At 39.3% G+C, this 71,791-nt stretch overlaps 4 protein-coding genes and 1 pseudogene across 4 annotated transcripts; all 5 read left to right on the top strand.

Moving 5' to 3' along the window:
* The first annotated feature begins 12,086 nt into the window (after positions 1-12,086).
* Positions 12,087-16,390, top strand: LOC116510761 (protocadherin beta-16-like). The gene is made up of 2 exons (XM_032220409.1): positions 12,087-14,665; positions 16,265-16,390. The coding sequence occupies exons 1-2, from the start codon at positions 12,248-12,250 to the stop codon at positions 16,388-16,390; spliced, it is 2,544 nt and encodes an 847-aa protein (XP_032076300.1). The 5' UTR covers positions 12,087-12,247.
* Positions 16,391-22,418: 6,028 nt separating this feature from the next.
* Positions 22,419-27,628, top strand: LOC116510760 (protocadherin beta-16-like). Its single transcript, XM_032220408.1, has 3 exons — positions 22,419-24,770; positions 27,230-27,437; positions 27,519-27,628. The coding sequence occupies exons 1-3, from the start codon at positions 22,419-22,421 to the stop codon at positions 27,626-27,628; spliced, it is 2,670 nt and encodes an 889-aa protein (XP_032076299.1).
* Positions 27,629-30,803: 3,175 nt separating this feature from the next.
* Positions 30,804-37,899, top strand: LOC116510759 (annotated as a pseudogene).
* Positions 37,900-43,456: 5,557 nt separating this feature from the next.
* On the top strand, positions 43,457-46,048 carry LOC116510758 (protocadherin beta-16-like). The gene has a single exon (XM_032220407.1). It carries the CDS (start codon positions 43,610-43,612, stop codon positions 46,046-46,048), a length of 2,439 nt encoding a protein of 812 aa, XP_032076298.1. The 5' UTR covers positions 43,457-43,609.
* Positions 46,049-67,195: 21,147 nt separating this feature from the next.
* LOC116510757 (protocadherin beta-16-like) lies at positions 67,196-69,652 on the top strand. Its single transcript, XM_032220405.1, has one exon. The coding sequence runs from the start codon at positions 67,196-67,198 to the stop codon at positions 69,650-69,652; it is 2,457 nt and encodes an 818-aa protein (XP_032076296.1).
* Positions 69,653-71,791: the final 2,139 nt, after the last annotated feature.

Below are 71,791 nucleotides of genomic sequence, written 5' to 3'. Positions count from 1 at the left end.
TCTTCACTTCTAGGCCACCATACCGCTTCAATAAATTTGATAAATAAACAATAAAATTTTGCGGCGGGGTGTGTGTGAATGGGAGTTTGAACAAAAGAATGTGGACTGAGTGAAAAACTATTTAAATAAAATTTGAGTATATTGATTAGAAACTAAAGGTTTTATTACGCAGCTCATGATCAAGGCTTGATCTGATTGGTAGAGAGTGCTACAAGTGGTTAAATGCTTAAGTAGGTCAGGATTTGGGGAACTATATATTAAAGACTTCCAGAAACATGTAAAACAAATTGAAGGAAAGAAGGAAACAAATACCTACTCATTCAAATAGCTTCTTTAGTCAAAATGAAAATTTTGGTTAGGCAGAGAATTGTTGGATTGAACAAACTCTTGCCGTATGGTCTACACAAGATTTCTGTTCAAAATAAATCAATCAGAATAGAACTGGAAGGGATCTTCTAGTCTAACCCTCTGCTCAAGCAGAGTTTCAGACAAGTGACTATCCAGTTTCTTCTTAAAAACTTCCAGAGATGAAGCACCCACAATTTCTGATGGCAACCTCACATTATTCTAGCTTACCACAAAGTAGATTGTGATGTACTTTGCCAAATACTTTACTGAAATCTAAGTATACTCTGTCCACAGCATTTCACTGGTCTACTAACTTAATCACTTTGTCAAAGAAATAAGATTGGTTTGGCGTGGACTGTTTTTAACAAACCCATGCTGGCTTCTAGTTTAACGATTTGTTTTTAGAAGTTTGCAGATGTTTTTTGATTATCTTTTCCAGTATTGTCCAAGTACATTGTCCAATTATGAGATGGTATTTTGTTATGAGAATGATCCATCTCTTTCTCAAGCACCTGCAGCAATGACCTTGCTGGCTCCATGCTCTCGTGATCTTTGCAAACATTCTCCACATTCCATTTCCCTCCCACTAGTTCACTGGGAAATTGAAAAGCATTAGGTTTGAAAGAAGCAAAATGGTTCAATCTTGACACCAATTTCCATAGGTACAAACCTATATCATACAAGGCAAATCTCTAAGGTAACCCTACCTAACCCTAGCCCTCCCCTTTCTCGCTCTCTCTTTCTCCCTTACATGCACATACACACCCAAAGTAGGAAGGCATAATAAGAAAAAAGAGAACAGAACAGAAATAGAATTCTTTATTGGCCAAGTATGAATTTATCTCTGGGACATAAGCTCTCAAGAGTACATGCAAACAACAAAGTGATAACTCAGAGATGATAAATCATAAGATACAATCATAAATAATAAGATATGAACAATTGATAAATCATAATATACCAATAGCATCTGAAACATCCATACAAAAATATATCTGATAATAACAGAATAACAGACTTGGAAGGGACCTTGTAGGCCACCTAGTCCAACCTTCTGCCCAAGCAGAGAGATCCAACCTAAGCAAACTAAGGATAAATTTCATGACAGTGAAAACAATTAATCAAATGTAGCAGTTTGCCTTCCCAAGTTGTAGGTGACCCATCACTGCAGGTTTCAAGAAAAAAAGTAGACATCTATTTGTAACAGAATAACAGAGATGCAAAGGGACTTTGTCCATAACTGTCAAACTGGTGACCCATGGGTCGAATGCGTCACATGCAGGCCACACCCAATCTAGCTCCGTGAAGGGAAAAAACACTGCTAAATGTCACACGATGCCGCGAGTTGCCCATGTTATAGTCCAGTAATGGTGAACCTTTTTCACCTCGGGTGCCAAAAGCACACGCCCGTGTGCTATCACGCGCACTTGCGTGACAACCACTCTAATTTAATGCCTCCTCCGCACTGTGCCTCCTACATATGTGCACATGATACTCCCCCACTGCCCCATGCATGCACACATGGTTTTCTTGGAGCATGGGGAGGGTGAAAACAGCCTCCCCCGGTTCCCCTCAGAGGCCCTCCAGAGGGCAGAAACGGCCCATTTTCCAACTTCCAGTGGCCTCCGGAAGGAGAAAAACAGCTTAAAGCACAAACTGGAAACCCGTTCCCAAACTGACATGCCCTGAGAAATGTGCCATAGGTTCGCCATCACAATTCTACTTTAACCCAATGCACAAGTAGGAGACTATACTATTTGAGACAAAAGTCCATTCGATCTCTTTTTTAAAGCCTCCATGAAGAGGCACCCACAATTTTCCAAACTTCCACTGGTTTATTATTCTCACTGTCAGGAAATTTCTCCTTTGTTCAACTGGCTTCCCTCCTTGATTAGTTTCCAAACATTTCTTTTTGTCTTGCTTTCTGATGCTTTGGAAAATAGGTTGATTCCTTCTTCTTTGTGGCAGCCCCTTAAATATTGTAACACTGCTATCTTGTCTCCCCTTGTCCTTTTCACTAGATTAGATATACTCAATTCCTGCAGCCGTTCTTCATATGTTTTAGCCTCCAGCCACTAAATCATCTTTGTTGCCCTTTTCTGCACTTCGTCCAAAGTCTCAGTATATTTTTTATATTGTGGTGACCAAAACTAGATGAAGTATTCCAAGTGTGGTCAGAACAGAACAGAATAATAGAGTTGGAAGAGATCTTGTAGGTCATCTAGTCCACCCCCCTGCCCAAGCAGCAGATCCCAACCCATTTCTGACAGATGGCAGTCCAGTCTCTTCTTTGAAAGCTTCCAGTGATGAAGCTCCCACAACTTCTGAAGGCAAGCTTTCCCATTGGTTGATTGTTCTCACTGTCAGAAAATTTCTCCTTATCTCTAGTTTGACACTCTCCTTGATCAGTGTCCATCCATTATTCCTTGACCGGCCTTCTGGTGCTTTGGAAAACAGGTTGACCCCCTCCCCTCTGTGACAGCCCATTAAATATTGGAACACTGCTATCATGTCTCTCCTGGTTCTTCTCTTCACTAGACTAGCCATGCCCAGTTCCTGTAACTGTTTTTAATACGTTTTAGACTCCAGTCCTCTAACTATCTGTGTTGCTCTTCTCTGCACTCTTTCTAGAGTATCAACATCCTTTTATAGTGTATTGACCAAAACTGGATTCAGTATTCTAGGTGTGGTCTTACTAGTATTAGTACATCATGTGATCTTGATTGAATGCCTCTGTTAATGCAGTTTTGGATTGCATTGGCTTTTTTGGCTGCCGCCGCACACTTTTAATTCATATTTCATTGATTGTCCATTGACTCTAAGTGTCAGATCCATAAAAGTGATACTGCCATTCAATTGGGAGGAGGAGGGCCTTGGGGTCAATTAATTGGCAGTACCTGTGACAACTGATATTTTACAACTGGTTTCCTGGCGCTGAAAGGCTTGAGATCCCATCCCCTTTTGGGGAATGTTTATGATGGCTGTGTGGGATGTTTTACTTTAATGGCTAACGAAAGACAGCCATGGGAATGTATGTTTATTTGACTCTCAGGGCAGTTGATAAAGGAAACATCTGCACACTTGTGTATTGGCTAGAACCTGCATTCTAACAAATAGGATGGGTCACTATTACTTTAATTGTACTTACATTGCCTAAAGGGATTCAGATGTTGCTTTGCCTTTAGCGGGTTCCATTCTTCTTAATTGAAGGTTCCTTTTGAAATAATCCGTTTCAATAGTCTTCACTTTCTGTGATCCCTCTCACAGTTACTGCTATTAAGCCTGGTTTCACACAATCTATATTTGTACTTTTGGTTTTTCTTGTTTAAATATAAGACTTTACTTTTCTCTACATTGAATTTCATTTTGTTAGATAGGAAGCATTATAAAGCAGTACTAAACTTCACATGATCTTTGTTCTAGCTCTCTCTTAATGTAGCCTAGGATTATATTGGCTATTTTGGTGGCTGCAAAAAAATTGCTGGCTCATATTTAAATAATTTGTCCATGAGGATTCCAAGATACTTCTTGCAGTTACTGCTACTGAGCCAGGTTTCACCTATTGTGTACCTGTACATTTGTTTTTTCTATCTCACATTTTTCTAGCTTCTCCAAAAATAGGTTGTGGTCTAATTTATCTTTTACTAAAATCAAAATATACTATGTGCATGGCATTTCACCAATCCACTAATCAGTTTGTCAAAGAATGAAATAAGATTTATTTGGCCTACTACTGGATCAGAATTAAAGAAGGGGATGAATGGGAGATTGCTTTTAATTGCCCCCTAGGATGTTTCCAGTTTAACATGCTTCCATTTGGACTACAGGGAGCCCTCGGTGTATTTATGTAGCTGATAAATGAGGTTCTCCATTAATACCTATATAAGGGGGTTTTGGTATACCTTGATGACATATTAATTTACACCGAGACAAAAGCAGAACACATGAAGTTGGTCAGAGCAGTCCTGAACAAAGTCCAAGCAGCCAAACTGTACACTAAAGTGTCCAAATGTGAGTTCCACAGGGACAAGATAGATAAACTTAGGGTACCAAATATCCCATGAGGGGGGTGGAGATGGACCCAGATAAAGTGAGGTGGTGCTAGATTGGGCACCTCCCCACACAAGGAAACAATTGCAGAATTTCCTTGGCTTTGCCAACTTTTACAGGTAATTCATTCTGTTGTTTGCCCAGATTGCCCGCCTTATCACTAACTTGTTGAAAACAAAGACAAGCTGTCAGCCCTTGCTTCGCTACTTGCTTTCGGCTGTCATTGAAATGAGATGGGGGGAGGCATGATATTTGGGAGGGGAAGTTTTTTTTATTGAAAATTTAACAAACTTTTACAAATATTTCCCTCCCCTCCCCCACCCTCCCCTCCCAAACCCTCTCCCCCCTCCCTCCCCCCCGACTTCCCAGAGCAAATACAGGGTATAAATCTTTAACAATCATATTCTAAAGTGAACTAAAAAAAAACCTTTAGCATCATCCTCACTTGTACTTTAACTTCTCTTTTGTTAAGCTAACTCTAAACAAGTTATGTCATTCCTTGCTTTTTCAGTCAAAAGCTATCTGGAGTTTCTTAGTCCCATATTTATTTTGAATATAATCAATCCATCTTCTCCAGTCCAGCTTATATTTCTCATCTGAATAGTCCTTAAGATATGCTGATATTTTAGCCATCTCTGATAAGTTTGTTACTTTTAACGTCCATTCTTGAATAGTAGACAAATCTTCCTTCTTCCAGTACTGCACCACCAACAGTCTTGCTGCTGTTGTTAGGTTCAAAATCAAATTAGTCTCTATGACAGTACAATCAGGAGTTATACCTAACAAGAATAACTGAGGGGTAAACTTTATCCTCTTTTTAAAAATATTTTGCATAATCCACCATATTTTTATCCAAAATGCTTTAACCTTTTTGCAAGTCCACCATATATGGTAATATGTAGCATCAACACAATCACATCTCCAACATTTAGGTTGTAAATTCGGGTACATGCAAGCCAATTTTTTAGGATCTAAGTGCCATCTATAAAACATCTTGTAGAAGTTCTCTCTCAGGTTTTGGGCTTGCGTGAATTTTACATTTCTTACCCATATCTTTTCTCATGTATCCAGCACTATTGGTTCTTCAAAATTTTGTGCCCATTTTATCATACAGTCTTTAACTAATTCTGTTTCAGAATCCATTTCTATTAATACATTATATAACCTTTTTATATGCCTTTGACTTTGATCCCTAATTTGTTTTAGTAGATTGTCCTCGTCTTGCGTAATACCAATTTTCTGACCTTTTTGGCCTGTAACTGTCCATACTGAAACCATGTTTGAATTATCTTTTCCTCTTTTAGTACATTCAAGGGTTTTAGCTGTAATACACCTCTTTCTATAGTAAGAAGCTGTCTGTATGTAGTTACATCCTGTTTTTGTACTATACTTATGTTCTCTATTGCATGTCTGGGAATTGCCCACATAGGTTATGTTGATATTTTTTCCAGACATGCAATAAAGCATTCCTTAATATATGACTTTTGAAAGTCTTATCCACCTTCTTGTCATATATTAAATAAGTATTCCAGCCATATATCAAATCATTCCCCTCAATATTCAGTAATCTATCCTGTTGAATTAATCCAATTACTAATTATTGATAAAACTACTGCTTCATAGTATAATTTTAAGTTTGGCATTTTCAAGCCTCCTCTCTCACGTATGTCTTGCGTTACTTTAAGTTTTATTCTCGGTTTCTTCCCTGCCCAAACGAATTTGTTAATACCCTTCTGCCATTCAAGCAAGTTTGCATCTTTTTTAGGTATTGGTATCATTTGAAAAAGAAATAAGAACTTAGGCAAGACATTCATTTTCACTGCTGCTATCCTTCCCAACAAAGACAATTGTAGTTTTTCCCAATTTTTCATCTCTACCTGTATTTTATGCCATAATGGTTCATAATTATATTTATATAGCTTCCCATTTGAAGTTGTAATATAAACTCCTAAGTATTTAACCTTTTTAACTATCTCACATTCTGTTATTCTTTCTAATTTTTCCCTTTGATTAGTGTTCATATTTTTAACCAGCATCTTTGTTTTCCCTAGATTTATTTTAAACCCAGATACTTGGCCATATTGATTAATCATATTCATTAAGACCTTAATAGATTTCCCTATTTGGGTTAAACCAAGTCATTCGTAAATGCTCGTAATCTATATTCGTGATGCCTAATCTTAATTCCCTGTAAATCTTCTGATCCCCGCATTTTATTCAGCAATAATTCCAAGGTTATAATAAACAATAATGGTGATAGAGGACAACCCTGTCTTGTACCTTTCTCGATTTTAAAAGATTCTGTTAAGCTCCCATTGACTATAATTTGTGCTGTTTGTTCCTGATATATTGCGTTGATTGCTTGTAGAAAATACTCTCCAATTTGCATCTTTTGCATTGTTTTCATTAAAAATTGCCAATTAACTCGATCAAATGCTTTCTCTGCGTCTAGAAATATAAGCGCTGCGGGGACTTGGTTATTCTTTCCCAAATACTCCAATATATTAACAATTTGTCTTACATTACTTCTCATTTGTCTCCCTTGTATAAAACCAGTTTGATCATTGTGAATCAGTTGCTGAGTAACCAACATCAACCTATTCACTAGTATTATAGCAAAAATTTTATAATCTGTGTTGAGTAATGATATAGGCCTATAATTTTTTGGCTGACTAAGATCTTGATATTCTTTGGGTATCAAGGATATAAAAGCTGTTCTCCCAGATGGAGGTACCTTCCCTTCCATTTGGATTTTGTTAAATAATTCCTTAACAGGTTCTACCATTTCTAATTGTAAATTTTTATGGTAAACCGCTGTCAAGCCATCTATGCCTGGTACTTTCCCAGTCTTTATCTGTTTAATTACCTGGAGGATTTCCCCCAAAGTTATTGGTTGGTTCAATCTCTCACTTTGCTCATCCTTAACTATATATATTTTTTCTTTGTCCAAGTATCTATCTATATCTAAGCCTTGTATTTTGTCACCCTTGTACAATCCTATAAAAAATTCAAGGAAGGCCTTTTGGATCATATCCTGTTGGTAAACTTCTTTACCTTTGTAATATTTTTTTTTATATTATGAGATTTTTGTTTCTTCCTGGTCATGTATGCTAACCATCTACCTGGCTTATTTGCATTGCAAAAAGTATTAGGTTTAGCATATAACAAATTAGTAGCCACCTGATCTGACATCAGCATATTGAATTGCACTCGTAATAGGGCAATTGCCTCTTTTATCTTCTTGTCTCCTGGTTTGATATTAACTCCTGCTCTTTCTTCTTAATCTCTTCCTCTAGTTCCTTTCTTTTTCCCCCCTGTCTATGTCTATGTAACTTATTTAAATTTATTAGGACTCATCTCATAATTGCTTTGCTTGCATCCAAACCATTTCCATAGATGTACCCTTATTCATATTAAAAACAAAATATTCTCTCAACAATTTTTTACATTCATTGACATTTCTCTCATATCTAAATAAAGAGCTTAAAATTACTTAAAAATCACTAAACCAGCAGTGATTTATTAGCAAGCTACAGAGAAATAATTAGAACAAGCAGCTTGTCTGGACTTATTAATTGGGTCGAAGATAAGATTAACTGAGGAAATAGCTTCAAAGCATGCTAAAACAACGATGGCCTCGAAAAGTGTGGGGAGTTCCCCAGCTCTGACAAGTAAATTACAGTCATTGTTACCCCCCCAACCCCCCTCGTCCTGCTGGAGAACCTTTAACACAAGGTTACAAAGAGTGTTAAATGATGCTTTAAAAGACCATGCAGCTGCGTTAGAAATTAAAATACAGGAGAAGATTTCTGCTGCTTTTAAGGAGATCTCGGAAGAGGTTATGGGGTTAGTTCAGATTCATAACCAAGAAATTAGAGAAGATATTTTAGAAGCCTTTAAATGCTTATCTGGTTATGTATCTGTATTAGAGGAAAAAGTGGAAGATGTTAATGAGTCCAATATTAATCTGGAAACTAAAATGGATGCGGTCCAAGGCAAGGTTTACGATGCAGAAAATGAAATCACAATGCTGCAGTACAGGCAGATGGAATTTGCTCTGAGAATAAGGGGCCTTAAAGAGAAAAATCAAGAAAATCTGAAGGAGATTTTTTCTGAATTTGGATTTTGGATTTTAACTTTATTTATATGCCGCCCTTTTCCCTGAGGGGACTCAGGGCGGCTCACAATCCAGGGGGAGGGAAAAACACAACAAGATACACACATAAAGACAATACATCATTAAAACGTGCAACAATCATACTATTCGGGTGGGGTGAAACCTTTGACCAACTGATGGGCCGGTCGGGAGGGGACTTTGACTGGCAAATAGACAAGATATATCATGTTAATTCATGGATTGCTACACAAAAACAACTCCCAAGAGACATTGTAGTATATTTTGCCACAAGGGATGTGAGGAATTTGTTACTACAAGAGTCTTACAAAACCAAGTTGCAGATTGCAGGCCAGCATGTGACAGTTTTGAAGGAAATTCCACCCAAAATGTTGAGATCCAGAAAAGACTATGCATTCCTAATGGAGGAACTTAAAAACCATCAGTTACAGTTCAGATGGGAAGCTCCAGCTGGATTAGTGGTCAACTACCTGGGACAAAGATATTGTCTTAACTCAGTTTGGAAGGCTAGAGATTTTTACAGCAATGTACTAAAGGCTGGTTACCCCCCCCCCCCGCCTCCAGGACCCAGAGAAAGGGAGCAAGAAGAACAGACCAGAAAGCAAGATACTCAAGGATCATTGCAGGTGGACCAAGTTCATACCCCTCTGGTGGAATTAGAAGGAGCCAAGGAGCAAAGATAAACCCGAGCAGTCACTAGACGTATGGAACAAGAATTAAAGAAACAACAAGCTCTGCAACAAGCTCACATAGTGGCTAAAGAAGCCACAGATTTCAGCGGTGGGAGGAGGTAGGCCGAAAACCAAACTACACAATTTTGAGATGGCTCTTAAAAAGCTTCAGGGAGCTAAAGATGATAACTAAATTCTTAACTTGGAATGTCAGTGGCTTAAATTCACCGCACAAAAGGAAGAAAATAAACCATTATCTGAAACAGTTGAAGAATGATATAATTTGCCTGCAAGAAACACATATTAGAACAAATGACCAGAAATATTTGATGAACGCAAGACTTGGACAACATTTTGTAACCTCTGCCCCAGAGAAGAAAAATGGTATAGTTATATACCTTAGAAATGATATGAAAGCTGATCTAATTGAAACAGACTCCCAAGGAAGATATATTCTAATAGAATAGAATTCTACTAGAAGGGAAAAAGATACTTTTAATAGGAGTATACGCCCCTAATCAACAAGATAAATTTTACAAGATGCTTCATACCAAGTTAATACAGTGGGACTATAGATCCTGCATACTAATGGGTGACTGAAATGGAATTTTGGATACCAAGAAAGAAAAGAAGACTCTTTAGCAAAATATTCAAATGTGTGCGAAATTACCTAAGTCTTTCTTCGATATGATGGATGATTTGGAGCTAAGAGATATTTAGTGAGAAAGAAATGCTAAAGAACAGGACTTTACATTCTTTTCTGATAGACATCAATCTTTCTCTAGGATTGATTTCATATTAACTACAAATGATTTGCTTTCCAAGGTAAAGAAGATGAAGATATGTTCCAGAGACTTAGCAGATCATAACCCAGTTTGGATGGAATTGGAATATGGGAAGGACTCTAAAAGGGGTTGGAGGTTAAACGAAAATTTATTTGGGAGGGGAAGTTTTAAGTACAGGAGTGATTGCAAAAAGGGAGTTTTGTTCTCACCATCTACTGCGCATGCTGCAGATAGTGGATTTGCCCGCCAAGGCCAACTGTCCGGCATACCAACCTGATGATGCTTTTTGAAGATGGAACCAACATGACACCTGAGGGTTGTGTGGATTGGACTATGGGATGGGGTTACCAGGGGAAGGGAGTTGGGTCGCATATTGATATCTATGATTAAATGCACTTTTGCCTCAGATCTTGCTTTGCTTAGCTGCTATCTACTCATAACCAGAAAAAGTACTCTTAATTCTGCAAAATGGAGTTGAGTGGTTTCTTTCTTGGTTACTGAGGGAGACTGGCTTGACATTAAGCAAGATCTCAGTTTCTCACTCATCCCGGAGCTAATACCTTCCGAGGGGAGTGTAAAAAAATCCCAAACTTTCAAAAGAATGTCCCACCCAGGCAGTGACCAGGAGGATGACATGGGAGTGGCTGCATCCTCGTGCCCTTTGGAAACGGAGTGAATGGCTGGACTACACTTGGAAGAATGATCCATCTGTCCCAGGTGGTCGTTGGGAGTGGGACAGAAGTATGACCTTGAGGAAATTCCAGCTGGAGTTACCACAAGGCGATATCTGCAACCAGCAGCTGCTTGGCAGGATGCCGATGAGGAGACCCTTATGATGTCCCAGGCTATGCAACTCTTTGAAGAGGTTTGGGAGAGGCAAGACTTACGTGAGAGCGGTCCTGAAAGAGAGGCTGATCTCCCAGAAACAGAGGAGAGAACTGCAGGGGCCCTGTTCTGACCAAGGGGGGCCGGGGAGGCAGACGGTGGAGCTGATCAGGATGGAGAAGCCACAGCAACAGCAGCCGCAAGAGCCATTCCAAGAGGAAGAGGGGCCCCCACCGCAGACGCCGGATGGCTAAAGTTTCTCCACTTGGTGTGAAATTTGGTGGGGAATCAAAAGACCTAGATTTTTTGTTGGTTCAGGTGTGGAATTTCATGCAACAATTTGGAGAGGACTTCCCCACGGAAGAAGCCAGGGTTCCAGCACTAATGGAACAAGATGGCAAAGAAGTCAAGAGCAGCAGGGAAAAAGTAGAGCTGCTTAATTATTTCTCTGCATCTGTCTTCACGCAAAAGAAAAAAATAACCCAACCTACCAAAAACATGTCAGACTCTGTTCATAGACTGGAATAGTCCGCAGTATTTTACTTCTTTACAGGCTAACCTCAGTAGGAAATGGGCTACTTCTGAACACTGTTCCCTAGAGAAATGATGAAACAGTAGAACCTCTTTCCCCTCCTGCTATTTCACCTTCCAGTCTCCCATATTTCCATAAGTGCAAACCTGTATCATACAAGGCAAATCTCTAAGGTATTTTAACCATGATGGTTAATGTATAAGTTATTATGCTGCAAAAGGACTAACAAAAAATGGATTTTTTTGTTTTAAATCTGTTTGCAAACAGATTTAAAGCACACCAAGAAAGGAATGTAACAAACATTTTTCCTCTGAGACAGTAATCCAAACTGAATACCTTGAAAGATGTTGCCAAGGTGCCTCAAAACAGAAAAGATTTCCTTACACAGATTTAAACTTGATATCCTTGGGTGCACAGCAGAAGCCACCTAAAGGGTCACTATAAGCCCACAGTCATTCAGAACTCAACTGCGAAAGGACTGGATTACAGTCTTTATCAATAACTTTGATTTTTTTTTTGTGCAGATTGTCACTCTGTTTCTTTTTCTATATAATTAAACAGTTAATGAGATAATCTGCTGGGTAGGGTAGCTAGTGGACAGATAAAAATGGATTCAATGTGTTCCTGAATCTAAACCATGCAAATAGAATTTTTGCCTAGTTCACCACATGGTGGCGATATTAACAAAGGAATTTGGTATGTTCTTCTTGCTCAGAATTAGGGCAAACAGTAATACAAAACTGAACAAAAGGAATCTGACTCTGGCAGCGAAATGTTGTAGATTATAAGATGGCAAAAGACTGAACAATTAAATAGGGTTTGAACAATTAAATCATCAAGGAAGGAAAGAAAAACTGAATTTTGGGGCAGAATTTGAGCCTACAAGGAAGAGACTGGAATCATGGAGAATTGCTTTTGGAAAAGGCAAGGTCTGTATGTCCTTCTCTCTTTCTCATTCCTTAGAGTAATGTGTGCTTCAATTCGCTTTTCTGTCCCCGAGGAAAAGAAAAAGGGGGTTCTGGTGGCTAATGTGCTGAAGGAATTGAAACTGAAAACAGGGGAGCTTACCACACGCAAAGCACATTTAGTTGCTGAGGGCACTCAGGAATACTTCCACCTTGATATTCAAAGTGGAAATCTGTTGACTAATGATAAAATAGACAGAGAAGCTTTATGTGGCCAGAATGTTCCTTGTCTACTTCTTTCTCAGCTTGTTTTGGAAAACCCCTTAGATATATTTAATATTGAAATCAAGATAGAAGATGTGAATGACAATGCACCCAAATTTTGGAAAAATGAAGTTAAGATGGACATTCCTGAAAATATTCCAATAAATATGATATTTCCCTTAGAATTAGCTCAGGATGATGACTTGGGAAATAATAGCATCCAAAATTACATTCTTAGTTCCAATGAGCATTTTCAGCTTGAAGTACAAAAGAATGAAGATGGGAATAACAATATTTACCTTGTTTTGAAGAAAACATTAGATAGGGAGAGGATGCCACACCTTGAATTGATTCTAATGGCTATTGATGGAGGAGTTCCAAAGAAAACCGGCACAGTTCAAATTAATATTAATGTTCTGGATAATAATGATAACATTCCTCTGTTTAGTAAGTCTGAATATAAGGCAAGAATAAAGGAGAATCTCCCTAAGGGAACTCTTGTGATTAAGGTGGAAGCTACAGATCTGGATTTGGGTTCAAATGCGCAAATCCTCTACTCGTTCCATCAGGTGCCTGAAAGAATAAGCAATTTGTTTCATTTAAATGAAGTTACTGGTGAAATAACTGTTTGGGGAGAGATTGATTATGAGAAAGAAAAGAGCTATAGCATGAGCATCAGAGCAACAGATGGAGGGGGTCTTCCAGGTCAGTGCAAGATACTGATAGAGGTTGAAGATGAGAATGACAATCCCCCAGAAGTGTCCATCATATCTCTGATCAGAACTTTAAAGGAAGACTCTCCCCCGGAGACAATGGTAGCCCTCTTAAGTGTGAGAGACCAAGACTCTGGAGACAACAGTAAAATGGTCTGCTCTGTGCAGATGAATCTCCCTTTTGTGCTCAAAGCCACCACAAACAACTTTTATCAGCTTGTGCTCCAAAGTCCCCTAGACAGAGAAACAGTCACTGAATACAACATTACCATCACTCCCATTGACTGGGGAGCTCCTAGGCTCACTTCCACAAGATTGATTAATGTTCAGATCTCCGATGTCAATGATAATTCTCCCCTTTTTGAAAAGTCTTCATATGACATGCAAATCAGGGAGAATAATATTCCAGGCTTGCTCATTGGCTCAGTCCATGCTCTGGATGTGGACACAACGCTGAATGCTAAAGTGAATTACTTAGTTCTGCCTGGGAAGGGTGATGGCATGATGACTTCTTACATCTCAATCAACTCTGAAACTGGAAACATGTATGCCCTCCGATCCCTGGACTATGAGCAGATAAGAGGCTTCAGAGTTACTGTGAGGGCATCTGATGGTGGTTCTCCTTCCCTGAGCTCAGAAGTGATTGTCCGAATCCACATCATAGATGAGAATGACAACGCTCCCTTCTTCCTGTATCCCCTCCAGAACAACACATCCCCATGCAATGAGCTGCTTCCCAAGTCAGCCGAGGCCGGCTATCTGGTCACCAAGGTAGTTGCAGTGGATGCAGATTCTGGCCAAAACTCCTGGCTTTCCTATGAATTGCTGAAGGCCACAGACCCAGCCCTTTTCAGCATAGGAGCACAGAATGGGGAAGTGAAAACCAGGAGAGTCCTGAATGAGCGAGACACAAGTAAGCAGAGGCTGGTGATACTGGTCAGAGACAACGGCCTTCCTCCACAGACCAGCACGGCATTGCTTAATGTTCTTCTTGTGGATGGCTTTTCGGATCCCTTCCTGAGGAGGGTGGATGTCAGTGTGCAAGAACCGGAAGAAGATAAAGCCTTGACCAAGTATCTGGTGATCTGCTTGGCTGCAGTCTCCTTTGTGTTCCTGGTCTGCATTGTTGTGTTTATTGTGGTCAAAATCTTCAAGAAGGACCCACAAAGCCATTTTACTGCGGCTGTTCCTCACTTCCCACCTGCCAGTTCTGACACTCCAGGGAATTGTGCTGATTCACAGAATGGGTCGCTTTCCAGGACTTACCGTTATGATGTTTGTTTGACTGGTGGATCCTTAAGTAGCGAGTTCCGATTTCTCAGGCCTCTCTTTCCTGTCTTTTCGGTGGGAGATGCTAACGTCCCAGGGAACAGTAATATTTCTTCAGGCATCCAAGATACTTCTGAGCAAGTTGCAGTAAATGGCGCAAAGAAAGAGGTGAGGAAAAACATGCAATTAATTCAGCCTCTTCCTATTCATTCTCCCTCTATTCCTTTTGCTCTATCAGTTATTCTTGAACTAAATGCTTATTTATTAATTAATGAAACAGGTAATTTTACTTTAATTTTAGTTGAGAAGATAGATCACAATTCTTTTATAGGTAATCCTTGGCTAACGGCTATTTCTTTAGCAAAGATTTATATTATAATGCGCTGAGTGGTCGTTATGACCAATCCTAGAAGTTCCCCCTGTCCCAGTCATTTGATTGCGATGTGGGCACTCGGCAGCCAGATCACACATAGGATGGCCCTGCATCCCATGTTCACGTGGCCACAATCTGCAACCTTTGGCACAGGTTTCCCACAAACATTTTCAATGAGGAACCTGGCAGGCAGGGTTGAAAACTGCTCAGGTAAATCTTACCCCACCACATGTATTTCCCCAGCCTCTCTGCAGTCATGTTGCACCTCGCCAATCACTCATACACCTTTGCACCCTTTCCCCAGGCTTCATTGTGCTCACGCTGTGTATCCTGGCCTTTGTACTCTTGTGCATCCTCCTCTACCCAGCAACATCCACTCCAAGCCCTGTTGTGCTCACACTGAGCCTTCCTTGGCAATTACTAAGCCCCTTTAAACCTCACTGCAATCATACTGAGTTTCCCCAGCCAGAGGTGCACCCTCCCTCACATAGCAGTAGGAACTCCAAGCCCTGGCATGCCTTTCTGGCCACCTGTGCACCTCTTCACTCCCTCTCCAACCGAGCTGTAGTGCTTATCTCTATGCTGGCCAGCTTCTGAGTGGCCTAGATGTCTCTCAGCTTCCCCACTGATTTTGGTTGTTGGAAACTGGCAGGAAGTTGCAAAAGGTGACCTGTGATTTTCACTTGTTATTGCTAAGTGATATAATCACATGATTTATGAATGCATTGCTTAATGGCTGAAATTCCAGTCCCAACTGCTATCATATTTTGAGGATTCCCTATACATTGATTTATACTTTATTCAAATGTTTTAAACAATGATCTGCAATGGTTGACAGTTTAAAATTGAACATGGTTTGGTCTACTAATTTCCAAAATTTAATCACTATATCACAGGAGTTCTCTTTGTGGTAATGCTGTGACCATTGTGGATTCTGCAGGCAGAGCATGGTATTAGGCCCTGAGTGAATGTTGACATAACTATCATTTTGTCAAGACAAGGTTGCCTTCTATATTCCTTTAAATTTCTCTGAGTTGCAATCCAGTTTGAGAAACTATGAAGTCCTAGTGGGAAACCCATTATAAGTTAACCTTAGTTCTTTGGAACAGTGCATGCCATCCAGTGTGGGGTTCCAAATCTTTTCCTACCAGTTCTGTGAGAGAGCGCTTCCTGAACGCATGCAGCACTCAAAGACCAGCCTTGGTGAAAGCGCTGGTTAGTTGAACTGTCTTTTTAGCTCAGCTGAGGTGCAGAAATCTGCTCTGCTATGTAAATTAACTGAGCTAAAAAAAAACAAGGGAATATACGACAGGGAACGATGGGGGCGGGAGGGCGGGGCCAGCCAGAGGCAGTATTTGCCGGTTCTCTGAACTACTCAAATTTTCTGCTACCAGTTCGTCAAAACCAGTTCGAACCAGCTAAATACCTCCTCTGATGCCATCTTGGAAGGCACAACTTTTCATTGTTCTTGTGTCTCTATGCTCTACTCCCAAGGAGATTTTATCCAATTTCCACACTGACAGACTGGATTTGGAGAAAATAGCATGCAGTTTGTAAATGTACATGGTTAGTATCAAGTTTGAGAAGGCTCAGAGCACAGTCAGAGAATATTTACTTCTTTTTTTAAATAAACAAGGGGCCCAGATTCAATTCCTGCCCATGATTGAGGATAAATTTATGATTTGTTTAATGTTTTCTCATACAAATACAATAGTAGCTGTGTTTGGAAGTAGGAATAGAGGATGGGCAAACAATGGATTGTTAAGTTGCATTAGCCATACATTTTTCAGAAACATTTCTAACTTGTTTTGGGGAATGTTCCATTTATTTACTACCTGCTTGATCTCACGGCCTAAGTTTATCTATAAAGTATAATAGTCTAACAGACTGAATAAAGTTTTATAGTTCCTGGATATCAGAAGCATCAATAAAAAAGGGAACCAGCTAATATCATTGTCTAAAGTTGAAGGATCATATTAATATTGATTGATTTCACAATCAGTCAGATGTTTAGATTGAGTTTGGCATTTATATCCACCTATCAAGTCCTTCCAAAAGATCTGGGATAGGTAGATGTTGATTTTTAATGATGTTACAATTATCATTGTGGGATGTAAAGCTGCAGTCAGATCCCTAACTGCCATTCATTTGGGAGGAGGGGGGCCTTGGAGTCAATTTATTAGCAGTGCCTGTGAAAACTGATATTTTACAACTGGTTCCCTGGCACCGAAGTGCCTTGAGATTCGCTCACCTTTTGGGGAATGTTTATGATGGCCATGTGGGACGGTTCACTTTAATGTCTAATGGAAGATAACCATGGGAATGTATGATTATCTAGTTCTCAGGGCAGCTGGTAAAGGAACTGCCTTCACACGTGTATTGGCTAAAATCTGCATTCTGACTAATGGGAGGGGTCACTATTACTTTAATTCTACTTGCATTGCCTAAAGGGATTCAGATGTTGCTTTGCCTTTAGCGGCTTCCATTTTTCTTAATTGAAAGTTCCTTTTGAAATAATCCGTTTCAATAGTCTTCACTTTCTTAAGTTGGAAGAGGAGCCCTTGCACTAAGATCCCTCTCACAGTTACTGCTATTAAGCCTGGTTTCACCCAATCTATATTTGTACTTTTGGTTTTTCTTGTCTAAATATAAGACTTTACTTTTCTCTAAATTGAATTTCATTTTGTTAGCTAGGAAGCATTATAAAGCAGTACTAAACATCACATGATCTTTATTCTAGCTCTCTCTTAATGTAGCCTAGGATTATATTGGCTATTTTGGTGGCTGCAAAAAATTGCTGGCTCATATTTAAATAATTGTCCATGAGGATTCCAAGATACTTCTTACAGTTAATGCTACTGAGCCAGGTTTCACCTATTGTGTACCTGTGCATTTGTTTTTTCTATCTCACATTTTTCTAGCTTCTCCAAAAATAGGTTGTGGTCTACTTTATTAAATCTTTTACTAAAATCATAATATACTATTTCCATGGCATTTCACCAATCCACTAATCAGTTTGTCAAAGAATGAAATAAGATTTATTTGGCCTACTACTGGATCAGAATTAAAGAAGGGGATGAATGGGAGATTGCTTTTAATTGCCCCCTAGGATGTTTCCAGTTTAACATGCTTCCATTTGGACTACAGGGAGCCCTCGGTGTATTTATGTAGCTGATAAATGAGGTTCTCCATTAATACCTATATAAGGGGGTTTTGGTATACCTTGATGACATATTAATTTACACTGAGACAAAAGCAGAGCACATGAAGTTGGTCAGAGCAGTCCTGAACAAAGTCCAAGCAGCCAAACTGTACACTAAAGTGTCCAAATGTGAGTTTCACAAGGACAAGATAGATAAACTTAGGGTACCAAATATCCCATGAGGGAGGTGGAGATGGACCCAGATAAAGTGAGGTGGTGCTAGACGCCCCCACATGAGGAAACAATTGCAGAGTTTCCTTGGCTTTGCCAACTTTTACGAGCAATTCATTCTGTTCTTTGCCCAGATTATCCTCCTTATCACAAACCTGATGAAAACAAAGACAAGCTGTCAGTCGCTGCTTCACTACTTGCTTTCGGCTGTCATTGAAATGGGGAGGGGGAGGCATGGTATTTGGGAGGGGAAGTTTTAAGTACAGGAGTGATTGTTAAAAGGGAGTTTTGTTCTCACCATCTACTGCGCATGCTGCAGATAGTGGATTTGCCCGCCAAGGCCAACTGTCCGGCATACCAATCTGATGATGCTTTTTGAAGATGGAACCAACATGACACCTGAGGGTTGTGTGGATTGGACTATGGGATGGGGTTACCAGGGGGAGGGAGTTGGGTCACATATTGATATCTATTATTACACACACTTTTGCCTCAGATCTTGCTTTGCTTAGCTGCTATCTACTCATAACCAGAAAAAGTATTAATTCTGCAAAATGGAGTTGAGTTGTTTCTTTCTTGGTTACTGAGGGAAGCTGGCTTGACATTAAGCAAGATCTCAGTTTTGCACTCATCCCGGAGCTAACACCTTCCGAGGGGAGTGTAAAAAATCCCAAACTTTCAAAAGAATGTCCCACCCAGGCAGCGATCAGGAGGACGACATGGGAGTGGCTGCATCCTCGTGCCCTTTGGAAATGGAGCGAATGGTTGGATTACAGTTGGAAGAACAATCTGACCGCCCCAGGTGGTCATTGGGAGTGGGACAGAAGTATGACCCTGAGGAAATTCTGTCTGGAGTTACCACAAGGCGATATCTGCGACCAGCAGCTGCTTGGCAGGATGCCGATGAGGAGAACCTTATGATATCCCAGGCTATGAAACTCTTTGAAGAGGCTTGGGAGAGGCAACACTTACGTGAGAGCGGTCCTGAAAGAGAGGCTGATCACCCAGAAACAGAGGAGAGAACTGCAGGGACCCTGTTCTGACCAAGGGGGGCCGGGGAAGCAAACAATGGAGCTGATCAGGATGGAGAAGTCCCGGCCTCAGCAGCAGCAGCTGCGGAAGCCATTCCAAAAGGGGGAGGGCCCCCCGCAGATGCCGGATGGCTACGTTCCTCCGCTTGGTGTGAAATTTGGTGGGGAATCAAAAGACCTAGGTTTTTTCTTGGTTCAGGTGTGGAATTTCATGCAACAATTTGGAGAGGACTTCCCCACGGAAGAAGCCAGGGTTCCAGCACTAATGGAACAAGTGAAAGGCAGCAGGGAAAAACTAGAGTTGCTTAATTCTTTCTCTGCATCTGTCTTCACGCAAAAGAAAAAAAATAACCCAACCCACCAAAAACATGTCAGAGTATGTTCATAGACTGGAATAGACATGGCAACCAGTCAGCCAAGGGGACTGTTTGGATAAGCATAGTAACGGGTCACCCAATGAGGGCTGTTTGAAAAACTGAAAGCGTATTTTCTATGTGAGCAACACGGAGGCAGCTAGAAGCCAGGGTGTGGTTCAGTCTGTATCTCTGTGTGTGTGGTGAGCTCAAATAAACTTGTCTGCTGCTCTGAACTGGAACTCTTCTCCTCTGCTTGTGTTTTGCTTCTTTTTGCTACCACGTTGGAAAACCTACTTTTGGTATTGTATATTACTTCATGTGTTATATTATATATAAAGAGAAATTAATGAATCTTACTGAATCAGTTACCTGTGTGTGCTTTCTGGATGTGATTGCTGCAACAAACTCTGACAAAACAGAATCATAAAGGACAGACAAGTAATACAAATTAAAATAGGCAAGAAAATGGTAAGAGAATACTTGATCATGCTAGAAAGTTAAATTCACCAGGACCAGATGGATTATATCATCACTGTTAGTACCACTTTATAATGCCTTGGTAAGGCCACAGTTGGAATTCTGCATCCAGTTTTTGTTGCCACAATATAAAAAAGATGTTGAGACACTGGAAAGAGTGCTGAGAAGATCAACAAAGATGATTAAGGGCCTGGAGGTTAAATCATTTGAAAAATGGATGCAGGAATTGGGTATGTCTAGTCTACTGAAAAGAAGGACTGTGGGGGGGGACGACGACATGATAGTAGTATTCCAGTATTTCAGAGTTGCCACAAAGAAGAGAGGGGTCAACCCATTTTCCAAAGCACCAGAAGGCACAACAAGAAACAATGGATGGAAACTAATCAAGAAGAGAAGCAACCTGGAACTAAGGAGAAACTTCCTAACTGTGAAAACAATTAACCATTGGAAGAGGTTGCCTTCAGAAGCTGTGGGTGCTCCATCACTGGAAGTTTTTAAGAAGAGTTTAGACAACCATCGGTTTGAAATGGTATAGGGTCACTTGCTTGGGTTGGACTAGAAGACCTCCAAGATCCCTTCTAACTCTGCTTTTCAGTTAGCTTTCAAGTATGACCAGTATATTTAGTATAAGCAATTAATTCCAAACAGATGGTCATAAACATCACTACCAGGAACATTTTTCCTGGTGTAGTTTGAAAGTAATTGTCAGACCTGGCCCAGCTTCATCCCTTGGGAAAGAAACACTCTTGACTCAGTTGGTAGCAAAAAGGTTACTTTTACTAAAAGCCAAGTGGTTACAATAAAAAAAGTCAGAACTAAGAGTTTGTGTGTGAAGATTCCCAAGTTAACTTTCCCTTCTCCGGTCCACCCCTGTTATCTCCCCATTGTCCAGTCCTATTCAGAGAAGATGCTTTGGTAACGATTAGGTAGATGGATGGGTGTTGCATTCCATTCCCTGGTCTGCAGCCTTGGGATCTCTCAGAATGGCATGAAGACGGCTTTCGGTTTCCCCCATCTCCCCACAGCTCCATCCCTCCATGGCTAATGACAGATTGGCATCTAAGAAAGCACTAGGTGTGAGCGGAGGATGGCAGCTCTAACAGTAATCTTCCTTCTACTGCGTAATCTTGACCATTGTGGCTGCAGTATTTTACTTCTTTAAGGGATAACCTCAGTAGGGAATGGGCTACGTCTGAATCATGTTCCCTAGAGAAATGATGAAAGAGTAGAACCTCTCTCCCCTCTCCTATTTCACCTTCCAATCTCCCATATTTCCATAAGTGCAAACCTGTATCATACAAGGCAAATCTCTAAGTTATTTTACCCATGATGGTTAATGTATAAGTTATTATACTGCAAAAAGACTAACAAAAATTGATTTTTTTGTTTTACATCTGTTTGCAAGTGCTGCAAAGAAATTTAAAGCACACAAAGAAAGGAATGTAACAAACATTTTTCCACTGAGACAGTAACATGGAAAGGTGATCTTGGGCGAATCTTTCTCTCTGATGCCTAGGAAGGAGGCAAAGGAAAACCTATTCTAAAAAACTTTTCAAGAAAACTGTAAGGGAGGTTGACAGGAGCAAAAAACTGATTCAAAGCCCTCCCTCTCCCAAATGGGACAACAAGCAGCAGCAAAAAAATTGTAGAAGGATGTTGTCACTGGTAATCCAAACTGAATACCTTGAAAGATGTTGCCAAGGTGCCTCAAAGCAGAAAAGATTTCCTTACACAGATTTAAACTTGATATCCTTGGGTGCACAGCAGAAGCCACCTAAAGGGTCACTATAAGCCCACAGTCATTCAGAACTCAACTGCGAAAGGACTGGATTACAGTCTTTATCAATAACTTTGATTTTTTTTTTGTGCAGATTGTCACTCTGTTTCTTTTTATATATAATTAAACAGTTAATGAGTTAATCTGCTGGGTAGGGTAGCTAGTGGATAGATAAAAATGGATTCAATGTGATTACTCAATCTAAACCAGGTATATAAAATTTTTGCCTACTTCACCACATGGTGGCGATATTAACAAAGAAATTTAGTTCTGCTTGCTCAGAATTAGGGGAAACAGTAATACAAAACTGAACAAAAGGAATCTGACTCTGGCAGGGAAATGTTGCAGATTATAAGATGGCAAAAGACTGAACAATTAAATAGGGTTTGAAAAATTAAATCATAAAGGAAGGAAAGAAAGACTGAATTTGGGGGCAGAATTTGAGCCTACAAGGAAGAGACTGGAATCATGGAGAATTGCTTTTGGAAAAGGCAAGGTCTGTATGTCCTTCTCTCTTTCTCATTTCTTAGAGTAATGTGTGCTTCAATTCGCTTTTCTGTCCCTGAGGAAAAGAAAAAGGGGTTTCTGGTGGCTAATGTGCTGAAGGAATTGAAACTGAAAACAGGGGAGCTTACCACACGCAAAGCACATTTAGTTGCTGAGGGCACTCAGGAATACTTCCACCTTGATATTCAAAGTGGAAATCTGTTGATTAATGATAAAATAGACAGAGAAGCTTTATGTGGCCAGAATGTTCCTTGTCTACTTCTTTCTCAGCTTGTTTTGGAAAAACCCCTAGATATCTTTAATATTGAAATCAAGATAGAAGATGTGAATGACAATGCACCCAAATTTTGGAAAAACGAAGTTAAGATGGACATTCCTGAAAATATTCCAATAAATATGATATTTCCCTTAGAATTAGCTCAGGATGATGACTTGGGAAATAATAGCATCCAAAATTACATTCTCAGTTCCAATGAGCATTTTCAGCTTGAAGTACAAAAGAATGAAGATGGGAATAACAATATTTACCTTGTTTTGAAGAAAACATTAGATAGGGAGAGGATGCCACACCTTGAATTGATTCTAATGGCTATTGATGGAGGAGTTCCAAAGAAAACTGGCACAGTTCAAATTAATATTAATGTTTTGGATATTAATGATAACTTTCCTCTGTTTAGTAAGTCTGAATATAAGGCAAGAATAAAGGAGAATCTCCCTAAGGGAACTCTTGTGATTAAAGTGGAAGCTACAGATCTGGATTTGGGTTCAAATGCGCAAATCCTCTACTCGTTCCATCAGGTGCCTCAAAGAATAAACAATTTGTTTCATTTAAATGAAATTACTGGTGAAATAACTGTTTGGGGAGAGATTGATTATGAAAAAGAAAAGAGCTATAGCATGAGCATCAGAGCAACAGATGGAGGGGGTCTTCCAGGTCACTGCAAAATACTGATCGAGGTTGAAGATGAGAATGACAATCCCCCAGAAGTGTCCATCATATCTCTGATCAGCACTTTAAAGGAGGACTCTGCCCCTGAAACAATGGTGGCCCTCTTCAGTGTGAGAGACCAAGACTCTGGAGACAACAGCAAAACGGTCTGCTCCGTGCAGATGAATCTCCCTTTTGTGCTGAAAGCCACCACAAACAACTTTTATCAGCTTGTGCTCCAAAGTCCCCTAGACAGAGAGACAGTCACTGAATACAACATCACCATCACTGCCATTGATTGGGGAGCTCCTAGGCTCACTTCTACAAGATTGATTAACGTTCAGATCTCCGATGTCAATGATAATTCTCCCCTTTTTGAAAAGTCTTCATATGACCTGCAAATCAGGGAGAATAATATTCCAGGCTTGCTCATTGGCTCAGTCCATGCTCTGGATGTGGACACAACGCTGAATGCTAAAGTGAATTACTTAGTTCTGCCTGGGAAGGGTGATGGCATGGTGACTTCTTACATCTCAATCAACTCTGAAACTGGAAACATGTATGCCCTCCGATCCCTGGACTATGAGCAGATAAGAGGCTTCAGAGTCACTGTGAGGGCATCTGATGGTGGTTCTCCTTCCCTGAGCTCAGAAGTGATTGTCCGAATCCACATCATAGATGAGAATGACAACGCTCCCTTCTTCCTGTATCCCCTCCAGAACAACACATCCCCATGCAATGAGCTGCTTCCCAAGTCAGCCGAGGCCGGCTATCTGGTCACCAAGGTAGTTGCAGTGGACGCAGATTCTGGCCAAAACTCCTGGCTTTCCTATGAATTGCTGAAGGCCACAGACCCAGCCCTTTTCAGCATAGGAGCGCAGAATGGGGAAGTGAAAACCAGGAGAGTCCTGAATGAGCGAGACACAAGTAAGCAGAGGCTGGTGATACTGGTCAGAGACAACGGCCTTCCTCCACAGACCAGCACGGCGTTGCTTAATGTTCTTCTTGTGGATGGCTTTTCGGATCCCTTCCTGAGGAGGGTGGATGTCAGTGTGCAAGAACCGGAAGAAGATAAAACCTTGACCAAGTATCTGGTGATCTGCTTGGCTGCAGTCTCCTTTGTGTTCCTGGTCTGCATTGTTGTGTTTATTGTGGTCAAAATCTTCAGGAAGGACACCCAAAGCCAATTTCCTACTACTCATCCTCACTTCCCACCTGCCAGTTCTGATACTCCAGGGAACTGTGCTGATTCACAGAATGGGTCGCTTTCCAGGACTTACCGTTATGATGTTTGTTTGACTGGTGGATCCTTAAGTAGCGAGTTCCGATTTCTCAGGCCTCTCTTTCCTGTCTTTTCGGTGGGAGATGTTAACGTCCCAGGGAACAGTAATCTTTCTTCAGGCATCCAAGATACTTCTGAGCAGGTTGCAGTAAATGGCGCGAAGAAAGAGGTGAGGAAAACATGCAATTAATTCAGCCCCTTCCTAATCATTCTCCCTCTATTCCTTTTGCTCTATCAGTTATTCTTGAATTAAATGCTTATTTATTTATTAATGAAACAGGTAATTTTACTTTAATTTTAGTTGAGAAGATAGATCACAATTCTTTTATAGGTAATCCTTGGCTAACAGTTAATACTTTAGCAAAGATTTATATTATAATGCGCTGAGTGGTCGTTACGACCAATCCTAGAAGTTCCCCCTGTCCCAGTCATTTGATTGCGATGTGGGCACTCGGCAGCCAGATCACACATAGGATGGCCCTGCATCCCATGTTCACGTGGCCACAATCTGCAACCTTTGGCACAGGTTTCCCACAAACATTTTCAATGAGGAACCTGGCAGGCAGGGTTGCTAACTGCTTAGATAAATCTTACCCAGCCGCATGTATTCTCCCAGCGCCTTTCCAGTCCTAGTGGGAAACCCATTGTAAATTAACCTTAGTCCTTTGGAACAGTGCATGCCATCCAGTGTGGGATTCCAAATCTTTTCCTACCAGTTCTGTGAGAGAGTGCTTCCTGAACGCATGCAGCACTCAAAGACCAGCCTTGGTGAAAGCGCTGGTTGGCTGAACTGTCTTTTTAGCTCAGTGGAGGTGCAGAAATCTGCTCTGCCATGTAAATCAACTGAGCTAAAAAAACAAGGGAATATAGGACAGGGAATGATGGAAGCGGGGGGGGGGGGCAGGGCCAGCCAGAGGCAGTATTTGCCGGTTCTCTGAACTACTCAAAATTTCTGCTACCAGTTCGCCAAAACCAGTTCAAACCAGCTAAATACCACCTCTGATGCCATCTTGGAAGGCACAACTTTTCATTGCTCTTGTGTCTCTACGCTCTACTCCCAAGGAGGTTTAATCCAATTTCCACACTGACAGACTGGATTTGGAGAAAATAGCATGCAGTTTGTAAATGTACATGATTAGTATCAAGTTTGAGAAGGATCAGAGCAGAGTCAGAGAATATTTATTTGTTTTTTTAAATAAACAAGGGGCCCAGATTCAATTTCTGATCATGATTGAGGATAAATTTATGATTTATTTAATATTTGCTTATACAAACACAATAATAACTGTGTTTGGAAGTAGGAATAGAGGATGGGCAAACAATGGATTGTTAAGTTGCATTAGCCATACATTTTTCAGAAACATTTCTATCTTGTTTTGGGGAAGGTTCCATTTATTTAGTACCTGCTTGATCTCACGGTTCTAAGTTTATCTATAAACTATAATAGTCTAACAGACTGAATAAAATTTTATAGTTCCTGGATATCAGAAGCATAAATAAAAAAATGGAACCACCTAATAACATTGTCTAAAATTGAGGGATCATATTAATCTTGATTGATTTCATAATCAGTCAGATGTTTAGATTGAGTTTGGCATTTATATCCACGTATCAAGTCCTTCCAAAAGATCTGGGATAGGTAGATGTTGATTTTTAATGACGTTAAAAGTATCATGGTGGAATGTAAAGCTGCAGTCAGATCCCTAACTGCCATTCATTTGGGAGGAGGGGGGCCTTGGAGTCAATTTATTAGCAGTCCCTGTGAAAACTGATATTTTACAACTGGTTTTCTGGCACCGAAGTGCCTTGAGATTCGCTCACCTTTTGGGAAATGTTTATGATGGCCATGTGGGACGGTTCACTTTAATGTCTAATGGAAGATAACCATGGGAATGTATGATTATCCGGTTCTCAGGGCAGCTGGTAAAGGAACCACCTTCACACTTGTATATTGGCTAAAATCTGCATTCTGACTAATGGGAGGGGTCTCTACTGCTTTAATTCTACTTGCATTGCCTAAGGGGATTTAGATGTTGCTTTGAACTGAATGTTTTCACTCCTACTTAATAAAAGCTTCCTTTTGAAATACTTCATTGCAAGAGTCCTCACTTTCTTAAGCTAGAAGGAGAGAATATCCTTACAGTTGCCTTGACTGATGATAACTTTTTCAATGCCCATGGTTTTCAAGTGATGCTCCATTTTATGATTGCAACCAAGGGATCTATTATATTGGTACCTTTGCTTTCTTTTGCCACAGTTGTTCTATTCCTATTTGCAGTCCTTTGTATTTTGTTATCTTCTCCAGGTCTTTCTCTTGTCTTCAAGTACTGCCATATCCACTATCTTGGTGTAGTTGTTGTTTTTTGTCTTTCTTAAAAACTATTATTAAGTCTCAGATGTTATGTGGCAGGTTCTTGTCTATTTGAATTCTAAAATCTCAGGGCACTTTGACTTCTTCATTTTCTATTATTTTCTCCATTTTTATGATTCCACCAGTTCTTGCTTGCAGGCAAACAGTATTCTTGCAGCTCTTCCAATGCACTGTTGTTGTTACTTTGTCATGCTTTTGTTGTTGTTACTTTGTCATGCCGTTATTTGTAATCAATCTGTGTGATATTCTTGAAGCAGATAACTAGGTGGTCCACTATTTCTTCAGCTTCTTTGCAGAAGTGGTATTGGCTGTCTGTTGCTGTCTTCTTAATTCTGGCTTACTTCATTGTCATTATTTTTCTGGTCTTCCTAGCCAAGGCTAGGAAGGTCTGCTTGAGTCGAATCCACTATTCCAAGTGTTATGAATCTAATGATTGGGATTGCCGCAGTGTTAATTGCCTTGATGGTATTTCCTACACTGAATTTTGACTTAAAATCTTCTTCACTTTCTTGATGTATTCATTTCTGATCTTCTTCTTAACTTCAGTGTGCTTGAAAGATTCTCAGCTTGAAGAATACCCAGGTATTGATAGTGATAGTCTTCGTCCAGACTCTGATGGAGTTTCCAAAGGACATCTTAATTCCCTATGGAATTAAAATGGTTTTCACCATTTTTCTCCTGTTGGTGGTGAGGGTGGAACATTGGTTGAGCCCAAATTTCATTGCAATGTCTTGATGTTATATATGGACAGAATTGAACAATGATTCTATTTCAGATAGTGCTTTTCCATCCAACTTCATATCATCTATGTAAAGGAAATGAGATAGTCTGGCAGATATTTTGGATGCTTGATAACTATGAGTTTGAAACTTTAATTTCAAATTTGAAATCGGTTCTCACTAACAGAATACTAGCTCCCTTCAAAAACCAGTTTCAAAGAATAAAAAATGGTTTGATAGAAATTGTGTTCAACTAAAAAGGATATATAATATGGAGTACAGGAAAAGTAAAAATGCCCTTTTTGAGGATCACACTCACTACTTAAAACAGTAGAAAGCACAATATAAGATCCTTCTAAAAGAAAAGAAAAGTGTGGTTCTGAAGGAGTCTTGCCATAGACTAATTACACCAGTCAGAACAAAAAATACATCCCTTTTTTGGTATATTACCAGAAGATTGGGGAAACCTCCCCCTACTCCCAACTAATCAGGTACTGATTCATGCCTGGGAAGAATATTTTATATTTATATTTATATTTATATTTATATTTATATTTATATTTATATTTATATTTATATTTATATTTATATTTATATTTATATTTATATTTATATTTATATTTATATTTATATTTATATTTATATTTATATTTATATTATTTATATTTATATTTATATTTTTTATATTTATATTTATATTTATATTTATATTTATATTTATATTTATATTTATATTATTTATATTTATATTATTTATATTTATATTTATATTTATATTTATATTTATATTTATATTTATATTTATATTTATATTTATATTTATATTTATATTTATATTTATATTTATATTTATATTTATATTTATATTTATATTTATATTTATATTATTTATATTTATATTTATATTTATATTTATTTGTATTTATATTTATATTTATATTTATATTTATATTTATATTTATATTTATATTATTTATATTTATATTTATATTTATATTTATATTTATATTTATATTTATATTATTTATATTTATATTTATATTTATATTTATATTTATATTTATATTATTTATATTTATATTTATACATAGAACCTGACTATGTAACCAAGGAGATCCAAATTAGTTTGGACCAAACTCCTTACTGGCCCCCTGTTACACCAGAAGAGATAGCCCAGTTGATCGGAGCCCTCAAGGCTAATAAGGCACCTGATAATGCTGATAATGTCCTGCCAGAAATAATCAAAAAGAACGCCAGTTGGTGGGCTCCACTTTTAGCATCTCTGTTTACATTTATCGATAAAACGGGCCATATGCCAAGAGTTTGGGGAGTAGCAATTATCATACCAATTTATAAAAAAGGTAATAGAAATGACCCAGGCAATTATGGACCCATTAGTCTTCTGAGTGTTATTAGTAAACTGAATGCCAAACACCTAAACTATAAACTTCAGGATTGGCTGTTTTCAGGGGGCTAATCAAACAATCTGGTTTTAGAGAAGGAAGATCAACAGTGGATCACATCTTGGTACTCCACCATCTAGTACAAAAATACATATATAGTGTTGACTGACAATTTCCCCTCCCCCTAGAAACAGGCAATAAATCACAAGCTGGGTGCTTATGGGCTCTCACCAGAATTCTTAATATCCCTAGGCTTTCAACAAGCAAAGCAAGTAGAAATCAATAGAATGAAGGATATGGAGTTCCAAGAAGAACTAAATAGGTTGTCTCTTCACAGTACGGACAGAATCAAACAGGTTGTGGGGGAATCAGCAAGATATCTAAATGATCTGATCTTCCCAAAACAAAGAATAGCTTTCTTCAGAGCCAGATTTAACATTCTTCCTTCAGCACTCCTCCAGGGCAGGTATAAGAGAACTCCAATAGCAGAATGGGTATATATATGTGGTAAATGAGAAGTTGAAGATATCTCACATGTTTTATTGTACTGTGAGCTCTACAGAGTTCATAGGTCTGCATACATTCTCCCCTTACTAGGGAGATGCCAGGGAGGGCAGACAATTTTTATGTAGACTTTCTCCCCCAGGACTCACGTCCCTCTACCACGCAAGCAGTGGCAAAATTCTGTGTTGCTGCAATGTCCACAAGAAAAAAAATGGTTACAGAATTATAGCTGTCATCTTGTACCAATTATTTGGACATATCTCTAACAATTTCTGGACGATTATATTTACTCCCATACTTATTGGCTTTTCACCCACGTAAACCAGGGCGTGACCTGAACAGTTTGAGAGCATCTATGTTATTATCCACTTTTAATGTCATTACTTTTTAAATATATTTTAATGTCAGTAATTTTTAATATATTGTAAAAAGTAATATCTATTGCTGCTTTTTGACCGTTATAAAGATACATTGTTGTTGTTATTATTATTAATAGTAATAATGTTATCATTATTACTGTTATTATTATTACTGTTATCATTATTATTATTAAACTTCTGAAAGGAAATATGAAATGTCTATATATGAGTTTAAGTGAAAATCATGATTGTTTCCAAATATAACCTACATGGTTAAAAATAAAACACACAAGTGATATTCCTCACATCCTTGTATTTACAGTACTTTATACAAACATTCATATCACAACCATATCAAAAATTATAGTTCTTATATTTTGGGAGAAATCTTTTTTTTCTCAAATTGAAAGTTATTAATATATTATTTTAATATGACAAAAGAGACCAAGATTGTATAACATTTTGTTCCTTTGAAAAGATGCCCACACTATTCCATACACTACAATAAATGTCCTCTTCAAAGGAGTTTCCTAAATTCAGTGCTACATTTTACTTTAGACACAAGGTGGTGCTATTGCACCAAACAGTAAAAAGAGAGATTCGTTTACTTCAGAGTGATCCAGTCATTAGACAAAGGAATCTCAGGACAAAAGGCAACAGCTTTCAATTAAATCTTGAGAAGTTTCCGAAGAAAATACTCTAGTGTGGATACCAAAAAAAAAAAAAAACTCCTACTGGATTCTGATCACAACTATAATGGAAATTACAGCAGTTGCTTTACAAAGAATCTAATTGAATGTGTGACCTTCCCTGAAAGAGGCTGAGAAAATGGAAGCATCTCGTACTAGCAGGCAAGTGGTCTTGTTCTTTATTTCTCTATGTAGCTCTGGTATGTTGTGTGAACCATTCCACTATTCAGTGCCTGAGGAGAAGAAAGCTGGGTCAATAGTAGCAAATGTGCTAAAAGATTTGAAAGTGGATGTGAAGGAGCTCTCTGCTCGCAGAGCACAGTTGATTTCTAAGAGCTCCAGGCAGGATTTCCAGCTGGATCCTCGTTCTGGGAATATAATATTGAGGGATAAAATTGACCGTGAAGCTTTGTGTGGTCTGAGTGATCCTTGCACTCTATTCTCTGAACTTTTGCTGGAAAATCCTCTTCAATTCTTCAAAATTGAAATTCAGGTAGAAGATGTCAATGATAATTCCCCTATTTTCCCTCAGAATCAATTCCTTTTTGAAATACCTGAACAGACGCCTATAAATGCCCGTTTCCCCTTGGAGACAGCCCACGATTTAGACAAAGGAAAAAATGCTATCCAGAACTACATACTTAGCCCAAGCGAATATTTTAAGCTGGATGTACAAAGTCAAAACGATGGCAGCAAATATGCAGAACTGCTTTTGGCAAAACCATTAGACCGCGAGGTGATCCCTCAGTTTATCCTCACCCTGGAAGCTGTGGATGGAGGGATCCCAAGGAGAACTGGCACAGCACAGATAATTATTGATATTCTGGATACCAATGATAACGTGCCCCAATTTGAACAAGCAGTGTATAACGTGCAGATAATGGAAAATAGTCATCCAGGTTCATTGGTTGCTAAAGTTGAAGCCACCGACAAAGACATTGGATCCAACGCTCACATCATTTACACTTTTAGCCAAGCACCAGCAGATGTACTCCGATCATTCAGGTTAAACAATCATACTGGGGAAATTATGCTCGTAGGGAAAATTGATTATGAAATAAACAGTAAATATCAACTCAGGATCAAAGCCACAGATGGAGGAGGATTGTCCGCTTACTGTAAAGTTCTTGTTGACATTGAAGATGAGAATGACAATGCTCCAGAAATAATTGTATCATCCATCACTAATCCTTTACCAGAAAATTCTCCCCCAGAAACACTGGTGGCACTTTTTGGCATCAGAGATCAAGACTCCGGAGACAATGGCAGAACTAACTGCAACACTGAGAAAAACCTGCCTTTTATATTAAAACTGACTGAGAACAATTATTACCAGCTTGTGACTCAACAGCCATTGGACAGAGAACAAATGTCACATTATAACATCACCATCACAGCCACTGACCAAGGTTCTCCCAGACTCACTTCAATGACAGTTATTAGCATTCAACTTTCAGACATCAATGATAACCCTCCAATGTTTGAAAGACGTTTCTACAATTTGCACTTACGAGAAAACAACATTCCAGGACTGCTCATTGGATCAGTCCATGCTGTGGATGTGGACACAGAACAGAATGGCAAAGTAACCTACTCTCTTTTGTTTGGCGAGATCAGGGAAGAGCCTGCATCATCTTACATCTCCATCAACTCTGAAACTGGGAACTTGTATGCCATTCGATCTATAGATTATGAGGATATACAGGATTTCCAGGTGATGGTGAGGGCTGTAGACACCTCCCTTGAGCTCAGAAACGATGGTCCGAGTTTTTATCACAGATGAAAATGACAATGCCCCCTTCGTCCTCTGCCCCCTTCAGAACAGCACTTCTCTATCAAATGATCTGGTTCCCAGGGGAGCAGAGACAGGCTACCTAGTCACCAAAGTGGTAGCAGTGGACAGAGATTCAGGGCAGAATTCTTGGCTTTCCTATCAGTTGCTGAAGGCCACAGATCCGAGTCTCTTCGCTGTTGGGACTCAGAATGGGGAGGTGAAAACCATGAGGCCGGTGAACATCCGAGACAGTTTCAAACACACTCTTATTGTGGCAGTTAGGGATAATGGGTATCCTCCTCAATCTGCCTCTGCAACCCTAAGGATTCTTCTAGTAGACGGCTTCTCTGATCCTTACATGAAAATTATGGATAATCCTAAGGATGAAGTCCCGCAGGAGGGAGATCAAACTCTAACACTATATTTGATTATCTGCTTGGTTGCCATCTCATCCATTTTTCTGCTTTCTGTCACTGTGTTTATTGCAACCAAGTTTCAGAAGCGAAGGAAGTTCATAGGAAGTTCTCATTCCACAGGGAATTTCCCTGGGGGACCAAATTTGCAAGACAAGTGTGTGGATCCTAATACTGGGGCATCTTCCCAGGCCTACAGCTATGAAGTGTGCTTAGCTGATGGGTCTCTGAGCAGTGAGTTTAAATTCCTTAGGCCTTTCTTTCCTGTTTTTACTATGGAGCATCAAAAAACTCTGCTGAATCCACAGATTCATAATGATTGCCAGGATCTTCCTAATCAATTGGAGGAAAGAGAGCATATATCCCAGGTGAGAATAATTATTAATGGAAGTACATTATAAATCTATATGGTTTGAATAATTCAGAAATTATTAGTTTCTTAAAATAAAAGATGGTCTATTAATGTATGTTCCTGTGAATTTCCAGAAAAGTAGTTTGTTTATGGTAATGTATTGGAAAATTTATATCGGTTTTACATGTATTTCAGTTTCTATCCTGTGTTGTAATTGTACTAAATGTAATTTGGTAGGCGAGAAACTATCAAATATATACTGCCTTAAAAGAAAATCATACAATTCTCCCAGAAGGAAACAATTTGCAAGGTTTTCAAATTTGGAAGCTTCAGCTGGTGCAACGTGCAGTGTCATGGGCAATTCTTGTGGCCTGAACAATGGCCCATGTAATACCATTGCTCCGTAATCTGCATTGGCTGCCTGTCTGCTTCTGGGTCCCATTCAAGGTATTTTGTAATACAGCGGTGGCCAGTGAAAAAAAGGTTAAATCATGGCAGCTGTACCAAAGTTTATTAAAATTGAGACATTTTGTTACTCATTCAAGTAATTTCTTCAGTCAAAATGAAAATTTATGGTAGGCAGAGAATTGTTGGACTGAACAAATTATTACCCTACGGTCTACAGGAGATTTCTTTCCAAAATGAATCAATCAGAATAGAGCTGGAAGGGATCATGGAGGTCTTCTAATCCAACCCTCTGCTTAAGGAGGAGACCATATACTGTTTCAAACAAGTGACTATCCAGTTTCTTCTTAAAAATTTCCAATGATGAAGCACTCACAATTTTTGATTTCAATCTAACATTTTTCTAGCTTACCAATAAGTAGGTTGTGATCAGAGGTGGGTTGCTCGTGGTTTTGCCTTGTTCGGCCGAACTGGAAGTAGTAATGTGGCTTGGGTCGCAGAACCAGCAGTGACCCAGGCTGGCCAGGCCCTCAAACTGGTTCTCCAGTCTCTTCTGCCATGTCTGGCATGTTTCTCTGCATGCACAGAACCATTTACAGTTACTGCGCATGCACGAGCAATGTGTGGTGCGAACTGGTAGCAACTGGTACAGAAATCCATCCTTGGTTGTGATCTACTTTGTCAAATACTCTACTGAAATATAAGTATACTATGACCACAGCATTTTGCTAGTCTACTAACTTAGTCACTTTCTCAAAGAATAAAATAAGATTGGTTTGGCGTGGTCTGTTTTTAACAAACCCATGCTAGCTTCTAGTTTAACTATTTGTTTTTAAATGTTCACAGATGTTTTTTGATTATCTTTTCCAGTATCATTTTTTTGCAAAATGGAAAGATGTGGGGACAGGGTGCCAACATACTGGGATATTTACTGGATATTATCAGTTTCCAAGGATGACTAGTACATTTAGTATAAGCAGCTCATTCCAAAGGAATGGTCATAGTGGCTTGATTTACACCACCTAGTTGCCTTGTGACCTGAAAGGGATTTCAACCACTTATAGAGAGCAGAAACAGAAAATGTCAATCTTTATTTATCTCCTTCCAACTGCAAATATGACTTGTAATCACATTTTCCTAGAGCAGTAGGAAAAGTAGTCTTCCTTTTCCTCCTCCTACTCATCCCAATTGTCAATTGTCCAATTAGCAAACCCAAAACAAGGAAACACTCTCGGGAGAATTGAATTTCCAAAAGTAAAGCTTTATTCGATACACCATGTTGATACTGAAGAAACAAAACCAGCTCTAGTTTCCTCTGCAAATGCTTGGCCTGGTAAACAATACTTTCTACTTCTCCCCACCACTGGCTGATCACATTGTCCAATTATGAGACAGTCTTTTGTTATGAGAATGGTCCGTCTCTTTTTCAAGCACCTGCAGCGGTGACCTTGCTGGCTCCATGCTCTCATGGTCTCTGCATACATTCTCCAATTCCATTTCCCTCCCCCTAGTTCACTGGCAAATTGAAAAGCATTAGGTTTGAAAGAAACAAAGTGGTTCAATCTTGACATGCAGTCCCCCTGAAGGAAATGGGCACCTGAAAAATATTAAACTCTATCTATAAGATAGGTAGGTAGGTAGGTAGGTAGGTAGGTAGGTAGGTAGGTAGGTAGGTAGGTAGATAGATAGATAGATAGATAGATAGATAGATAGATAGATAGATAGATAGATAGATAGATAATGCAAGCTGATGCCAGGCATGTGGTAACAGGGGCCATTTTGCTCCAAAAATCCAGAGGGGATGCTGCAACGCTGCGCCTCCACTTCTTAGAAAGGCGTTGGGTGGTGTGGGAGAAGGAAGTGTATGCTGTGTGATTGGTGCTGCTTAGACGCAATTCCTAGAAGGCAGTAAAATTCCATTTGAAGTGTGTATTGACCACAAGAACTTTTATATATTATATAAATTTAGTTATATATATACATACATACATACATACATACATACATACATACATACACACACACACACACACACACACACATACATTTTAATAAATAAAAAAATCCATGTCTAGATGAACTGTGTTGTTTGAGTCGAGTTAATTTTGAGAAATATAATTTTGAGTAATATTCAAAAAATTGATAATAATCACATAATGATATATATATATATATATATATATATATATATATATATATATATATATATATATATATATACACATACACACACACACACACACACACACACACACATTTGAAGTGTGTATTTACCACAAGAACTTTTATATATTATATATAATAAACAAAAAAATCCATGTCTAGATGAACTGTGTTGTTTGAGTCGAGTTAATTTTGAGAAATATAATTTTGAGTAATATTCAAAAAATTGATAATAATCACATAATGATATTTGCTTATTCATTTCAATAAACCTTTCTTATGTAATTAATCATTGCCTTATGCTTTTAAAATTCTAATATCTCTTTCTGTTAGCCATTGATAGAATGAATCCCATATTAAAAATATTCTTTCTTCCTTCTCCTTAATTTTAAGTGTTAATGTATCCATTTCTGCACATTCTAGTATTCTTTTATTGCACTTTCTTCTGTAGGGGATCTCTTCATTTTTCCAATGCTGTGCAAACACAATTCTCACCGCTGTTAACACATGTAAAATTAATTATGTATTCCCTTTATTGTACTTTTCTGGTAAAATCCCCTCCCAAAATATTTCTGATTTTAGGTCTAGATTATGCTTTATCGTTTTTTTTCTAACCATGTATGAATTTTTGTCCACTTTTTTTGCCTTTGCACATGTCCACCACAAGTGATAATAGAAATCAGGTATCTGATTACATTTCCAACATTTGGTGGAGATGTTCTTAAACATCTTTGCCAGTCTTGCTGGTAGTAGGTGACATCTATAAAACATTTTATATAGATTTTCCTTATATACAGTTGACATTGTTAATTTATAGTTCCTATCCCACAGTTTCTGCCATTTACCTAGCTCTATAGTATATCCAATTTTTTGATCCATACTATCATTGTTTCTTTTACTTGTTCTTTCATTTTAATGCTCCGTAAGTAGCTATAGATTTTTTAAATTAATTTTTCATTTGCCCCTGTTAGTATCTTATTTATTTCTGTTGGTTCTTTATAGAAGAATTGGACTTTTAACATTTTTCTCATGCCTTGATTGTATTTGTACATTCGGCCACCATGCTAAATCTTGACTTGTAAATTCTTGCTTAGTTTTAACCCTTTTTCATTCAAAATGTCTTTATAACTTGTTATTTTTTCCATGTCCCTCCAATTTTAATAATCGTCTATGCCTCAAACTTATGCATTCTTTCACTCATGTGAGTACAGAGGCTTGATAGTATAGCTCCCAATCTAGCAACACAAAAATCCCTTTGTTTTCAAACTTATTCTTGCTTGCCAAATATATTTTAACACCATTTTATTTAGCTCCTCAAAGAATTTTTTTCTATCTTTATCAGAATTGTTTGTAACAAAAATAATAATCTCTGCAGGATATTCATTTTTATTGCAGCTATTCTTACTAATGATAGTTGCATATTTTTCCACTTCTCCAAATCTAATTTGATTTGTTGCATTAGCTTGATATAGTTATCTCCTTTAATGGTTGCACATCTTTACTTTCCTAACTATCTTTATATCTATCTTCTTCATCAATTTTTTTCTGTTTATCTGCAAGATTTTTAACTAGTATTTTAGTTTTCTCTTTATTTATTTTCAAACTTGCAACTTCACCATATTCTTCTATTTTTAAAATTAATTTGGGCCCAGTTTCTTGTGGTTCTTCTAAAATAAATACCAGGTTATCTGCAAAGGCTTTGTATTTTTATTTATTTCCTTACATTTTATTTCTTGTCTAATGTTTCTATTTAACACTTCAAATATTAATATAAATAGCAAAGGGGACAAAGGGCATGCTTGTCTTATGCCCTTCTTTATATTAAAATTCTTTGTCATGTCCCCATTTACAATTACCTTTTGATTAGAATATATTGCCATATTCATATTACTGAATCTTTCACCAAAGTTCATGCATTTTAATTGTAGTGACATAAATTGCCAATTTACATTAACAAAAGCTTTCTGTGCATTTAAGAAGATCAACACCATTTTTCTCCCAGATTGTACTTCATAATACTCTGAAGGCTCCGGAGGGCAAAAACTGGCCCTACGAGCAAACCGGAAGTTACTTCCAGTTTATCTGTAAGTCTTTTTTGTCCTCCGGAGCCTTCAGGGAAGCCTCTTGAAGCCTCCAGAGGGCATAAACCCTACAGATAAACTGGAAGTCACCATTCCCGAACTTCCGGATTCCTCGCAGGTCTGCTTTTTGCCCTCCAGCATCTTCAGGGAAGCTCCTGAAGCCTCCGGAGGGCTGCCAGGGGGGAGGGGAGGCTGTTTTCACCCTCCCCAGGATTCTAGAAAGCATCTATCATTCCAAATGGCTAATAATCCCTCAGGTGTCAACTATCAGAAGTTTGTATTTAATCAACTGTCCTGTCAAGTATTGATCTTGTTTCCATAGGTCTCTTTCTCTTCTTGGCACCTTTTTCAGGATCATAATTTCTTTCCCTTTATGTTTCAATGGTTCATCTCTTTCCTTTTTAAGTATTTCAACTTTTATTGTCTTTTTAACAAACCTCACATGTACAGTTTGAGGGGTTTCTCTGGATCAAGAAAGGTGATTGCTGTCTCCTTGCAATCAACAGAGTGTCCCCTCTGTCTTCATCATCGCTCTGTGGTAATTTTGACCGCATGGGACCTCCTGGCAGAATTCGGCAGAATTTCATGAAGCCCTGTGAAGCCACACTGTCTTGCCATAATGTCAGCTGGAAATTCCACTGTCAGTTTGTATTATCAACAGCTCCTCTGGGTCTGTATGTTTAGTTGGCTCTGCCCCAAAAGGCTTTTAAGCTTTGGGCAGAGGGTTGGACTAAATGACTTACAAGGTCCCTTCCAACTCTGTTAATCTGTAATCTTTTAAAAAGCTGCTTGGCATTCCATAGTCCTAGAGAGTGGCTGGCTTGGTTTAGGCTTCACTTCCCCTCTGCCCATTTTTAATAGTTTGGTGATAGGCATGGCTAACTGTGCAAATGAGGGGATGAATTGGCAATAGAAGTTGTTGAAGCCCAAGAAATTCTGCAGTTGCTTTCTGGTGTGAAGGGCTTGCCACTTCAGAATGGCCTTCATCTTTCCACAGTCCATCTGCATCCCCACATTGGACACACGATATCCCAAGTAGTCTAAACTGGTTTTGTGGAAGTTGCACTAGAATAGTTCAGCATAGAGCTTAGGTTTCAATAGTTTTCTTAACACTTTCCACACTAGTTTCACATGGTCTTCCATCATCTCAAAATAAATGAGGATATTGTGTAGGTACATCAACAACCCTTTATACAGATACTCATGCAGTACTTTGTTGATTAGCTGCATGAACATCATGAATTACTCGGAATTGGATTCACCCTAAGGGACAATTGAAAGCAGTTTTCCACTCATCACCTTCTTTAATTCTTACTCAGTAATATGCTTCTCTCAAGTCCAGCTTGGTGAATACCTTCCCCTTGGCCAGGTATCCCAGCGTGTCCTTCATGAGGGAGAAGGGGGGGTACATGTTTTCCACACAAACCCCATTGATCCCTCCAAAATCCATGCATAATCTCAAACACCCATCTTGCCTCTCTTTGATGAACACTGGAACTGCCATCCTAGTTTTTGCCTGTTGGATGAAACCTCTGGCTAGATTTTTATCCATGAAATTCCTGAGGTCCTCCATCTCTCTTGGGGTCATTGAGTACATCTTTGGCTTAAGTAATCCCCCCCAATTGTATCTCAATGGCATAGTCAGTGGGGGATGCGGAGGGAATATGTCTAATTCCCATTTGTTGAATGCTTCTGCTAGGTATTGGTATTCCTAAGGGATGGTCCCCCCCTCTTGGCCACTCTTGGTTAATGAGTTGATGGCCTTTATCTTTACCTACACAACCAGCGGGTGTTAACTGCCTCTGCATTTTACCTCTACACATTGCAGTCTGCCTGCTCTATTCCTCCAGTGCCAGTTGTCTTTCCAGTCAACCAGTGGGTTCCATTTTTTTAGCAATGCCAACCCCAGAGATCATTGTCTCTGCCATTTTTGGGGCTACTATGCAGGGGTGAAATGCTGCCAATTCTGACCAGTTCGTTAGACCCAGTAGCAAAAAATGCTAAGATTCACGCAAACCAGTAGTAAAAAAAAGCTTTTAAAGGTGGGGGGAAAGGTTCCATGTCACTCAGCTGTTCAACATGATTGTCGGAACTTTTTTAAAGCATTGTTACTACCTATTCACCAGAACTGATAGTTAAAAAAATGCTTTAAAAAGTGGGGAGGGGGGAAAGCTTCTGTTGATCATGCAGATCAGCTGTGAGCCATGTGGTTGTCAGAATCTTTTTTCCCTACATTTTAAAGCATTTTTTCCTGCCAGTTCAGGAGAATAGATAGGAAAAAATGCTTTAAAAAGTGAAGAAAAGTTGGTCATGCCCACCCAGTCACATGACTCCCCCCAAGCCACACCCACAAAACCGGTAGCAAAAAAAATAGATTTCACTACTGCTACTATGAAACATACAGTTTCCTTGTGGCTTCCTGATCTCAGAGTTACTAGTTCAGTTAGGCACATGGCTGGTAAGCCCCTCAGTAAGGGAATCACCAACTTGCTCAAACTTCATAGGTTGCCTCAATTTTTTAAGTCTTGGTCCCATTTTTTCCATAGTTCTCAGGCTGACCAAGCAGCAGGTGAAACCTGAGTCAACTAGAGCCATAAAGACCCCTCTTGCATCTGAGTGAGGCACTAGCACCTCCACCTGGGCATCAAAGGGGTGATTGTTCCACTTACCATCGGATTGTCCTCCTCCTCACTGTTGCTTTCATAGAAAACCAGGTTGGGGTTTCTGGGGTTGGAATTTCCTCCTCTTGCTAGAGGAGAAAGAGACCTACTACACCACCCATGTCTTCTCCTTCCTCAGTTCCTTCTTGGCCTTCAGCTGGCCAGGCCTCTTATTGCCAATATAGGTTGTGGAGCCAAGCAGTTGGCTGCTCAATAGCTCTCTTTCCTACATTAGAAGCAGGCTTCGGGCAGGCACCATGGGTTTTCCCTCAGGGTGGCAGGGAAGTCTGTTGATCCCTTGGACATTGGTGGATGTATCTCCTGCCCTCATCGGGTGTGACCCTGTGTGTTCACCAGCTGGTACCATGTCCTGAGGTTGTCTGGAATTCCCCAGGGCAGGTTTTTGTATAGTTCCTTATAAAGTCTGTCTTGGAAATGGTAGGTCAGTAAGTAATCTGGCCACATTCTTAGCTTCCCAGCCAGGCTGCCAAACTCCCAAATGTATTTGGTTATTGGCTGGCTGCACTGCTTTATAGCACAGATCCCAGATGCTGCTCAGAGTCTCCAAACCTGGGCAGAGTCTCCAAACCTGGCTTGAAGTTCATCCAGGAGGACATCCACATTCCCCAGTTTGGGCGCTCCTTCATTGTAGAGGTATATCACCCACTCTGCCACCTCATTTTCTAGGTTCTAAGTGATGATGTTCATGCGGGCAGATTCATCTGGGTACATTGCCTCATACTGCTCCAAATGATTCCATGCCTGGTTCAGGAAGTAGACTAGTTTCTCCGGCTGCCCATCAAACATGACGTTTAGAGGGGCGGGCAAGGAAATAATAGGTCTATTAATGGAATAAGATGGCAAGTGATAAGCAGCAGGGAAAAAGTAGAGCTGCTTAATTCTTTCCCTGCATCTGTCTTCATACAAAAGAAAAATAGCCCTACCTTTTGTGGCCATCCAACTGCCAGCAGAGCTGGCAACAGACTTGGACGATGAGGAGGTTGGGGAGGAACTTGGGCCATTTCTGGAGTCTTGGGAAGGCTATGATGGATGCTCTGTGTTGGACACAGAGATAGAGCCAGGACCATCTGACATTTCCCAGCCACCAGTGAGGCAGCTGCCTTTGGAGGCTGAGATGAGTTAGGAGGAAGAACAGCTGCATGTATGAGCAACACACGTGGATGCTGAATGGCCCCTCCCTGCCTGGGGAATAAACAGAAAGGGGAATGGCTGTCGTAGGAGACAACAATTCATATTTCGGATGATTTTGCTCATTGTGTTTTGTGCATCAAAGACTGCTTGCCAGAACTAATTTGCAGCCTTTTACTGGGAACTCACAGCCTTGCAATTATCACAAGGAATTGATAAGATATATTGCTGCATTTACCATATTTTTCAGAGTATAAGACACACCTATTTTCTCCTAAAAGTGAGTGAAAATTTAGGTGTGTCATAGACCGAATATGGGCATTTTTGGCCTCCTGAATCTTCTGTGTGTCATGTTTTCACTCTCCCCAGCCCTTAGAAGCACTCTGCAGTGCTCCGCACAGCCCATTTTTTGCCAAAACCTGGCCCATTTTTGGGCTCCCAAGCCCTCTGCATGTCACGTTTTCACCCTTCCAGGCCCCCAGAAGCACTCTGTAGGCCAAAAGCAGGCCCGTTATTGGTGAAAACAGGCCATGCAGAACACTGCAGAGTGCTTCTGGGTGCCTGAGAGAGTGAAAACATGATGCACGGAGGCAGCATTTCTTGTTTTCCTACTGTAAATTTAGGTGCATCTTAGAGTCCAGTGGGTCTTATAGTCTGAAACATATGATACCTCCTTGGAGGACTCTTGCTTGGAATTTTGGTGGGTGAATGACATTAATTCACACGACATAAGTAAAGAGGGTGTTTTCGTGACAAGGAGTCTGTTTCTTGCTTTTGCTAAGTCTGGATCAGAACACAACCTGCCAAAAACAGAACCATAAGGGACAGACAAGTAATACAAATTAAACTAGGCAAGGAAATGGGAAGAGAACATCTGATCATGCTAGAAAGTTCAATTCACCAGGACCAGATGGTGTCAAGCATGCCTCCTTCAATAACCAAGAAAGGAAAATCTCAACTCCATTTTAATAGAGATAAAGTACTTTTACTAGATATGAAGTGAAAACAGCAAAAGGAAAGCAATATCTGAGCCAGAAAGGCAGGAGCATATACATATCAAACGTTTAATTGCCAGATCTGGTCCAGCTTCATCCCTTGGGAAAGAAACACTCTTGACTCAATTGGTAGCAAAAAGGTTACTTTTACTAAAAGCCAAGTGGTTACAATAAACAAAGTCAGAATTAAGAGTTTGTGTGTGAAGATTCCCTAGTTAACTTTCCCTTCTCTGGTCCACCCCTGTTATCTCCCCATTGTCCAGTCCGATTCAGAGAAGATCCTTTGGTAACGATTAGGTAGATGGATAGGTGTTGCATTCCATTCCCTGGTCTGCAGCCTTGGGATCTCTCAGAATGGCATGAAGACGGCTTTTGTTTTCCCCCATCTCCCCACAGCTCCATCCCTGAAAACCTTGAAAGATGTTGCCAAGGTGCCTCAAAGCAGACATGATTTCCTTACAAGATTTAAACTTGATATCCTTGGGTGCACAGCAGAAGCCACCTAAAGGGTCACTATATGCCCACAGTCATTCAGAACTCACCTGCGAAAGGACTGGATTACAGTCTTTATCAATAACTTTAATTTTTTTTTGTGCAGATTGTCACTCTGTTTCTTTTTCTATATAATTAAACAGTTAATGAGATAATCTGTGGCTAGGTTAGCTAGAGGACAGATAAAAAATGGATTCAATGTGTTACTGAATCTAAACCATGCAAATAGAATTTTTGCCTAGTTCACCACATGGTGGCGATATTAACAAAGAAATTTAGTTCTGTTTGCTCAGAATTAGAGCAAACAGTAATACAAAATTGAACAAAAGGAATCTGACTCTGGCAGCGAAATGTTGCAGATTATAAGATGGCAAAAGACTGAACAATTAAATAGGGTTTGAACAATTAAATCATAAAGGAAGGAAAGAAAAACTGAATTTTGGGGCAGAATTTGAGCCTACAAGGAAGAGACTGGAATCATGGAGAATTGCTTTTGGAAAAGGCAAGGTCTGTATGTCCTTCTCTCTTTCTCATTCCTTAGAGTAATGTGTGCTTCAATTCGCTTTTCTGTCCCCGAGGAAAAGAAAAAGGGGTTTCTGGTGGCTAATGTGCTGAAGGAATTGAAACTGAAAACAGGGGAGCTTACCACACGCAAAGCACATTTAGTTGCTGAGGGCACTCAGGAATACTTCCACCTTGATATTCAAACTGGGAATCTGTTGACTAATGATAAAATAGACAGAGAAGCTTTATGTGGCCAGAATGTTCCTTGTCTACTTCTTTCTCAGCTTGTTTTGGAAAACCCCTTAGATATCTTTAATATTGAAATCAAGATAGAAGATGTGAATGACAATGCACCCAAATTTTGGAAAAACAATGTGGAGGTAGACATTCTTGAGACTGTTCCTAAAAGTACAACATTCCCCTTGGAACCTGCCCACGATGAGGATTTGGGAGAAAATAGCATCCAAAATTATACTCTTAGTCCCAATGAGCATTTTCAGCTTGAAATACAAAAGAATGAAGATAGAAAAGACAATATATACCTTGTTTTGAAGAAAACATTAGATAGGGAGAGGATGCCACACCTTGAATTGATTCTAATGGCTATTGATGGAGGAGTTCCAAAGAAAACCGGCACAGTTCAAATTAATATTAATGTTCTGGATAATAATGATAACTTTCCTCTGTTTAGTAAGTCTGAATACCAGGCAAGAATAAAGGAGAATCTCCCTAAGGGCACTCCTGTGATTAAGGTGGAAGCTACAGATCTGGATTTGGGTTCAAATGCACAGATCCTCTACTCGTTCCATCAGGTGCCTGAAAGAATAAACAATTTGTTTTCTTTAAATGAAATTACTGGTGAAATAACTGTTTGGGGAGAGATCGATTATGAAAAAGAAAATAGCTACAGCATGAGCATCAGAGCAACAGATGGAGGGGGTCTTTCAGGGCATTGCAATGTACTGATCGAGGTTGAAGATGAGAATGACAATCCCCCAGAAGTGTCCATTATATCTCTGATCAGCACTTTAAAGGAGGACTCTCCCCCAGATACAATGGTGGCCCTCTTCAATGTGAGAGACCAAGACTCTGGAGACAACAGCAAAACGGTCTGCTCCGTGCAGATGAATCTCCCTTTTGTGCTGAAAGCCACCACAAAAAACCTTTATCAGCTTGTGCTCCAAAGTCCCCTAGACAGAGAGACAGTCACTGAATACAACATCACCATCACTGCCATTGATTGGGGAGCTCCTAGGCTCACTTCCACAAGATTGATTAATGTTCAGATCTCCGATGTCAATGATAACTCTCCCCTTTTTGAAAAGTCTTCATATGACATGCAAATCAGGGAGAATAATATTCCAGGCTTGCTCATTGGCTCAGTCCATGCTCTGGATCTGGACACAACGCTGAATGCTAAAGTGAATTACTTAGTTCTGCCTGGGAAGGGTGATGGCATGGTGACTTCTTACATCTCAATCAACTCTGAAACTGGAAACATGTATGCCCTCCGATCCCTGGACTATGAGCAGATAAGAGGCTTCAGAGTTACTGTGAGGGCATCTGATGGTGGTTCTCCTTCCCTGAGCTCAGAAGTGATTGTCCGAATCCACATCATAGATGAGAATGACAACGCTCCCTTCTTCCTGTATCCCCTCCAGAACAACACATCCCCATGCAATGAGCTGCTTCCCAAGATAGCCGAGGCCGGCTATCTGGTCACCAAGGTGGTTGCAGTGGACGCAGATTCTGGCCAAAACTCCTGGCTTTCCTATGAATTGCTGAAGGCCACAGACCCAGCCCTTTTCAGCATAGGAGCGCAGAATGGGGAAGTGAAAACCAGGAGAGTCCTGAATGAGCGAGACCCAAGTAAGCAGAGGCTGGTGATACTGGTCAGAGACAACGGCCTTCCTCCACAGACCAGCACGGCGTTGCTTAATGTTCTTCTTGTGGATGGCTTTTCAGATCCCTTCCTGAGGAGGGTGGATGTCAGTGTGCAAGAACCGGAAGAAGATAAAACCTTGACCAAGTATCTGGTGATCTGCTTGGCTGCAGTCTCCTTTGTGTTCCTGGTCTGCATTGTTGTGTTTATTGTGGTCAAAATCTTCAAGAAGGACCCACAAACCCAATTTCCTACTACTCATCCTCACTTCCCAATTGCCAGTTCTGATACTCCAGGGAACTGTGCTGATTCACAGAATGGGTCGCTTTCCCGGACTTACCGTTATGATGTTTGTTTGACTGGTGGATCCTTAAGTAGCGAGTTCCGATTCCTCAGGCCTCTCTTTCCTGTCTTTTCGGTGGGAGATGTCAACGTCCCAGGGAACAGTAATATTTCTTCAGACATCCAAGGTACTTCTGAGCAAGTTTCAGTAAATGGTGCAAAGAAAGAGGTGAGGAAAACATGTAATTAATCTAGCATCTTTCTATTTATTCCAACTTTTTGTGGTTTTTGTTCTTTTGATTATTCCTGAGCAACTTTTTTGTTATTTGTTGAAGAACCACAGATGGGCTTTAAGATTTGTTTAGAGCAGAGATCACCATTCATTCTATAATTTTTGCATTGTTTTAAAAATCTCTTTCTGTTTTTTGATTATCTTTTCCAGTATGACTTTTTGCAACATGGAAAAATGTGGGAACACAATGCCAACATACTGGGATTGCAAACATGGCTTCCAGGCATATTTTCCTAGTGCAGTAGGAAAAGTAGTCTTTTTCCTCCCCCTCCTTCTTCCATCCATCCCAATTTCCCTTGGTTCAAACTTGTATTATACAAAGCAAATCTCCTAAGTTATTTTAACCATACTAGTAAAGAAAGTGTAAATTTTTTTGTCAACACACTAATAATAATGGAAAAAAAATTTAAAATCTGTTTGCAAGTGCTGCATATAGATGCTTTTTCATGCTTTAACAAACCAATGCAGTTTTCACTCAAGGCACATATTATCAGGCTTAAATTCTTCTTCTTTGGGCAGATAGTGCATAGACTATTTGGAAAGATGGAAAGAAAGAGAAGTGGTTGCACATCTAGAAAAGAATGTAACAAACAATTGCTTTTCTGAGACAGTAAGGTAGAAAGGTGATCTTGGGCCAGTCTCTTTCTCTGTGTCTCTGATGTGTCTCTTGTGAAAAGTTCATTCACATTATGGTTATTTTTTATTCCTATCTTGTAGAATTTTTTAGGAAAGGAGAGAATTTCACTAAAACACATACTTTGCAACAGTTTATTATATATCATCAAAGTAACATATCACCTGGTGTTTAAAGATTCTGTTGATATTTTTTTAATTCATGGAAACGCTATTATAATCTGTAAACCTTTTTAGTTATTCTGAATTGAATTTAATACTGGCCAATTGTGATTAGACACACAAGGAATGCTGAAAACAGAAGTTCTCAGTGTACATGCAAAGAACAGAATAATGATAATCGTAATAATAATAATAATACCAATAAGTGGAGAGTAAGAAAGATAAGAAGAAAAAATAATAATAGTACAGCTGTACTATGTGGGTAAATACACATAGGCATTAGAAAATACTGTGAAAATAAGTTTTCAGCAGAGTGATGGCATGAGGGAAAAAACTGTCCTTGTGTCTAATTATTTTGGCCTATAATGCCTTATAGGCTATCCCAATAGGAGGAGTTGAAACAATCCAGGATGTGAGGGGTCTGCAGATATCTTCTGAGCCCTCCTTCTGGCCTGTGCAATAGGCAGGTCTTCTATGGAAGGCAGGCTGGTTACAATAGCTTTTTCTGCAGTCTAAACTATCCTTTGGAGTCTGTACTTGCCCTGTTTGGTTGCTGTACCAAATCAGACAGATACCGAAGTTCCAATAATCAACTCAACAATTCATCTGCAAAACTGTATCACCAGCTCCTGGGGCAGGCTGGACTTCCTGAGTTGATGCAGGAAGAATATTCTTTGTTGTGTCTTTTTAATGATGGTTTTAATGTTGTGTCCATTTCAAATCCTGGGAGATTTTAGAACCCAAAAATTTGAAGGATTCTATTGTTGATACTGTGCTGTCTAATAATGTAAAAGGTGATAGAATAGAAAAGCACCTCCTAAAATCCATTCTCATCTCTACAGTTTTAAACATGTTCAGCTCCAGATTGTTACAGCTGCATCACAGGGCCAGTTGTTCAACCTCCCTTCTTTTATGCAGTTTCATCACCATCTCAAATGAGGCCAGTAACCATTATATCATCTACAAACTTCAGAACTTTAACAGGGGGTGGGACTAGGGGCCGATGCCGTGATGAGACGATGCGTGATCTCAAAGCTCTGAGATCGCACTCGACACTTTTATTGCTGGTGGGTTCCAATGGACCTAAATCATCCCGAAGAGATGGTGAACAGGAAGATTACATCTTGCTGATCTCAGGGATATCGCAAAATCTCTGAGAAAAGCAAGGGAAAAGTCTTTGGCTGGCAATAAAAATTCCAGTCTATCAAGGCTGATAAAGTCAGGGCAATATGGAGGAGAAGTGTTAAGCTGGTGAGAAACTTTTATTGTTTTTTTAAAAAATGGACTGCCTATAAAATTTAAAAACTAACTTAAATCAAAGAATAGAAGAACTTAGCAGCAATTTTGATTTTTGTAATGGTTCTGGACAGTGGTTATCTTACTTTCTAAATGTTATTTACATGGATTGATTCTAAGTAAACCTTTTCAAATGGATGGATTACCCTAACATTTCTTCTGACTCTCTGTAAGCTACAAATTGGCTGTTTACATCTCGACACTTTTATTGCTTGGCTGTTCTGGCTTAAGATCTGATAAGATTGTACAGCTGTTCCTTTGTAGTTTGCTTTCACTTGCGAGTGTTTTAATCTTGCTGAGCTTCTAAGAAAAAATACAACTGCGTATAATCATGGCATCTCTTCAGGTGTCTCTTCAAGCGATACTTTTAGCTTTGAAGAGGGTGTTTGATACAGAGGAAAGAATTGAGAGAAAATTGGACTATTTGGTGCATTTGGCAACAAAATGTGATGAAAAAACTGAGGATGTTCATCAAATACAAAATAAGAAGATGGAAATTCAAAAAATTGAAATGGAAGAGTTGGGCTTATTGATATTCGTGACAATTGGTTTATTTCTAAGGGAGGAAAGAATGGAATATTCGAAGAGGAATTAAATGGAGAGAAAACGTATTTCAAAGGACAGGACATAGAAGGAGAAGAAAGCATTAAAGAACTTATGGACTATGAAATACTATTTGCAAAATATTTGATAACACTGCTGAGAATTAAAGATAAGCTGACAAAGGAAACAGAAGGAGGGCGTCAACATTATATGAGAGATACTACAAACAAGAAAGTGCAAAGAGGACTTCGTACAGACTTGTTTAAAAAGATGTTTGGAGAATTGGATCCACAAATGGCAGTAGATGTAAGATTGTTTTGTTATTGGAGAGATACAGGTTGCTAGATGGAAGAGTATAATTCAAAATTAGCTAAACTTAGGTATAGGTATAGGTATTTTATTTGTATGCCGCCCTTTTCCCTGGGGGGACTCAGGGCGGCTCACAGTTCAAAGGGAGGGAGGACAAACCAAGTTAAACACATAAGACAATACATTGTTAAAAGCACAACATTCATACAATTCGGGTGGGGTTAAGGTCTTTAGCCCCAGGCCTGTTGGGACAGCCAGGTTTTAAGGGCTATGCGGAAGGTCTGGAAGGTGGTGAGGGTACGAATCTCCATGGGGAGTTCGTTCCATAGGGTCGGAGCTGCCACCGAGAAGGCTCTCCTCCGTGTGGTTGCCAGTCGACATTGACCGGCTGATGGAACTCGGAGGAGGCCTAATCTATGGGATCTAATTGGTCGAGTGGAGGTAATTGGCAGTAGGCGGTCTCCCAAGTACCCAGATCCAATACCATGCAGGGCTTTGTAGGTGACAAGTAGCACCTTGAAGCGCACCCAGAGATCAACAGGTAGCCAGTGCAGCTCGTGGAGGATAGGTGTTGTGTGGGTAAAACGAGGTGCACCCACGATCGCTCGTTAAATCCAGTGATAATAGGTATAGTTAAATAAAAATTGATAATGATAGTAATGTATACAATGTTGAGCTGTTATGATAAGTAATAATTGGATATGAGGTTAGAAATATTTTTGGACTATATATAAAGATTATTAATAACAATAATAATAAAAAACAAAATTAGACACAGTCAAGTTTTAACTAATGGGGGGAAATGTTATGATATAGGATATAGTTAAATAAAGAAAGGATAATGATAATAAATTATATACATGGAGGATTAGAAAATCTTGGTATTAAATATTATGGATGTTTAGCTAAAACAGGATATGAGGATTTAATGTTAATGGAGGATTTCACAAATAAGTAAATGAAATGCCAGCATGTGGTTATGTATTAAATCTTGGTATATTTTAGGATGAAGGACATTTAAATAACTATAGTCAAATAAAAGTGGAGGCATGATGATGGTAATATAATAAATATTTGAGTTAAGATATCTGAATTAATATGACTTATATTTGATGGCGGTGGAAGAGATGCACAAAAGCCTGTTGTAACCAGCTGATACACTTTCTACAGTATGTAAAGAAGGAGGAGTTGTATGTTTGTTTTGAAAATAAATAAAAAAATTTTTTAAAAAGAACTTTAACAGAGGGTTCACTTGAGGTGCAGTCATTGATATAGAGAGAACAAAGCAATGGAGAGAGCACACAGTCTTATGGCTTAAATATTAATATTGATAGCACAGCATAAAGGATGCTTGAAACATGTATTCAAAAATATGTATCATGTCATTAATGATATTATCATCTTCTCCAATCAATCTATGATTGGCTAAATTCATTTGTTTTACTGATCCAGAAAGAAAAATAAACAATGAGGGTGGAATGTTGAAGAAGTAGCTATTAAGGCAAATAACAGCATTGAATACAACAAACCTAATGACAAGATTGATTTGAAAAAGGCTTCCTCCATAAAACTCACAGATTCAAAGTGTAAGAAACTTTTCTTGGGATGTGCAGGTTCAACGGCAATAAATGATCAATTCTTTGTTGTAGTAGATTGGGGTATTAAAAGTATCTTTCTGATTAATTATAATTTGCATAGTTGAAAATACTGAATGTTGTATTTGCCAATGAAACATATTCAACATTGTTGTTGAGATTCAAGGAATAAATCTCCCAGCAACATTCAGGAACCAATCTGATATATCCAATCATTCTGTCAAACCATTGTTAATAGTAATGTGCACTGGTTTTCCAATCTAAAACTGACCTTGGTATTCCCTCCAGATATTCCGTTACTGAACCATAAATCCCTAACATGCTCTTCAGGATGCATGGGACCTCTAGCCCATCAAGTCAGAGATCTATAGAAACCATGCTACAACAAGAGAAAATGAATACCTCTCAATTACAAATGATGTTTCAGTCAATACAAGAAGCTATGACAAAAAATCCCACTGAAATGAATTAGATGGGAGAAATGAAAATGGTATAGGAGAGATGAAGGAAAAATGCACAATTAGGATGAAATAATAGGAAATTTTCAGCAAATGATAAAGAATGAACAAAGGATTCAGACAATAGAGGATAAATCAGAACGAGAAGGGGAAAAGGTAGATGAAATCTAAATCAAAGATTGATGCAAGAAAATAAACAGCTTAGAGTCTCAGAAATAATGCTTGAAATGGAGAAGGTGGCTTATTATATACAATTCCAAAATATTGAAGAAGAAAAATGAGAAGACCTTATAGGTATGATGATAGAGCTATTAGCAGGGCTTAAAATTTAAATAAAAAAGAGGTGGATAATGAGGTGGATGAAACATTCAGAATACATATGAGCTATGTGAAAAGACATAAGCTTCCAAGAGAGGTCCATGTGAGATTTATTTAAAAAATCAACAAGAGAAGAAGTACTTAAAAAGGCAAGAGATGAACCATTGCAATACAAAGGAAAAGAAATTGTAGTTTTGAAACAGGTTCTGAGAACAGTTAGAGATTTAAGGAAACAATACCAATTCCTGACTGGGAAATTAATTAAGCACAATATAAATTTTAGATGGTTGGTACCTGAGGGGATATTAGGAATTTGGAATGAAAAAAGATACAGATTGGATACGTTAGACAAGGTGTTAGAATTTTATGACTACCATTTCAGTGCAAATGAGGGACAGGAAACAAGAGAAAAATAGAATACAAGAAACAAGAGTAACTAATAAGAGAACATTAACATTAAGAGAACAAGAAACATACAACAAGAAGAAAGTGAGGCTGAGAAAGTAGAGCAAGCAGAATGAGAAGGAGTGAGATCAAAAGACCAGAGAGAAATAAAAACAACCAGAAGAGCAAGACATATATAAGTGATGGAGATGGAAGTTGAACCTAAACTGTTCTCAGTTAATATAAATGGATTGAATTGTCCTATGAAAAGGAATTTTTTTAACATGCCTACAAAAATTGAAATTAGATATAATTTGTCTCCAAGAAGTTCACATTAAAACCCAACAAAGTTTGTTCTTCATTAGCAAAACAAAAGAGAAAAGAAACAATAAATGCCAAACAAATGTAAACAGATGAAGAAGGAAAAAATTTTATGCTGGAATTAGTAATAAATCAAAGATACTTCTGATAACGATTTATGCACCAAATAACAAACAAGAAGAATTTTATGTAAAATTGCATAAGAAGATAATTGAAATGAACTATGAAAATATATGTACGATAGGAGACTTTAATGCAATTGCAGATACAAAATTGGACCATAAAAGTAGTAAAATAGGTTTAAAAAAAAAGTAAGGAGGACTCTTCATGGGACTTTCTTCAAAATAGCCAAAGAAATAAGTATACAGGATACCTGGAGAGAAATAAACCTAGAGAAAAATCAGTATAATTTTTTCTTGAATAGACACCAAACATGGTCCAGAATTGATACGATATGGATGTCCCTGGAATTGAGCACAAATCTGCAAGAGATAGAGATAGAAACAAACTTATTGGATGACCATAAGTCCAATAAAAGTGAGTTGTAAGGGAGAAAAGAAAAAGGTAACAAGGATGCTGAATCAGTCAATATTAAAAGATAAAGAATGTATTAAAACAATAGAACAAGAAATTGAATTTTTCTTCAAATGGAATAAAAAAGAATATACCTCATTACAAAATATATGGAATACAACCAAAGCATATGTTAGGGGGAGTGAGAAAAATAAGAAGAAGAAACAACATCAACAGATACTAGAAAAGACTTGAAACTGATTTGCAGAAAAGAAATTTAAAACTACAAAGGGAAACAATCAAGCATAAATCTAATGGAAAAAGGTTTGGCACAATAAATTAAAAAATCAGAGCAAAAAAATTGAAAACACAAATAAACCAGGAAGATGGTTAGCATACAAGTTGAAAAAGGAAAAATAGGAGAAACTGATAAGCAAATTGCAAATGAGAAGGGAGACCTATAGTACCAAAATGAGAGTAAAAAGAAAATAATTCAGGAGTTTTACAGAAAATTGTATGACCAAGAAAAAGTGCCAGAGGAAAAAATATTGCAATATTTAGGAAAAGCAGAATTACCAAAAGTACCTGAAATGGTGAAAACTATGCTAAATGAAAAAATAACAATGATGGAAATGACAGAGGTGATTAAAAGACAAAAAGAAAATGATAAAACACCAGGGCCAGATGGACTGCTAGCAGAATTTTATAAATATTTACAAGATATATTAAGTACACCAATGTTAGAGGTTTACAATGAAGCATTGTTGGAAGTTAAGATACCAAAGACTTGAAGGGAAGCAAATATTACACTAATTCCAAAAGAATATTTGGATTTAACTCAAATAAAGAATTATAGGCCAATTTAGCTATTAAATGTAGACTACAAAATATTTGCTTCAATAATAGCGGAAAGACTTAAAAAACATTTGAATGAATTTATACATTCAGACCAAAATGGATTTTTACAGAAAAGACAAATTAAAAATAATGTGAGAATCATTTTAGATACATTGGAATACTATGAAGTGCATTCAGAAAAACAAATGGCGTTGATTTTTTTAGATGCACAAAAAGCATTTGATAATTTAAATTGGCAATTTATGCTACAACAATTAAAATTTATGAACTTTGGTGAAAAATTTATAAATATAATTCAGACAATATATTCCAGACAAACAGCAAAAGTGATTGTGAATGTGGATTTGACTGAGAATTTTAATATAAGAAAGGGTACAAGACAAGGATGCCCATTATCCCTTTTATTATTTATATTAACATTAGAAGTGCTAAATAGAAATATTAGACAAGACTCAGTTATAAAAGGGATGGAAATAAAAAATAAAAATTACAAGTATTCACAGATGACCTGGTAATTATTTTAGAAGAATCACTACAAACTGGTCCCAAGCTAATAAGAAAAGTAGAAGAATATGGAGAAGTGGCAGGATTGAAAATAAACAAAGAAAAAACAAAAATACAAAGACTTTACCGATAAACAGAAAAATGAATTGGCTAAAAAAATAAATCTTCAGGTGGTGAAGAACGTAAAATATTTAGGAATCTACTTAACAGCAAGATATGCAACAATTAAAGAAGATAATTATACAAAAGAAATGCAACAAATTAAATGAGATCTGGAGAAATGGAAGAACTTGCAATTATCGATAGTAGGAAGAATAGCTACTATAAAAATGAATATATTGCCAAAATTACTTTTTTTGTTTCAAACAATTGCTATAAAATTAGACAAAAAAAATTCAATGAATTGAACAAATTAATTTTAAAATACATTTGGCAGGAGAAAAGAGCAAGAATAAGATTGAAAATGCTGCAAGAATCTAAAAACAATGGAGGTTTTAGATTACCAGATCGGGAGCTTTATTATTAGGCATCTGTACTTACCTGGCTGAAAGAGTGGGTAAATCTGAGACATAGAAGATTATTACTATTGGAGAGACAATGAAGGACTCTTCAACCAGAATGGCACACTTTTTTGTGGATGGCTGGGCTCATGCATGGTCGAGCACATGTGTGGTCGAGCACATGCATGGATGCGCATACTCACATTTGCAAATCGATAGGGAAAGTAAGTGAATACCACCCCTGATGGGACCTGATGCAAATTGTAACATGTCAATGGTGGTAAATACAACCTGAGCTGATTCTAATTGGGCAATCCTATCATAGACATTGATATTGCAGGGTGCGCTGGGCAAGAATGTGTTGGATATTTATTTATTTGTTAAATTTATTGCTGTCCATCTCACTAAGGCTTAGAACAGGAAAGCAGAGAAAATGATAAAAAAATGAAAACAAACAGTAGCATAGCAATGAAAACAATAAATATAAATGGAAAAATGGGGAACTTCCTGTGGTGTCGGAGGTGAGGAAAGCAACCATTGTGATCCTGCTCCAAGTTCTCCCCATCAGGAGGCTGAAATTCAAGCCATAGCCCCCTGAAGGGGGGGTGAAGTAAAGGGGGACAGCCTTGCCGGTTGAGGAGAGCCGCATATCTCCTCCCTGGCTGGGAAACCCCCTCATCTGATGACGAGGTGCAGTGGCAGTCAAAATGGCTGCCATGAAGCAGCAACCAGCCAGAATACCCAAGACAGTGTAGGAGCCAGAGAGCTGTGAATAGACACGATATTGCTGTGTGAGATTCTTCATTTTTCTTTAAAATTACCCCAAGGATAAGAAAAAAACCCTAAAGAAGAGACTCTAAATTGATTTTGCTAGCCGTGGAAAATACAATTTTTATAGAGATTTATGTTGAAAAGTAAGTTGAGTTCGCCATCTACTGACAGAAGGAAACTTACAGAGATCCTGGGAAGCTAGAAATAAAAGCCAAAAAATACAGAGTAGATTTAAAGAACTTGGAAAATATTTTGGATTAACAGAGCACTGAGTAACTGCTGTGATTGATACCTCTCGAAAATTGATTTTGTTCTGAAAGAAATGGAGATTGAGTGAAATATATATCTGCTGGAAAGAAGGCAGTGTGGAAATTGGAGAGGAGAGTCTTATTTATCACAGCAAACTCCCAGGATCTTGGACTCCCTGAATGTTGGATTTGATTGAGGCGTGATTGTTTACACTATGTTTATTGTAATTATGGCTGGAGTTGAAGGAACAGTGCTGGGAATGAGAGACGCTTTTAATCAGATGGCCTTGGTGTTTCAAAATATTTTGAACTTAATTGATGGTATGGATCAGAAAGCGGACTGTATTTTGCAAAGAATGAGAAATAAAGACCAAAATGTACACGAACTGGTGGAAATAACAGAAAGATTGGATGACATGGACCACTAAAGTCAGTAAATAGAATACGAATACAGAAAAAATATGGATCAGAAAAATCAGCAAATAAAGCAACAGCTTGATGAAGAGGAAAACCAGATAAAGGGCCAGCAAAAGGAGCAGAAAGAACAGAGGGGTTGGATATATCAACAAATAAACCAAGGACTGGAGCAAAAAGGGGGACTGACAAATCAGCTGACAAAGGAAAAAATATTGAAGAAAACAAAACAGGCAAATCAACAATTGGAGAGCCAGGAAGATACTTTTAATAAGGAGATCAGGACAAGGGCAGATAATTGGAAGAATTGGCAGTACAAGAGAGAAATGTTTAGAGTGAACAAAAAAGAGATAGATGAAAATAGAGATAAAAAGGAGGAATGTGGGAGCAGAATTAAAAAATAAATAAGAATTGAAGCAATAATAAAAGAAGAGATGATGGGTAAAAAAAATTGCCCTTTAAATATTAAAGTAGCCTATTATAAGCTAGAGAGGCAGAAATAAAATTAGATGGGGAAATATTAAAACATAAATTGCTTATAGAATGAATAAAAATAATAGTTTAGAAGTTTATAGATGTTAGGTATTTTTCTTTCAATGTATATTTAAACAATGTAACACTATATAATTTGATTAATGTTATAGAGATAATCAATAATGTTAATGTGAATTGGATCAACATGAATGATATCTAGTTAACTTTGTTCATATTGTGAATAGAAGCATGAGGGCAAACCTCACTTTGGGATGCAGGATGTTCCAGAGGCTACAGCAGGGAAGACTCTGCTTCTGGATCCCACCAGTCAAAGTTGCTCGACCAATGAGATCTGCAGTAGGCCTCCTCTGCTGATACAAGTAGTGGGGTGGGTTGTCTTCATGGGATGCGACAGTTCATCAAGTAACCTGGACCGATGCCATGGGGTTTTAATGTTCATAACTCTTGAACTGTAGCTAGAGGCAAACTGGCACCAAGTGTAGTTTGTGAAGCAGTGGTATAGCATGAGACATTATAGGGGTCCCAAAGACGTTGCCGCACTTTGTACCAGTTGAAGTTTCTGGGATGCACTTCAAGAGTAGTAGTAGTAAATGTTCAATCTGACTTCCAGTTCTGTTACTCTGTTATTCTCTGACTCTTGGTGGTTTATAGGGAAGTGCTCTCTATGCTATCCTCTCAAGAACAGTTTCTTACAGTTGTTGAATGTTCATCTTTGTATCAGCTTTGATGGTATCGAACCAGCAAGTTCTTTGTTCTGCTTTAAGAGTAGCCCCATGTAAAGCACATTGCAATAATCCAGGCAAGACATGACAAGGGCTTGAGTAACTGAGTTCAGGGAGACCTGTTCCAGGGAAGGCCACAACTGTAAAGCTCCTCTGCTTGCCATACACCATATTTGTACCTTGTCCATCAGTTTCTTCTCCCTTTCTCCTCCTCCTCCCTACCTCCTTTCTTCCCTCTGTCATCCTTCTCTTCTCTACTTCCCCTTCCTCTCTTCTTCTCCTCTCTCCCCTTTCTACTCCTACTTTCTCTCCTCCTCTTCCCCCCTACCCTCTCCTTACCCTCTCTTCTTCCCTTATCTCTCTCCTCTCTTCCACACTCTTCATCTCATTTACTTGATGTATTTCAGCCTCTGAGCAAGCTCCATTTTATGTTGATGGTATTTATAATTTCATGTAAATAAACATCTTTAATTTTAACATCTTTTTTTAAAGAACCGAAGGGGAAAAAGTATACATATATAGCAATTCTATTTTTTTTAAAAAAAAAAAAACCCACATATTTTTGGCTGGAATGTGGACCTGACTACAATTCCCAACTATTCTCATCATAATATTGTATAGTTATACATTATTACCCACCCCAAATTTTTAATTCTGTCGTTATAATCTCATTATAAGTATATTTCATGTTCCCCCTCCATTTTCCTTATCTTAACTTAGCTTACATTTAATTGTCTTTAAATAACAGTCCTTACTGCGCAATGATCATTCCATTGATCTGCTACGTAAAATAACAAGTAATACACATGTCACTCTATTCATCTTCTTAAGAATTCTATATGCATCCATATATCATATATTTTAACCTATATTTAATTGTCTTCCCATTATCATATTCAATCAATTAATAACTCAGTTTAATTATCATGTAATATAATATTTCATATATTTTAACCTTTATTTAATAATCTTTCCATTATCCTGTTCAATCAGTTAGCAACTCAGTTTAATTATCATGTAAAGGAGTAAATCACAAACCTCAACTTTATATTCTCCACATAACAATTTCTAAATATCTGATTTTTCCCTAACAAGTCTTTTGTCCCAATTCTCTATTCCCATCACCTCCCTTTTCTTTGTTGGGACATGTCCACCCTTTTCAATTTTCCCCAAGCCACTGTCAAGCTCAGTGAAATCTTTTGTCTTCTTTTTATTTCCCTTTGTTAGGACATATCCTCTCTCTTCAGTTTTCCCTATGCCTCTGTGAAACTCAGTGAAATCTTTTTTCTGCTTTTTATTTTCCACCATTTCTACCATTTCATTTCCCTCCCCCTCTTCGTCTTTCATTTCCTGTTTCTCCTCAGATTCTGACTTCAAAATTCTGTTTAAACTTAATTTTAATGATTTGTGCATATTTTTTATAATTTTACGTAATTCTTCAAATTCCCACCTTTCCATAATGTCCAGTTCCAAAGTTACAATTAGTTATACAGTTAATTATAATCTACGTTCCAAATTTTCCAAGATTCTTCTTATTTCGCAATTCCAGTCCCACTTATATTCTAGTTCAGTGAAAACAGAGAGGCTCGGATCCAGCTATATATTTCAGTTCAGCTAACATGGAGAGGAAGAGAAGGGGGAGGGACATCTTAGTCACTTCACTTTCTTTGTTCTTTCCTCCGGCAAATGCTTTGCCGATAGTTTTCAGCAATACAGCTTGATAGTTTTAAATCCAGGCTAATGCTTTTTCTTGATTTTTTCCTTGTTACATTCTACCTCTCGTTGATTAGAATTGCTTAAAATATGTGTTAATTAGAACAAACTCAGACAGACTCAGACAAAGCAAGTCTCCTTGGTATGCTTTTAACTTTCGTTTCTCCTCTCCCTCCTGCTTTTTCCAAATTCTTATTTATGTCCGTTGATTAATTAAATCTTCTTTCCAAGCTTTACATTTCATTCATTGCTCAGACACGATTAGCTTATAAGGGAGAAAATAGTTAGATATGTTAATTAGGACAAAAACTTGAACAAAGCAAGTCTTGTTGGTATGTTTTTAACTTTCATCTTCTATTCCTTTATAGAGTTCTCCATTGTCAATTAATCTCTTTTAAGGACACAATCTTTTAAAGTCCAAATTCAAAGTTTCTGTTTCAATGGGTTAGTCAATTCTCTATATTCCTCATTTCTGTCACCAAGCTGTTTAAAACAAGCAGTTCTTTTTGGGCTTGATTATTTTTAACTGCCATTTCCCCCCCCCCTTTCTTTTCTTTCTGCCAAAATCCCAATCTATCCCTCAATGTTATTTATACTCAGAAGGTTCTTTGCCTTTCCCAAATTCTGATTTATGTCAGTTGGTTAATTAAATCTTCTTATCAGGTTTCACATTCCTTTCATACATTGCTCCTGCTTAGATGCTTTGGCCAGCAGCCCTCAGCTTGATGGTAGCCATGTTGCCATTCTGCCTCCCCTGAAGCCGATTCAAAGAACTATTTTCTGACCTACGAGGAACCTGTTACACTCCTCTAGGTCTAACAAGGTGCAGTGTCAGGCATGCCTCGGCTTAACCCTTCTCTTATGCGCTTGTCATTTCTGAGCCTGGTGCACTCATCCATTTGATAACCCAAATAACGGTATTCCCCAGACTTTCTGGTAACTTGACAATAAAGTCCATTGATATCTCTTTCCATGGGGCCCCAGGACAGGCAACACTTTGGAGGAGACCCTGGGGCTTCCCCAGTGGTCTTTTTGTGGCCACACAGACAGGACAAGTGCCTATGTTGTTGACTCAATGTCTTTTTTCAATGAAGGCCACCAAAATTGCCTCTTAATCAGATGCAAAGTCTTTACAAATCCAAAAAGGCCCACCATTCTCGAATCATGGGCCTGTTGAAGTACAACAGGGTTCAGGTCAGCCTGAACATACAGTTTAGCTCCTACCCACGCCAGTCCATCTGTCATGGTGCATTCATCAGAATTTTCCTTGAACCAGTCATTGGATTCAAGGCCATCTTTGAGTTTGTTCATTAGGTCTGTAGTTACATTTAAGTCTACTGGGCCTTGACTCTAGTAATCATTGGGGCAGCAATATTTCTAGCTGGAATGACCGGATGAACCACGCTCAGTTTAGAGCTGTTGTACTGGGGAAGTCTGGACAAGGTGTCAGCCATAAAGTTCTCCCTTCCCTTCCCCAGGATGTATTTCAGGCTAAAATTGAACCAGTTGAAGTGTTGTGCCCAACGCACATGTTCAGGTAACAGTTTTCGCGGGGTCTTCAACACTTCTAAATTTTTATGATCAGTCCATACTTCAAAAGGGTGTTTCACCCCCTTCAGGAAATGTTGCCATGTCATCAAAGCCCATCTAACAGCAAAAGCTTCCTCCTCCCATATGGCCCATCTCCTTTCTGTCTCTGTAAGCAGCTTACGTGAGATGTAAGCACACGGCTGCAATCTACCTTCACTGTTTGTTTGAAGTAATACTGCTCCCACCACCACGTCACTGGCATCAGCCTGTACCACAAATGATGCATCCATATCAGGGTGTTTCAAAACTGGCTCTGCTGCAAAGGGTCACTTTAATTTCTCAAAAGTGGCTTGACACTCCATAGTCCAGTTCAAAGGCTTCCCCGGCCTAGGTTTTGCTTCTCCTTTAGATTTTAGAAGATTTGTAATGGGCAGAGTGATGTTAGCAAATGAGGTAATAAATTGACAATAAAAATTTGCAAATCCCAGAAAACTTTGCAATTGCTTGTGGGTACGAGGAGGCACCCAATCAGTAACAGTCTGGACATTTGTCGGGTCCAACTTGATGCCTTTGTGGGAGATACAGTATCCCAGGTAATCGATCTTCTCCTGATGAAATTCATATTTAGACAATTTCACATAAAGTTCAGCGGCTCGGAGTTTTTTGAGGACTGAGCGGACCAAAGTCATGTGTTCCTCACGTGTTTCCATGTAGATAAGGATGTCGTCGAGATAGACTAAAAGGCCCTTGTACAGGTGATCATGCAAAACTTCATTTATTAATTGCATGAAAACTGCTGGCGCCCCTTGCAGACCAAACAGGAGTACCCTGAACTGGAAGTATCCCAAAGGACAGTTGAAAGCAGTTTTCCCTTCTTTGATTCTGACTCTTTAGTAGGCCTCCCTTAGATCCAACTTGGTAAAAAATCTTCCCCTTCTCCAAGTGGGCTAACATATCCTTCATGAGTGGCAGAGGGTATACATTTTCCACGCAAATTCCATTAAGGTTTTTGTAATTCATGCATAAACGAAAGGAGCCATCTTTCTTTTCTCTGAACAATACAGGTGCAGCCACTCGTGGCCTAGCTGGTTGTAGTTGTATGAAATCCCTTTTTAAGTTTTTGTCAATGAACTTTCGTAATTCCTCCATTTCACATGGGGTCATCGAGTATATCTGGGGCTTAGGGAGTTTTTTCCCTGGGATGATTTCAATGCTGCAATCAATGGCACGGTGGTGGGATAGTTTGTTGGAGGCCTTTTCACTGAAAACCTCCTTGAGGTCCCAATATTCTTTGGGGATTTTGTCTTCCCCTTTAATCTTTTCCTGCACTGTGGCAGCTAGGTTCGTTTCGACATTGGCTATGGAGGACATCCTCCCCTTCCCCTCTGGGGATTTTGTGGAATGAATGTGCAACCACCTTTTCTGTCAGCCTCTGCTTCGCTATTTGCTTTCAGCTGCCATAGAAATGGGGAGGGGGGGGCATGGTATTTGAGATAGGAATAATTGGTAAAGGAGTGATAGTTAAAAAGAGAGTTTTGTTCTCACCATCTTCTGCACATGCTGATGGCCAGTGTTTGGAGTTGGTCAAGGCCAACCGTCCTACATACCAACCTGATGATGCTTCTTGGAGATGCACCCACATGACACCTAAGGGATTTGCAGATTGGGCAATGGAGTGGGGGTTGTTGAGGGGAGGGGTTGGCCAAATGTTTGATATGTATGATTTTGCACGTTTTTGCCTCAGACCTTGCTTTACTTCACTGCTATCTTTTCATAACCAGTAAAATTACTCTTAATTCTACAAATGGAGTTAAGTGGTTTCTTTCTTGGTTGCTGAAGTGCCTGACAATAAGCAAGGTCTGACTTTCACACTCATCCCAGAGCTACCTTCCGAGGGGAGTGTAATAAAAACAAAACCTTCAAAGAAATGTCCAACCCAGGCAGCTACTAGGACGAGGACATGGGGACTGCCAGATCCTCATGTCCCTTAGAGACAGAGCGGATGGCAGAACTGAATTTGGAGGAAAGATCCGTCTGCCCCAGGTGGTCATTGGAAGTGGGACAGAAGTATAATCTTGAGGAAATTCTGGCTGGAATTTCAACAACCTGACATCGGCAACTGGTAGCTGCCTGGCAGGAAGCTGAAGAAGAGGATCTCATGATGTCCCACACTATGAAACTCTTCCAGGAGGCTTGGGAGAAATGTCATTTTCATGAGAGCAGGTCTGGAAGAGAAGTTGATTTCCCTGATCAAGAAGGGAAACCTGCCGAGGACCTGTGTCACTCGGGGGGGCCCTGGGGGCAGAAAACGGAGCTGATCAGGATGGGAGAGCCCCAGCAGCAGCAGCTGCTGCAGCAAGAGCCCTTCCAAGGGGGGAGGACCCCCCCACAGAAGCCGGATGGCAAAAGTTCCTCCTCTTGGCGTGAAATGTGAAGGAGACCCAAAGGAGCTAGGATTTTTCCTGGTGCAGGACCGGAATTTCATGCAACAGTTTGGGGAGGATCTCCCAAATAAGGAAGCCAAGGTAAGAGTTGTTATCATGGCACTGGAGAACAAAGCGGCAGCCTGGATGGTCACTCTGCATAATGATAACTCCCCCCCTGCTGAGGAATTATAATAGGTTTATGGCCGCCCTGAGAAAATGCTTTGATGACCCACTCACCAAGTGAAAGGCCAGAACCAAGATGAAAACCCTTACTCAGGGAAAAAAATCCAGTGGCTGAATATATCCAAGAGTTTTGTGAACTGTCAGTGTATATGCGGGGTTGGTCGGAGGAGGCTTTGCTGGACACTTTTATGGATGGCCTGAACCAAGATATATACCAAAATTGTGTTAACAGGGAGGGGTGCAACCTGCAACGCTGGTACGAATTGGCAGCAGATGTGGAGATAGACCTAGCCAGGGATAAATACCGGGAAGACAGTGGGAAAGGTAAAAATCCCCCCCCCCAAGGAGCTCTGAAGGGAGCCAAAAGTTAGTCTGCAAGCAAGCCCTGGTCTACTGCTTGTTTTCGCTGTGGGAAGAAGGGGCACCGAGCAGCGAACTGCCACTCAAAAATTGGCTCAAAGCCCCCTGCCGCTGGGGAGAGGAAGCCAGACAAACAACCTGGGAAACGAAAGGACACCGCCATGAAAGTGGTGGATCCTGTTGAAGAATTCCCTCCCAACCTAGAGGAAGAAGAACCCTCCTCTCTCTCTCGGGGGAAAGTGACTCCGATGACAAACATCTGGTAAGTCCCCGATCGAGTCCCATGACCATTCCAATAGAACTTAAAGTGCCCTCTACTGGAGTCCAAGTGAAAATGCTGGCCCTTTTAGACTCTGGATGCATGCATTGCATAATTAGCCCTGAAGTGGTGGAGAAAATGGGCTTAAGACTGAGAACTTTGAAAGTGCCCATTGCCTTTTGCCAGTTGGATGGATCAGTAGCTGGGGGGAGGCTCCTGCCCATTTTGTGACTGAACCAGTAGATATGTGGATGTGGGCGCTTAAGAAACCTTAAGTTTCATCATTGCACCTGGGATGGATCGATCCCTCATACTAGGATTATCCTGGCTATGGAAATGGAACCCATACGTGAGCTGGAGGAAAGGGTGGTTGCACATCCGTTCCGCTAAACCCCCAGAGGGCAAGGGGAGGGTCTCCCACATAGCCAATGCTGAACCTAACCTAGTGGCTTCAGCTCAGGAAAAAAATTAAGGGGGAAGAGAAAATCCCTAAAGAATACTGGGACCTTAAGGACATTTTCAGTGAAAAAGCTTCCGATAAATTACCCTCACTACCACCGTGCTACTGATTGCAGCATTGAGACCCTCCCAGTGGTAAAACTCCCCAAACCCCAAGTTTATTCAATGATCCCATGCAAAATGGAGGAATTGCAAAAAAAAGTATTGACAAAAACTTGAAACGGGGGTTCATACAGCCCGTTTGGACACTGCTAACCTGGAGACACCTGTTGGAAGGTGGCCAGAAACCATTCGAAGTCTGGACCTACCACAAAATTCTGGAGGCACTTAGGACCCCAGTCTTGCCGCCTGGTGGTCACTTGGGCAGTGGTTTCAGTAGAGGGAATGATGGTGTCCACTATGTGCTCCCGTTCGCATTTGTACTGAGACATGTGGGAGGGGGCATCAGCTAGAAAGTTCTCCCCCCCCCCCGGAATGTACTTTAAAACAAAATCAAAATTGTTGAAGTATTGAGCCCATCGGACTTGTTTGGGTGATAGTTTCCGTGGGGTCCTAAGTGCCTCCAGATTTTTGAAAGTGTATTTCAATATGCAAGAAACCAAAAAAAGTCAAGTAAACAATTCAAAGCCTTCAGATCCCTTATTATCTTTGTTGCTTTTTCTAGGGCTTCAGCATCTTTTTTGTATTGTGCTGAGCAGAACTGGATGCAGTCCAAATGTGGCCTTACCAGTGTGGTATAGAATAGTGCTATCATTGCTTATGATCATGATGCTATCCTCCTGTTGATGCAGTCCAGGACTGCATTGGTTTTATGGTATGGGCAGCATTCGGCTGACTCATATTTTAAGTATTGGTCCATCAGGATACCTAGATTCCTCTCACAATTACTTCAATTGGGCCACATACTGCCTATTCTGTACCTATGCATCTGACTTTTCCTGCTGAGTTTTAGGACCTTACTTTTCTCATCACTGAACTGCATCTTGTTGGAGAAGACCCAATATCAACATCCTTTTCAATCTTGAGTCTACCTTCTGAAGTGTCAGCAAATCCCCCCACTTTTGGATCAAACGCGAATTTAGAATATAGAATAACAGAGTTGGAAGGGACTTCCGAAGTCTTCTAGTCCAAACCCCTACTAGAGCAGAAGACCCTATGCCTGTGAGGGCAAACCTATGGCACGCAGAGCCATTTGTTAGGGCACGTGAGGCATTGCCCTGTCAGCTCGAGCCTGCATGCGTGCACTGGCTAGCTGATTTGGCCTTCTTTTTTGGCCATTTTTCATGCTCTGGAGCCTCCGAAGAGTGAAAAACGGCTGTACAGGCAAACTGGAAGTCACCATTCCTGAACTTCTGGGTTGCTCATACAGCCATTTTTTGCCCTCCGGAGACTTTAGGAGGCTTCTCTAAAGGCTGCAGAGGGCTCCAGGGGGGGGGCTGGGGAGGCTGTGTTCACCCTCCCCAGGATCCTAGAAAGCCTCTGGAGCACGGGGAGGGTGAAAAATAGGTCCATCGTGGGCCAAAAGCGGGGAGATGGCAAAGGTCAAACGTACATGTGCACTGGGGTGATGGTGGTGGTGTCGCACACATAGCATTATGGATGTGGGCACACCCACACACGACCCCCTTGCGCTTCCCCCGCTTTTGGCACACAATCCAAAAAAGGTTAGCCATCACTGCTCTATACCATTTCAGACAAATGGCTGTCCATTGTCCCCACTGCACGTTTCCCTCCACAGATGTAGTTCTATTGAGGTCAATACATTGAATGTGGTTGGTCAGCTATCTGCAAATCCATGTGGAGTGTTACTGTCTATTCCACACTAGTCAATGAAGTAAGCTATGATCTAGTTTACCAAAGTATCACTTGCTGAAATCTAAGTATACTCTATCCACAACACTTTTTTGATCTACTAATTTATTACTTTGTCAAAGAAGGCATTTATTTGATGTGACCTGTTCTTAAGAAGCCCATGATGGTTTCTAGTGATCACATTTTTATGTGCTCACAAACATGGTGTTTGATTACTTTTTTCAGAATTTTCACAGATATTAGAACATAGAACAGGGTGATTGGTCTGTAGTTTCCTTGGTCCATCGCAATGCTGAAATTCAATTTTTTTTACTACTGGTTCTGTGGACATGGCTTGGTGGGCATGGCAGCAGAAGGATACTGCAAAATCTCCATTCCCACCCCATTCAGGGGTGAGCCAGAGGTAGCATTTCTGGTTCTCCGAACTACTCCAAATTTCCACTACTGGTTCTCCAGAACCTGTCAGAACCTGCTGAATTTTACCCCTATTCCATTGTTTTCACTTTTTTAAATATTGGAACCACATAAACTCTCTGACAATTCTCTGACAGTTCCCCTATGCTCTAGAATCTCGGAAAGATTTCATTTGGTGGGTCTGAGATCATGTATGCCAGCTTCTTTAGCACACTGGGGTGTAAACCATCCAGTCCTGAAGACTTGAACTCTTTCAGAACAGCTAGGTGTTCTTTAACCAATTCCTTAGTACAGTTTTTTGACCTGCATTCCTTATCTGAAAAGTGCTGCTTTTTATATATATTTCTGTTCTTCAAGTAAAACTGGGTGTGGAGAGAAAAAAAAAGAGGGAGACTTGCCTATTATTTTCATCTCTCTAATTGATTCACTTTTTCTTTTGAATTACAAATAAAAGAATGGAGACCACCAGAAAAATGGTCTGCTATTTCTTTGGTATTAAATGCTACTTGTACTAGAATTACTAAAGAAATGTGGGGGGCATGGTTTGGGTTCATATCTATTCCATATACATAATATGGCTCTTTTAGTAGAATTATTCTTAAAATCTACATTATCGTTCAGTTTATTCAAAAGAGCTTCATAAATTTAGTGTTACATCTTACTCTAAACACAAGGTGGTGCTATTGCACCAAACAGTAAAAAGAGAGATATCTTTACTTACAGAAATGATCTAGTCATTTGAAAAACGACTCTCAGAACAAAAGGCAACAGCTCTCAATTAAACCTTGAGAAATTTCTGAAGAAAATATTTGAGAATGAATACCAAAAAATACTGATCAAAAATATAAAAGAAATTGTAGGAGCTGGTTTACAAAGAATCATATTCGCAAATAGAGGCTGAGAAAATGGAAGCATCTCCTACTAGCAGGCAAGTGGTCTTGTTCTTTATTTCTCTATGTAGCTCTGGTATGTTGTGTGAACCATTCCACTATTCAGTGCCTGAGGAGAAGAAAGCTGGATCAATAGTAGCAAATGTGCTAAAAGATTTGAAAGTGGATGTGAAGGAGCTCTCTGCTCGCAGAGCACAGTTGATTTCTAAGAGCTCCAGAGAGGATTTCCAACTGGATCCTCATTCTGGGAATATAATATTGAGGGATAAAATTGATCGAGAATCTTTGTGTGGTCTGAATGATCCCTGCATTTTGTTCTTTGAAATTGTATTGGAAAATCCTTTGCAAGTGTTCAGAATTGAAGTTCAGGTAGAAGATGTCAATGATAATTCCCCTATGTTCTCTAAGAATCAATTCATTTTTGAAATACCTGAACAGACTCCCATAAATGCACGTTTTCCCTTGGTGGCAGCCCACGATTTAGACACAGGGGAAAATGCTATCCGGAACTACATACTTAGCCCAAGCGAATATTTTAAGCTGGACGTACAAAGTCAAAAGGATGGCAGCAAATATGCAGAACTGCTTTTGGCAAAACCATTAGACCGCGAGGTGATCCCTCAGTTTATCCTCACCCTGGAAGCTGTGGATGGAGGGATCCCAAGGAGAACTGGCACAGCACAGATAATTATTGATATTCTGGATACCAATGATAACGTGCCCCAATTTGTACAAGCAGTGTATAAAGTGCAGCTAATGGAAAATAGTCATCCAGGTTCATTGGTTGCTAAAGTTGAAGCCACCGACAAAGACATTGGATCCAATGCTCACATAATTTACACTTTTAGCCAAGCACCAGCAGATGTACTTCGATCATTCAGGTTAAACAATCATACTGGGGAAATTATGCTCGTAGGGAAAATTGATTACGAAAAAAAACAAAATTATGAACTCAGCATCAAGGCCGCAGATGGAGGGGGATTGTCTGCATTTTGCAAAGTCCTTATTGATGTTGAGGATGAGAATGACAATTACCCTGAGATAACTATATCATCCATCGCAAATCTCTTACCAGAAAACTCTCCACCTGAAACACTGCTGGCTGTATTCAGTGTTAAGGATGAAGATTCTGGAGATAATGGCAGAACTACCTGCAACATTGATGCAAATCAACCTTTTCAACTGAAACGCACAAAGAGCAATTACTACCAGCTTGTGACTCAACAGCCATTGGACAGAGAACAAATGTCACATTATAACATCACCATCACAGCCACCGACCAAGGTTCTCCCAGACTCACTTCAATGACAGTTATTAGCATTCAACTTTCAGACGTCAATGATAACCCTCCAATGTTTGAAAGAGGTTTCTACAATTTGCACTTACGAGAAAACAACATTCCGGGACTGCTCATTGGATCAGTCCATGCTGTGGATGTGGACACAGAACAGAATGGCAAAGTAACCTACTCTCTTTTGTTTGGAGAGATCAGAGAAGAGCCTGCATCATCTTACATCTCCATCAACTCTGAAACTGGGAACTTGTATGCCATTCGATCTATAGATTATGAGGATATACAGGATTTCCAGGTGGTGGTGAGGGCTGTAGACAAGGGCTCACCTCCCTTGAGCTCAGAAACGATGGTCCGAGTTCTTATCACAGATGAAAATGACAATGCCCCCTTCATCCTCTGCCCCCTTCAGAACAGCACTTCTCCATCAAATGATCTGGTTCCCAGGGGAGCAGAGACAGGCTACCTAGTCACCAAAGTGGTGGCAGTGGACAGAGATTCAGGGCAGAATTCTTGGCTTTCCTATCAGTTGCTGAAGGCCACAGATCCGAGTCTCTTCGCTATTGGGACTCAGAATGGGGAGGTGAAAACCATGAGGCCGGTGAACATCCGAGACAGTTTCAAACACACTCTTATTGTGGCAGTTAGTGATAATGGGCATCCTCCTCAGTCTGCTTCTGCGACCCTAAGGATTCTTCTAGTGGACGGCTTCTCTGATCCTTACATGAAAATTATGGATAATCCTAAGGATGAAGTCCCGCAAGAAGGAGATCATACTCTAACACTGTATCTGATTATCTGCTTGGTTGCCATCTCATCCATTTTTCTACTTTCTGTCACTGTGTTTATTGCAACCAAGTTTCAGAAGCAAAGGAAGTTCATAGGAAGTTCTCATTCCGCAGGGAATTTCCCTGGGGGACCAAATTTGCAAGACAAGTGTGTGGATCCTAATACTGGGGCATCTTCCCAGGCCTACAGCTATGAAGTGTGCTTAGCTGATGGGTCTCTGAGCAGTGAGTTTAAATTCCTTAGGCCTTTCTTTCCTGTTTTTACTATGGAGCATCAAAAAACTCTGCTGAATCCACAGATTCGTAATGATTGCCATGATCTTCCTAATCAATCGGATGAAAATGAGCACATATCCCAGGTGAGAATAATTATTAATATAATTAAGTTATAAATCTATATAATTTGAATGACTCGGAAATAATTAATTTTTCAAAATGAAGGGTTGTCTATTACCACTTATATACAGCTTCACAGTGTTTTACATCTTTCTCTAAGAGGTTTACAAAGTCAGCATATTACCCCCAACAATTTGGATCATTTTACTGACCTCGGAAGGATGGAAGGCTGAGTCAACCTTGAGCCAGTCAGGATCAAACTCCTGGCAATTGGCAGAGTTAGCCTGCAACTTCTAACCACTGTGCAATCACAGCTTAGTAATGTACAGCTTATTGTGAATTTCCAGGGAACTGGTTTATTTAGGTCAGTGTTTTTCAACCTTTTTTGTGCAAAGGCACACTTTTTTCATGAAAAAAATCACGAGGCACACCACCATTAGAAAATGTTAAAAAAATTTAACTCTGTGCCTATATTGACTATATATAAAGTAATTTTCCCACGGCACACCTTACACTATGTCACGGCACACTAGTGTGCCGCGGCACAGTGGTTGAAAAACACTGATTTAGGTGATATATTGACCAACTTGTCTTAGTTTTACCCTCCATAAGATTTTGGGTGTGTGTGAGAGAGAGAAGTTTCTGAAATAGATGCTGCCTTAAAATAAAACTCTACAATTTTCCTGAAAGAAAGCAATTTAAAGGTGTTTAAATGTTGCAGATTGTTGAATGGGTGTTAGGGAGAAGGAATGTGAAGTAAATTAAAAACTGTTTAAATGAGATTTGAATACATTGATTAAAAAAAGAAGGTTTTGTAAATGCAGCTTACAATCAAGTCTCAATTGGTGAAGAGTGATACAAGTAATGTAATGGTTAATCTGTTCGGGGTTTGGGGAACTGTGAGGTGAAGACTTCCAGAAACATGAAAAACAAATGGTCAAAAAGAGGAAAACAATACCGCTTAGTAACATCAACTAAAATAGCTAAAGAAGGGGTATGAAATAGCTGAAGGTTTGAATAATGCAGAGGTGATCAGTGAAAAATCACTTTTTGCAAGATGGAAAGACATGGGAACATGATGCCAACATATTGGGATATTTACTGGATATTCTCAGTTTCCAAGGACAACCAATATATTTTGTATAGGGCAGAGCCAGTTCCAGGTGCTAGATCGCCCCCCTGTGAGGCTTGTTGCCTGCCAAGAAGCCCAGCTGAGACCTCACCCACTGCCTGCTGAGGCGCCTGGACTCCTAGTGATGAGATGGGGTCCTTCAGGCACTTAGCTTGGCTGTTTGTTTAGTAGCTCCAGCCCCTCCTGCCAAGTGCCTTGTCAGAGCTGCCTTGGGGTTTTGCCTGCATGGATATCACTTGCTTGGAGGGGGGGGGGGTTAGAGGAGTGCCAAGATGCCAAAATGGCCTCAGGAGATGCTGGCCGAGATAAGGAGTGCCGGGGAGGTGAGGGGCAGGGCCAGCCAGTTCACTGAAGTGCACACAAAGTTAACAACAGGTTTGGTTAAACTGGGCTGAACCAGCTGAATACCACCTCTGGAGATGCCATAAGGAAGAGCGGGTCACCTATTGTCCAAAGTACCTGAATGCAAGACAAGAAGAATTTTTCCTAGAAATAAGACAAATTTCCTTACAATCAATCTGTAGAACAGCCTTCAGAAGCTGTGGGTGTTCTATCACTAAAGGTTTATAAGAAGATATAGTAGTTTTTCTGGAATGATAGAGGGTCTCCTGGCTAGAAAATTTCCAATATTCCTTCCAACCTATTCTATTCTATTCTATTCTATTCTATTCCCACACAACAGAAACTACCTAAAGAGTCACTGGATATGCCCACAGTCATTCGAAACTCAACTGTGAAATGACTTGATTACAACCTTTATCAATAATGTTGATGTTCTTTTGTGCAGATTCCCACTGTTTTTCTATATAATTAAATAGTTAAAAAAATAATCTGTTTGGTAGGCTAGCTAGTGGATAGATAAAAATGGATTGAATATGACTAAACAGTACAAATAGAATTTTTGCCTAGTTCACCACATGGTGGCAATATTAGCAAAGAAATTTAGTTCTGGTCTGCTCGCTCAGACTTAGGGCAGAACAGTAATATAAAATAGAACAAAAGGACTCTTTGGCAGTGAAACGTTTGCAGATTATACAATTTGATACAGTTTGAACAATTAAAT

Source organism: Thamnophis elegans, chromosome 6 (assembly GCF_009769535.1).
Source record: "Thamnophis elegans isolate rThaEle1 chromosome 6, rThaEle1.pri, whole genome shotgun sequence".
NCBI lineage: Eukaryota > Metazoa > Chordata > Lepidosauria > Squamata > Colubridae > Thamnophis > Thamnophis elegans.
Note: the sequence above shows the minus strand (reverse complement) of the source record. Positions and strands in the feature narration are given on the sequence as shown.

Excerpts from the sequence above, each read along its gene's own strand:
- LOC116510757 (XM_032220405.1), top strand. The coding sequence starts at position 67,196 with ATGGAAGCATCTCCTACTAGCAGGCAAGTGGTCTTGTTCTTTATTTCT.
- LOC116510760 (XM_032220408.1), top strand. The coding sequence starts at position 22,419 with ATGTGTGCTTCAATTCGCTTTTCTGTCCCTGAGGAAAAGAAAAAGGGG. Across the intron at positions 24,771-27,229 it reads TAAATGGCGCGAAGAAAGAG|ATAACTAGGTGGTCCACTAT; the intron begins GTGAGGAAAACA and ends TTCTTGAAGCAG. Across the intron at positions 27,438-27,518 it reads CAGTGTTAATTGCCTTGATG|TGTGCTTGAAAGATTCTCAG; the intron begins GTATTTCCTACA and ends TCTTAACTTCAG.
- LOC116510758 (XM_032220407.1), top strand. The coding sequence starts at position 43,610 with ATGGAGAATTGCTTTTGGAAAAGGCAAGGTCTGTATGTCCTTCTCTCT.
- LOC116510761 (XM_032220409.1), top strand. The coding sequence starts at position 12,248 with ATGGAGAATTGCTTTTGGAAAAGGCAAGGTCTGTATGTCCTTCTCTCT. Across the intron at positions 14,666-16,264 it reads TAAATGGCGCAAAGAAAGAG|TTCGTCAAAACCAGTTCGAA; the intron begins GTGAGGAAAAAC and ends TTCTGCTACCAG.